This window comes from Pelmatolapia mariae, linkage group LG12 (genome assembly GCF_036321145.2).
Source record: "Pelmatolapia mariae isolate MD_Pm_ZW linkage group LG12, Pm_UMD_F_2, whole genome shotgun sequence".
Lineage (NCBI taxonomy): Eukaryota > Metazoa > Chordata > Actinopteri > Cichliformes > Cichlidae > Pelmatolapia > Pelmatolapia mariae.
Window position 1 is genome coordinate 11,961,115 of NC_086237.1, and position 72,089 is coordinate 12,033,203.

Sequence of the window (72,089 nt, forward strand, 5' to 3'; positions counted from 1 at the left end):
GCACTGTGGATGGCGTGGGGAGGTGCTGGGTGCTCTTTCACCTATCCATAATGCACCTCTACAACCTCCAGGTCGGTGGAAACGGTAGCTCACTCCTCTTTAAAACCGAGTTCCCTTCAATTGACACTAGGCTGGGTTTGTTTGTTTTATAGTACCCGGTAATATCTTCATAGAGGAGCAGGCCGTGTGGAGGAGGTGTATCTCTCTGATACTTTCATGTCCCATATCTCTCTCTTTTTCACTCACTTGTTGCTGCTACTGAGCCATGATGTGAAGGGAACACTGTCTGACAGCCCACCAGCAACCATCCCACCTCCTTGTGTGAAGCACATCCCTCTGTTGGTGGGAGAAATAATATTGAGTTTCTGTGTTTCCCACAGAAACTTGTAGCAGCAGGAAGGTGCAGGAGGTCACATGCTGCCAGCCAGCTACTGCAGTTAGGTTTCTTGTTTTTATGTACATCAGAGCACTTTTATAGTTGATTGGTGTTTTTGTCATGAAAGTAACAATGAAAAAAGAAATAAATATTTATCCACTGTTTTCCTGATGAAAACTTCCCCCCGTCAATATCAGCCTGTTAAAAGGGGGGTGAGCTTTTTTGAAAGCGAGAATCAGTCTTCTAAAGTGACATGATCAAGTGTTTTGCACTCCCTCTTTATTCACACTATTAAAAGCTGCTTAATTTTATCAGCTTAACTGTTCTATGTCGGGATTTAGAGTAAATTAAAGCTCTTTTGACATGTCTTTTCTTATGCTGCTCGAGTTATTTTGAGGTTGTATGTACAACCAAAGCTCTGTCATTCATAGCACTGTTGTTTTTTTCTTTGTGACTAACAAAAAGACAACTGTTTTCTTTGAGGTTTTTGTTATTTCTAGCTTTTTAGAAATAAATGTTTAAAGCTGACACTATAAATGGCTTGACACATTTTTCTCTAATGAGGGAACATATTTGCAGTTTAATGGTGCGGACGTGCTTGCGTGGATTCAGATCTAGACTCTGAAGAATGGCTGAAGGGGTGTGATTATATTGTAAATGCAAACAAGTTAGCTGTACTGCTCTCACTCCCACTGAAATACATTTTAGGAACATATGTGCAGATAAACTCACATGCACAGCTGCACAAGCAACACACACACAAGCTGACTCCACTGACAGAGGCCTGATTGGTGTCTCTGTCTCTGGGTGGGCCGACTTAAACTGTCCCCGAGGTCTCGTTCCAGGTGGGGAGACAGACGGGGGTCTGGGTTCTCCCATCTATTTCCCCCGTTTCCCACTCACCCGCTCCTACTGTGACTCTCAGAGTGCAAACCCCACCTCTACTCCCTTGACACCAGCACACACACACTCATGCAACTCATATTCCTCTTCAGCCACACAGCGCCCATGCTTTCTCACACTGTACAAGCTGTCTGGGGCTCTGGGTTGAGTGAATTTTGCACTCTGCGCTCGTCCCCAACGCGCCGCCACACATTCCAGCAGCATCCAGGCTTATTATTGGAGAAAATTTATAGGGCTATTTATTTAACTGGATCTGAATGACATCGGTTCTGGATGAGTGGGTTTAGGGCAAACTGCCGGGCCATGTGGTCCGGGGAAAAAAGAGCAGGGGATAAATCAAGTGAATGGGGGGAAGAGAGGTGGTGGGTAGGAAGGTGGGAGATGGATAGGGAGCCAGGGAACTAGAGTAAAAGTGAGAGGAAAAGCCCAGGATACAGGGAGTGAAAGAAGAAGATGAGATTATCAGTAGTAGCTCTACACAGAAGCAAGTGCACAAGAAACAAAGACTGCATGAAAGGTGAAGTGGAGAAAACTTAAATCTACTTTGCATTCAACCTAAACACATGCATAGTGCGTGATATCACATAGATACCCTGCACAATGTAACAACTTTATTGGTTCTCATATATTCTGTTCTTCTCTGCAAAAGTAAGAGTGATAGGAAAAGTGCGTGTCGAGTCATTTTGCAAAATTATGCAAAAAACTGAATTATGTGAAACTTAAAAGCTTTTCAGTTAAAGCAACACACAGAGCACAATTAACTTTTCCGGATATGGCACTGATGTTGGCTAAAATGTGAGTGACCACCTAGTTTTAACAGGAATTTTAAAAAGTGGAGAGAAATGATGACTCACACTGTAGTCCGTTTTCGCTGCCTTTTTTTTTTAAACTTTCACTTGTAAAATCCGGTCTTTAAGTGATGACGTGATGAATCCTGCTCCGGGCCCAAACTACTCTGCGTTTAATAAGGCTTTTGTGTTTTTTACATGTTTTAATGCTTTGTATCTTGTTCTGTTTAATCTCAACAAGCTCCTAAAAACAGTCAGTGATCACTGTCGGCCTCTCTCGGGTTTTATTACCGCTAATCATTTTAAAGCTCGGTTTTTAAAACCTTATAACGTAACTACAGCCCAGCCCGTGCAGCAGTATATTAATAACTAACCTCGTATTGTGGATGGATTATCTTAGTTGTTCTCCCGAATGAAGTTCGGTCCATTTACAGCATCCTGCCATGCGATTGGATTTGTCCCAAACCTTCGGGAACCCTCACGTTAACTTTTATTGAGTGAGAAAAAGTTAGCGTTCATTCTCCAGCTTCACTGTTTATATTATGCTAACATGGCTGTGTCGCTAGCGATCACGTAGCGACACAGCTATGTTAGCCAAACTTCAGTAACCCTACAAATGTCACTGCTGTTTAGTTCTCTGTCTTCATTTATGTTGGAAGTGGTAGTAGAGCTGTATGTTTTAATTTGTTTTGGAAATCCCTCAGCCAGAACATGGTATATTTAGATGAAAACTAGCGAGCTAACTTCCTGCTAACTTCTAACTCCGTTAAATTTAATAAATTCGGTTGTCATGGATGCCTGGATGTTAAACTTAATTGTTACACCTGGTAGAGGTTTATTACAGATGAAAGGATTTAGACAGTTTTTAACTCTCAGTGATGCCGCAGTGATCGTGTGACTCAGGGGCCTGCAGCAGAGTTTGGGCCCAGGCATGGCTAATGACGTCAGACTTAAAGACTGGATAGCTTTTAGTAATTTCTGATCCAACACAGCAGCTATAACAGATCTCTCTCTCTTGTAAAACAGGATTGGGAGAGTCACTGTAGCCTTCCAGGATTTATTCACCACCCAAGACTCAGTCTTAAAACTGCACTCCATGCACAAAATCTATTCTATTCATTTTTTTTCTACTCTTAGCTCTTTGTGATGTCATTAAGAGCAAAAATCTGTAATATCACCATTTCAGGTACAAAGCTCTTCCTTCAAGCACAGAAACTCCACCCACTAGGCTGTTCACACCTTTTTGAGGAGAGGGAGCCAAACAGAAGAAAGTCGGCCCAAACAGAGGAGCAACTACAGTAAAAGGTGCTACCAAGGGTACACAGGACCAATGCCCTGTCTCACAATGTATTATTAGAGTTATCCACTTACATTGTTTGAAGAAAACCTGTATTATATCATTTTGTGTGTTTTGGTTTTGAAGGCAGGTCATTACTACCATGTTCACCTACTGCTTTACCCCTCCACTCTCCCCCAGTGGTGTGTGACAACTGTAAGTGTAAGTCCCATGGTGTGTGTGTGTGTGTGTGTGTGTGTGTGTGTGTGTGTGTGTGTGTGTGTGTGTGTGTGTAGGGTTGTTTGCATTAGGCTGGCCTGAGTAAACAAGACTCGGGTTACCCCTTGAGGCTTTATCATATTATTCATTCCAATTTAAATCTGGAAAAATATCACATGGGTGACGGGAGTAGATTACTTGGTAGCATCAGATCATGTTCGTTTTTAAGTGCAATGAAGGGCTCAGATCACATGTTGGCATGTGATGAAACTTTGACTGCTGAAACCGTGTGACTCTTCCAACATGTTTGATATGCACTTTAATCATCCATCACATTTGGAAACATGAGACTTTATCTAAAACCACACCGAATCCCATCTTTCACCATCACTCCACACTCGTCTATTCTCATTATTTTTATATCATTGTGGACGACCTTAGCAGCTTTTTTTTTGTGTGTATTTGTTTTTTGCGTGTGCAAATAGTTTGTATGTCTGTCAGCAAGATTTTGCATACACACACACACACACACACACACACACGTAGAAACCTCAGCCTTAGTCCCAAACACACAAATCCTCCTTATAAGTCTTGGTTCATCAGTTTGAAACTAGAAGATCACCACAGTACCTCACTTACTGCTGAAAATACTTTAATAAAATTGAGGGGATCCAAAGAATAAGTATTACCCCAAATGACCTTAAGGGGGTGCTGCGATATATGTTTAAAAGTAAACTGAAAGATCAAGAGGTTTGCAAAGTGTGACAGAATGATGAGTGTCATTACTCACAGGTTAGAGGGGCGGGGATTCACAAATGCTTTTTCTTCCATTAATCTTTCTGCAATTTAGTGACTGAAAATGTAATAAATGTAATGAATTTGAAAAAAATACCTGTTATGAAGTGACTTCCTCATCAGCATGCCAAATAAATTATAATGCTCTGTCTGACATTAACTGAATCAACAGCTTGCTGAGTTAAAAGTTTTCCATTATGACTCTAAATTTGAGGTATAATTTATATTTTTTTTAATTAAGTTTTTCTGCTAAATCTTCACTTTACTATTGTGTAGCTCAGGAAAAAAGATCAAATTTATGCTAATCTTATTTATTGATTTACTTGTTTGACCAGACTCCTGTACATCACAGGACACGAAGCATATATAGCTAAAACATATCTATGAAAAGTGATGAATCTAAACACCAGGAGGCCATATTGCTTTATGACAGGCAGTATAGATTGAGCCCCCAGCCCTGGAATCATCGCAGCTTCTAGTGTCCTGACTCAGGGCTTTAAGCGTGTTGAACCTAGCTGAAAGCATTCCTTCACTATGAGAGGCTGTAAAAGTGGATATGTAGAAGAAGATGAGTTGGACTGCATTGTTAGAAGCAGGACCCACCACCCACAAAGCCTGCCACGCTCTCTGCTCTTCTGAAGCCGGCCTTACCTGCTAATTTGTATCAGTAAACAAGCAGCCAACAACTTCAAAGTGTTGACACCAATGAGGCCTGACAGGGGAATGGACTTCTGTTTAAGCATGTGTGCAGGTGTGTGTCGGTGTGTCTGCATTCACCTACCTATGCTTGGAATTTTTCTTCCAATCCACAGGAATACATTTCAGACCATGCAGTATTTTCTTTTAATATGTGCAGGCTTTGTATACATTTTAGCATGAAAATGGTCAAGTAAAAATACTTCAAATTGTCTGTCCACTGACATCAATCTTGCATTTCAAAACATAAATCAGTAAAAAACCAAATGTGTACATCTGTATGTTAAATCATCCATCATTGTAAATGTGTGTATAAATGTTTCTGTAGATGGGCCACCACCCACAGAGACATGTCAGGTAAATATTTGGATGGCGGGAGGGGGTAGTGAAGGGTCCAGTGTCCAGAGAGGGCACAAGCTATGAGAAAATATTCCTCCACTCCTCGCTGGACAGAGACACCTGATCCTGCGTTCGAGACTGAGCAACATCACTCGACGCCCCAAACATACACTTGAACCAGAGGGCCTCTGGCCAAATAACTGTGTCCATACAGTGCTGTGGAAAAATGATGTTTGCCTCCATCTTGATTTCTTAGTTTTTTGTATATCTGTCAAACTTAAAAGTTTCAGATCATCAAACAAATTTTAATATTAGACAAAGATGACCCCAATAAGCACAAAATGCAGTTTTTAAATGATGATTTTGAAAAAGTAATTTCCCCCTAAATCTAATCTCTTTTTGTGCCTCTCTTGGCAGCAAGAAATCCAGTCAAGTGTTTGTGATAACTGGCAATAAGACTTCCACATCACTCTGGAGGAATTTTGGCCCGCTCTTGTTTGTAGAATTTTTTTTAATTCAGCCACATTGTAGGGTTGTTGAGGTCATGCCAAACATCTCCAAACCATTCCAACCACTTTGAGTCATTCAGAGGCAGATTTGCTGCCCTGTTTCGGATCATTGTCCTTCTGTGTAACCCAAGAACTGGGCATGAACTGATGGCTGGACATTCTCCCTCAGGATTTTCTGGTGGAAAACAGAAGTTGTAATTCCATCAATTGCAAAGAGTCGTCCAGGTCCTGAAGCAGGAAAACAGCCCCAGACCATAACACTGCCACCACCATGTTTGACTTTTGGTATGATGCTCTTTATAAAATGCTGTGTTAGTTTTATGGCAGATGGGATTGAAACCAGTTAATTGGTAACTCTAAATTGCCCATAGGTGTGAATGTGAGTGGAAATGGTTGTCTCTGTCTACATGTTAGCCCAGCGACAGACTCCCCCCACCCCCACTCTGCAACCCTGAAAAAGGATAAGCGGATGGATGGATTTAAACCTTCCCAAAAAGTTCAACTTCTTTCTTGTCAGTCCACAGAAGACACACAGAGTTGATTTCTGAGATCTTTTAGGCTACTTTGTCACACCTGTCAACAGGTCTGGCAGCAATCAGGCCTAATCAGGGTGTGGCCAGTGAAATCAAACCACGCTTTCCAAATAAATTGTGCTTAATCACATTTTTTAATGAAATTACATGATTTCATAAATGAAGTCATCATTTAAAAACTCAATTTTGTATTTACTTGGGTTATCTTTGTGTAATATTAAAAACTGTTTGTTAATCTGAAACATTCAAGTGTTACAAATATGCAAAGAACTAAGAAATCAGGAAGAGGAGAAATACTTTTAAGCTAAGTATCACAGAAACTTGAATGACAGTTTTTCTGCTAAATCAACAACAAAAATGTGAGTGACTGTTTTCACGTCTAGTAGGTCTTGTGAGGGTGTAAATGCATGCAGGCATGCATTCATGTGTGATGACAGAGCTTGTTTGGTTTTTTTCTGGGTTTCTTTCCGACTAGAAGAGCACATGCGTGTAATATTTATATGCCCATAGCACAGCAGCCTCATTGCAGCATGATTTCAAAGCTTCCAGGTAACGTTTCACTTCCAGTTAAGCAGCTGCTTTAATCCAGGTACATTAGGCTCACTGAGTGACAGAGTGATTGCCTTTATTAATGTCAGCACCTCATCAAGCAAGCCCTACTTCTCGCTGTGCCGCAAGGTTTCAACCCTGATGCCCAAATGCCCACCTCTCCCCCCTGTGACAGGTGCTCTTACACAAGCAAACCACACAGGGGAGCTACTGCTTTTTCCAAGTCCTGTGTTAAAGACACATGCACAGACACACACGTGCACAGATCACAGTCGCTCACATTGTCCAACCTGCTGCAAGCCAGACCGGCAGTGGAGCAGTGATTTCTTTTTGCAGCCAGCAGATGAATAACGTTTTATAAAGTATGCAACATTACATCTGTTTACACTGAATTTAATGAAGGTTCAGTTGAGCCAGAATAAATTACAGCTGTCAAAACAGCAATTAATCAAAAATGCATGTTTCTGAGAAATAATTATTTCATTACTCGTGTTATTGAACAAAGTTTTGGATGTAAAATTGAGATTTGTGTGTGTAAAAATTGGGTTAATATATGAAATTTAAAAAAAAAAAGAAAAGAAAAGAATCTGATATTTGCTGCATTTTATCAACTATTCTTATGTGTTGTTGTTTTTTACATATTGAACCTTTTTCATATTTTATTTTATTTTTTCATTTTTTGTTTTTCTTTTTTTAAGTTTGTTTGTTTTTTAAATACCACGTCGCTCCAAAGGACAGATTTTAACATAATAAAAAAATAGTTTGATTAATTTTCAACATCAAAGCTTATTAAATTAAAAGTTACATGATTTCTATGTACCTCAGTAATTAAAACAACTCTGGAAGGATGTTGCAGGCCTGCAAAAAATGGTTTTAGTTTACAAATTTACTGAGAGGGGAAATTTAAAAAAAAACACAAAGTGAAGAATATTAATGTCCAGCCTTCTTCCTCTTAGTCATATGTAAACACAACTCGGTATCTAGGACAATGATGTCAGATACTGTAAGACACATACAGCAAGTGAGGACATGTTCTCATAAATATCATTACATTCAAGCTGGCTGAAAATATGCCAGTCTGTGAGACAAACTGTATGACTGCAGTGAAGATTAATGAGCTAAGAAATCAGACCCAAACAACAGAGCGCTTTTTTTTTTTTTCTTTCCCCACATCCAGCTCACTCCGGTGTTCAGGGCCTCTCACTGAGAGCCACATGGAGCACGTATGATGAGAAAGATTTGTGCTCGCCTGGCTCGACTGTCAGAAGCTCCATCCATGTTGTACAAAGCAGAAAAGAACAATAAGTGCTCGTGGAAGTAAGGGTGGGGTAAACTGATATCAGTGGTCTTTAAACTGTGGCAGTCATACTTGTTAAACAGAACTCTAATGCATTTAGAGCTTTATTGTAAAATCAGAAACGTTTCATTGAAAAAAGGTTACATTTCGAATCATTTGTGATTGAGGAAATTTTGATTTGATTTGACTGATTTTTGTTTTAGTTTGGTTTTATTATATACTACTTTGCATGGTTTGGAGGCCTTTTTTATTTTCAAACATAAATAATAAAATTAAAAAGTAAATGCAAAATATAACCAACCCAAGTTTTGTTTTATAATGTAAAATTAGATATAAATACATAAATAAATATTCAATTCTCAAATATTTTAAAATGTATATTCATTTGTTTAGTTACATGACTTTAGAGCGTCTCCTGCATATTTAATTTACAGTGTATAATGAAGACTACTTTAAACATGCTTTACACTTGGAATTTAGTGCTACTGTTTTGCGAGTTCTTAATGCTTCGATGAATAAAACAAATGATTAATAAACATTCTGGGTGATGTGTGATTATTCAGTTTTCTTATGAATGATAGTTTAAATGTTAGCATATAGCATTTGTTTAATCGTGTCGCCTATTTTATGTGTATTTTAATAAGAATGTGTGATAAATATTATATATTTTGATAACCTTGATGCAAAAAAAAGGAGCAAAAAGGAAAAACAGATGATATTTACAAATATTTTTTGAAGCCTGGTTTGCTGGACCGTAAAATAAATAAAATATGACTTTTATCTAATACTTTTTTTGTGAATCGGTGTGAGTAAACATTTTCTGGAACTCCCACACAGGGCTGTAAACAGTGCGTAAATACAAACACGGCCACAAATGTTCGAAACAGCCTGTGTGATTACAATAAACACTGACCATTGTATATAAATGATACTAAAAACAACATAATCAAATATTATTTTAATTTCAAGTTATGAAACAAAGTACATTTTTCCTCCTTGCTCAGTAAAATAAGAGGGGGAACTTTTTCATTATAGCAGTGCAGCGTAATCTCTGGACCTTTTGTTTTCCTTGGGTTCTCAAATGTTCCTCACCACCACCAGAGCTGGCTAATGGATGCAGATGGAGGAAGTGTTTGACATTATGGACACAGCAGTGCTTGTTTTAGAGGAGCTGGTCATGTGGTCTGCCCTAACAGGCCACACAGTACCCCCTTAATGTGACCCAGACCGCCCAGCCAACTCCAGGGGGCTTCAGGAACTGTCCGCTCTGGGGGGAACTGAGTGTCAGTTTAGCCCCCCAGTGAACACAAGTCAACATGCCTTAATCCCCCTATCACCTAAAGTTACACTTTTGGGTCTGCAATTAGCCAGCCGGCGAAATCTCCCCCACTCCCTACTGGACTTGCTCTTTCCAAACCCTGACATGCAGTTCCGTGCTGGTGCTGCGGCCAGTGTGGAGACTCCGGTGCTGGTTTCCATGGCACAGTGCCGGGCCACATGGTCCCTCATCGTTCACTGTCACCGTGCTGTGGAGGAAGAGATCAAAACCAACATGTGGTGGCAGGAAGTGCCTGACAAGATGAATCACTGTAATTAGCATCAAACTGCCCAGCGCCAGCTCTGATTGGTGGAGGCTTGCTCTTGACAGATTCTGCGAGTGACTAGGGGGACAAGACGCAACAGAGCAAGATCTGTGACCTTAAGGCCTGAGATGTGGTTGATGCAAGGGAAACCACCACTGAGCCGAGTCTGCAGGTCATTTTACACTGAGCTAAGCTGAATGTAAACATTTTCTAAGATGCGGAAATATTTGCTGCATGGAAGCGGGGGTGGGGATGGGTGGGTGGGTACAATGTCCATTATTAACTGGAGCAGAGCAATGCCAACAGGGATGATGGTGCCCTAAATTCCACTCCGCTTGGTCCTGGCTAAATTTCTGCACATTGTTTACCTCCTCTGTGACTTCCTGCTTCATCTTGGAAGAGGAGCACAGGAAAGCCTGATATTCCCCCATCAACCCAAATCTCCTGTACGCCCAAACAAAAAGCAGCATTGTAGCATATTTTTTTCCAGTTTCCTCTGTTCTGCATTTCCAGTTGAGGGTGTGGCGTTGGCATTCCTCAAGGTCAAATCTCTGCATGACTCTGCTCCTCTTAATTTCACTGTCAGGGGTTGGCAGGTGTGGGGGTCGCTCTCATGGGCATGTTATCCATTTTCTGCTGCTGGCAAAAAGATGATCTTGAACCTGAAGTCACAGAATTAATTGCCAAACCCACTAAACACCTTAACTGTTTTACATCCGAGACATACGAAGGACTCATCATCTTACCAAACCCTGAGGCTGGACCCGTTCTCCACACGAGCCAAGTGAAAATGAGAGGGAGGAAGGGAGGTGAGGAAAGGGATTGGTCCCCAAAAGGTGGGTTTTGTGGCCACGGAGACTTTTTAAATATCCTCTCAGATGAGTTTTTGAAAGAAAAGAAGCAGAGTCTAGCCACCCTGTTGGCTCAGGACCTTAAATACGCTAACACACTTATTAATTTCTGCTAGCAAGGGAACACAGTTGACGATAAACACATATGCACAGTGAACCTGCCTGCGATGGGGTCTGAATAGAGGATCGGGATTCAAGTTCACAAAATCGGCAGAGGCCAGCGAAGAGTGAACAAACCGAGGTGGCTGAGGGAGGACAGATTCCATTCTGGGGGGATAGAGAGATGGAAGAAGCGAGGGGCATGAGGTGGTGTTTTGGTGGTGAGGAGGTGGGGGTCTCAGACTCGAGTCCCCCCCTGCCAGGAACAACAAGCAGGGCTTCTCATATTCAAATAAATACCAAGCCAGTGGGGCGCAAGGAGGGGTGTCAGATAAGGAGGAGGCAAGAGGGCAAGAGCCAGACTGGAGGATGGCTGCTCAGCTACACTGAAGCCTATTTAGGATCACGGGCCGGGCCAGGAGGAGCAAAGCAGGCAGTGACAGATTTATAATGAGCGTAGACTCTGCCCTTCCATTTAATACTAGGCTTAAGACGTATTAGAGAGACAAAGGCCGCAGATCCCGCTCAGAGAGAAGAAAGACCTTAATTAATTTGGGGAGATCACGGAGGGCTCCGGGCCCACATCATCGGCTCTTTGTGGCAGGAATGCCAGCTATTTACCGAAGCTCCAATAGGGCTGCGAGGAGAGGCAAGGTGATGACGACTGGGGCCGCCGTGCAACAGATAGGAAAAGGATACTTTTCAAAAGCTAAAAGCTTCCCAGTTTTAAAACAAAGACGGGAGGGAAAAGAGAAGAAGTGATTTTGAAAAGGGATCTGACTCTGAGCGGCCTCCACCCCCCCCCCCCCCCCCCCCCCCCCCCACTCCACCCTTCCTATGTCCTACACTCACATTCCAAACTTTTTTTTTTTGCTTTCTCATTCTCTCTATGAGAATTTCAGTCGATAACAACTCCAGAAAGCAAACTCAGGATAAAAATGCACGAGAACCACGAGTAACTAATGCCTCAATTATCTATAGAATCACTCTTGTACATGTTCTCTGCAGGTCCTCACAATAAACTGTATTTAATAGCAATGTAATAGCAGCTGAATCATAACTGCCTGCTCCCCCCTTTCTCCTGCTCACTGTTGTTTGAGGTGTAGTCGGGCCGCAGAGATTCAAAGCTAGCACAGGCACCAGGCTGCAGAGATCGGGCACAGTTGGCAGCTGTCAGGCCTGTCTTCTTTAACTCTGAGAAGACATGTGGAGATAGGATCTTCCTTCCCAAAATAAACAAATAGCACTGGCACACATTTTCCCAGACAACTGCAAAGGGGGGAGGGAGAAAGTCAAAACTGTGCTTTTTTTTTCTTTGTTTCTATTTAATTTTGCATGCTTGGCAGCTTGGACAAACAGAACGGGAAATGAGGATGTCAAACGTCAGAATCTATTAAGCAATGCATGTATTCTGTAGGAAGATTTTTTTAAAGACCTGTTAAGTTAAGCTGTTCCAAAAACCAATTACCTGCATCCTCTTATTTGCCATGAATATTAACAATAATGTCTATAGTCTGTTTTTCCAAAGTGTGGGAATATATTCTGGAATTTGCCTGGGACTGAAGGAATCATGATTTTCACCTTTGGTCGGCCATTGTGTTCATTTCCATTGTGTTTTTACGCTTTTATGATGACCCCCAAATACAAAGAAGAACAGGGCTGGACAGGAAAAGCACATTAATATGTCAGCAAATGTGCTCATTTTTTTCCTTCTTTTTTTTAAAACTAAAGCATTCAGTGTAATGTTCCAAGAAAAAAAAAGAAAAGAAAGAGCCCCCCCAAAAAGACAAATAGATTTTCTACCAATTATAAAACATTCACAATAAATTAATTCACATAAGATACGGAAGGAACACGTCTTATTATACTTTCCATGTTATTAGATTACATTTTATGCAATACTGCGTTGGTGGCATATTTCCATTACTGTGCGCCTTTACGCATGGCTGAAAGGCTATTGAAGGATGCGGTAGCTCTGCAAACATCTGGAACACCGCGTGAGCGCAAAATTCCGTCGGTATTTAAGCGCTACACCGCTTTACGTAACAATACGATTTTAAATTTGCGTGCACATAATAACGAGTTTATATCAACGATTTTTCTAAATCATTTACTCTTAATGCCAACAGACCGACTCCACGGGGGAAAGGCTTCAAAATATCCAACTAACCACTCAGTGACAGATCCTAGAAATGGACTTACAAATAGCCCAATGAAAAACAAATAATGATGGACATAAGAGAAATATTCATCGCTGTGGTCAAATGTTTGGACTTTTTTTTGCAGTGAAAAAAACTCAAAATGCCAGCTCATTTAGGGGAAAAGGGGGGAACTTTTTTTGTTAACCGAACAAGTGAATGGAGGCATTCACAAACTGAAGCAGCCTACAAAATTAGACCATAGCGCTGTAAGAAACTAGACCGTTTCCATCGACTGAAAAGACAAACAACATGTCCCTTTTTAATGTTTTACATGAGAGACTTTGTAAAAAAAAAATAAATAAATAAATAAATTTCTATCTGATTACTTAACCGAAAAAAGATCGCATTATGATGAGTTATTCCTACAAAGCTTGGGTTATGTTATAGCAAAAGAAATGTGTGTTTTTAGTTTAGTTTAGTTTAGTTTAGTAAATTATTATTATTTTTATTAGCCCTATTAATAACCATCAGAGTTTCCGGTAGCAAATTATAACATTTACTTGCACTGTTTTTATTGATAAATACATGTATTTCATATTAACTAACACAAAAATCATAAATTAGAGCCTTTTTCTAGAATAAGTTTAATCAACGGCTCGCTTGCTTATATTTATTTTACGGGAGTTGAAAATAAATATATTCTATTTCAATTAAATTAAGTTCATTTAATTTATGTTTAGAACTTTATTTGCATGAGTTTTCCTTGCCATGATTGTATATGAGGCACTTTTTAGTCTTCCCTCCTGCGTAAATTGCGCCTCTGTGCATTTCCTGAAGCTCCGCAGTGAGCGTGGACACCCCGGGCCTTCTGCTGTTAGCGGTCAGCGGCGTATTTCCTCTCACTCAGTTCTCTATACGCTGAGATTTAGTCCATTATTTAGATAGCACGGAGTTTTATACGTGGAGTCTCCACAGGTCTCAACAGCTTCGGGTAGAATGTGCAAATCATTGTTTTGTTTGTTTGTTTTTTGTGTTTTTGTTTGTTTGTTTGTTTTTATAATCAGCGGAAGATGCTATGATTTATTGTCTGTCAAATAATATGAGCGCGTAAATAATAATTTTATCAGGCTGACTGCGACACAGACAGCCTAATTAAACATCTCCACGACACACAGGTACAAACATCAGAGGAGATGATAAGCTCTTTTATTTTGTGTGTCTGGGAGAAGCAAAGGGATCGAGCAGAAAGACGCAGAGGAGACAGCGCGCGCCCACATGTCCACGCAGATATCCCGACGACCCAATCACACCTCTGTTTACTAATAACACGAAAATAGCAACCATCGAGCCTTCACGTTGGATCTGTGCAATTTAATGAGGCACGGGCAAGAGGTTGTGGTTTGGTGATTTGTCATGTTACCACAAACAGGACATACAGGACCACACAGGCCTCTCCTACTGGAGGAACAGAAGCCAGCGGTTCTCTTGTAGGAGACCATCAGGAAGACCACCAACAACATAAATATGTGCGGTGTGTGAGTGACTGATTGCCCAAACGTGTAGAAGCACTGTCGCTGAGACAGAAGTACAATCACACCATCCTAGTGTTGGAAAATTGTTATCGGAAAACTTTTGCGCGAATATTCTTGTGCGTCAAGACGCACGGCAACTGGCTAAAAGTCTCTCTAGGTTTGCCTTCTGTTGGCTACTGTCACCTTTGGAGGTTAACAACGGCGGATCAGGTAAATAATAGGACCGAAGCAAGTGCAAACATATTTTTAAATTATTAAAAAAAAAATACAACCTATGAAATTTAAAGTCGCACTCATCACCGTTTCAAAGTAAGCATATCCTGTATTAATGAGAGGAAAAACTGGAGCGCAGTCTAAACCATGAATGCGTTTTGCGCTGCATTAATTAGCCTCAATAAAATTTTGAAATAAAGAGTTCCAGGTGAAAATGTCGAATTACTCCGCGTCAGCAGAGCCATCGTGCGTAATTAAAATTCAAAGTTCACTTAGCTCTTTCTTACAGAAAAAAATACTACATTCACGTGTTTTTATTTGTATCAAGAGTACTTTCAAGCCAAACACCAAAGTAAAATGTTTGAATGTCGGTTCAGGAACTTTCAAATCACCAAATCCAAGAATGGCCTTTAATTTCCACAACGAGTCTACAATTATAAATTCATTCAGATGCTTTGTTACAGCACTTAGTCCCTAATTTGGCCTCGGTAGAAAATATCGTTTCCTTCATGGTCTTTTCAGTAAAAAATGACCGAGCGTTGAGTAAAAGTGATTTTATCCTCAGAGATCAACAGCACCTTACCTGATGTCACATATTCCTGTTCTGCATCCATCAGCCAGTGGGCCGAGAAATGCTGTTCGGGCCTGCATCCTCTAATCAGTGAGAGCTGTTTGCCGGAGCTGTTTACATACTTTGCTCACTTTGTCTAGATGTCAGCTTTGCACCATATGAGCTAAACTCTTCGTGACAGAGTCTGCAGACTCTATCAGAGAGTACAGAGTAAAAAGGCCTATACAGTCAAAACACAAAGCTCCGTTTAACTCCATAAAACGCGTAAAGCCGCTTAAATACAACACAAAACAAAGGGAAAACTACTAAACTCTGGTCAGTCTGGCTTATGTTCATCAGCGCTAAAATGTTGTTTTGTTGTTGTTAACATAAAGTTTGCAGGTTTTTTATTTTTTTTCCACGATGCAAAAATGAGTTTAACTCTTTCTCACAGGCAAAATAAAAATCCCAATTTCCGTCGCCCTGAAGCTTCAAATTCAGCATTTTATTCACTCAAGCAAGATTTTGCTATGTCTTTATTTTGGGTTGCTGGTCTGAATATTCCCGTATTGGGCGAATGAATTATTATTATTATTATTATTATTATTATTATTATTATTATTATTATTATTATTATTATTATTATTATTATTATTATCTTCAGGCTCACATTTTACTGAGTCCCCTATGCCTCGGCTGAGTGAATTCCGACACAGTCTCTTCCCATTTCGCTGAGCTCCTGTATTTTGTCTGTTATCACCTAACTATTTACAAAGGAGGCTTCCGACTTGGCAATGGTGAAGTGAGCCGATATCGATGGCATCATATCAGATTTAAAAAAAAAAAAAAAAAACCTGCCGGGAGGAATACATCATGTGGGTGATGGTTTACAATATTTTGACAGCGACAGGATTCTTTTACATTGTAATCAATGCAAAATCAATCAACCAATTTAATTTCTATCTATCTATCTATCTATCTATCTATCTATCTATCTATCTATCTATCTATCTATCTATCTATCTATCTATCTATCTAGGAGGGGTTTATTTATGCTCCCTGCCTCCCATGGAGAAACATCCAAAACAAATAGGCCTAATCCTCTAACTGCTTTATCCCATTAGAACCCCGCTGCTGCTTTCACGCTTAATTCACTGACTCCAGTGTAAATTAAACTCTATCCGGTCGCTATCGCACCAGCTTCCAGCAAAACACATCTTGAGTTGCTGCACATTAAAGTTGAACCTCGATAAGCTGAGAACCAACAAAGCGAGACTGAAGGCGGGAGGTGGAGAGGTCAAGTCCAACTCCAGCCTGAAATGCCACGTGTGTATGCTTCTCATTTTTACTGACTGCAAGGGTGCTGTTTCTGCGAGTCTGTCTAGTGTATATCCAGGTGTGTCTGACACGAAACTAATTGAATGTGATGGCTTTTGAGGAAAAAATGTGTGCACGCAGGGGCTGGACACTCCTCAAAAGTCAAAAGTGCATCTGCATTCTGACTCGTTTTCATCTCTGCGCCTCTCAGATAAATAATTGCTTGGATTAAAACATATTCTCGTTATATTCTGCTTCTTTCTTTCTTTCTTTCTTTCTTTTTTTTCTTTTTTTTTGACTCACTAAACGTTCAAAGCATTTGAGAAAGAAGTCAGATGTGTGGGTTACTTGACATTTATTTTTGTCTCCATATTTCTTTTTTTAAAGAAAACTGCATTTTGGGTCTGAACCCTCGCACAAAGCACTCATCAGATTTGGAGCTGTTATTGCACTCGAGCCCCTCGTGCTCCACGCAAACTCTCGAGAAATCTAAATATTCGCACGCCTGCACATACGCGTAATTTACAGGAAAAGTGGCGCTCTTTGAAGACGGGACACTGCGGTGACGTTGGAGTCGAATCCAAATGACTGACAAGGTCTTATTGAAATAAAACATCGAGTGCAGAGCGCGCACACTTTTTTTCCTACAGTGATGCAGGGGAGGCGTGGATCTCGCTCACTTTTGACATTCTCGCAGCAGTAGTAGCTTCTCCTCAAGGCAGGACTCAGATGACACCACCCCGCCAGCGATCGGAGGAGAAACAGGGGAAGCTCTCTCGCTTCTAAGCGGATGAACTATGCTTTGACACCAGGACGCGTTTAGGGGTTCGTCACGCGAATCGGAGCATCGCCAGGCTTTTTGGCGTCTTCACTGTAATCGTGGGAAAACCTTCATAAGAACCCACGGAGAGCCAGTGGCGGAATGTGAGAAACCACCCCCCAAATTTTAGCGCATGTTCCTCTCCATTGTGCACAACCTTCTCCTGCTTTCTGCGCGGTTGGAAAGCGGGGGAGAAGGAGGAGGAGGGACGGCTTTTAACGACTCGATCTCTTGCCTATGGACGACGGCGGTCCCCTCTCTCCAAAGGCAAATGCTTTCAGTATTGCCTCTCTGATTTCGGCTGCAGAGCAAACAGGAAACGCAGCGTTTGAAAAACACGGCACCGGCCTGGACAAGCCAGACCTGCATAACCACGGCTCCTTTAAAATGCACTACAGCACTGTCACCCGGGAAATGGAAGGTAATTGTGTTTGCTGATGTAGCATGTGTACGTCTCACCCGAAATTCTCCCCCTAGCAACTTTGTGTTTGCCTGATTCTCCGACGTTTTTGAAATGCGCAAAACCGCACATGAGTGCGTTGTTTTGGAAAGTACAGAAGGAAATTACAGCTTTGTTTTCTGTTTTAAGTGTCACAGAGTTGAGCCACTGTGAAAAAAAAAATTCTGCAGATTTTAATCGCCGTGTTCACCATCAGGGAGGAGAAGTCTGGAAACAAAACAGTCAGAATGTGGGGGGTGGTGGGGTGTTCAAATGTGCCAAAACCCCAAAGTGGTGTACCAAGAAACAACTTTAATTCGTGGACAGAATCACATACATTCAACGTGAAGCCAAGAGGAGGAGGGTTTACACGGGCGCCCCGTGCGTAATGGTAAAAACAGACTATAATAATCATACCCAGCTTGGAGGGGGTGGGGGGCTGTATATCCATCCCATGCGTCTATTTGTCCATCAGGAGAGGACTGCAGTCACCTGCTGCCTGTTTGTTTGTTCATGCAAATCAATGTGTGTTTACCTTGTAGAGCGTTTGCACTCCCCTCTGCCTGGCACATCCTCCATTGTTTGTTAACGGGGGTGATGTGGGCGATATCCTTATCCAAAAGTTAAATGGGTGCCGGAAAAGCCATTAAAAAGGGGCGCACTTCTCTGTCAGTCAGTCTGGTTGCAAGGCGAAGAAAAGGCACATTACCTGCAGTTCCTTATCTAAATAGAAATAAGAACCGGTTTTATCGCAAAGGGGAGGCCCTCTGCGTCAGATAAGAGAGGAGACTGGCTTGCAGTGTTAACACACTGCAGCAGCGCACAACAGAGGCCGCTCACAGCGCGATCGATCACGAGCGAAAACCAATTCACGCGCACTCCGAGTTAGTTTCCTCGAATAGTTCGGAGATTCTACGGGATCCGCACCGCTTTTGGGGGAAAACTTTGCTTTGCTTTGCTTTTCGGAGGTCTCCTATTTTAGATCAGGCAGCCCGTAGTATGCTGGCAGTGGATGAAACCTCAGGGACTGCCGAACAGCCGAGACGGAAACTTTTTAAACCGAAACGAGTGCATTTGTGCTTGACGCTTTCCTCTGGAGATCACTGAATCCTGCTTCTGTTTTTCACTCTCTGTGTTATAATCGACTTGAAGTGAAAGGCATATTTAGTAAAATCTAGTTTTCTGGGATGATTTCAGCCATATCCAGTCCGTGGCTGACGCAGCTGTCCCATTTTTGCGATGTTGCAGCCTTCACGACGAGCAGCCTGAGCAGCCTCAACACGCCGGGGGGCTACCACCTCTCTCCGTCCCCCGGGGACCCCTACAGCCAGCATGAGTCCCATTTCGAGCCCTGCCCGGCCGCCCAACACAACTACAACTATCCGGGATCCAACCCGGGCCAGGCCCCGTCGAACGACAACGGGACCGCCAACTGCTCCTCGTCGTCCTCAAACTCTACGCCGAACAGCAAAACTATAGTGAAGAAGAACCCGAAAGTTGCCAACATTAACGTTCAGCTGGAGATGAAAGCTTTATGGGATGAATTTAACCAGCTAGGCACGGAGATGATCGTCACCAAGGCCGGCAGGTGAGTACCCATTACACACAGGCCAGAGGCGCTGGAGTTATTTTTCTCCTCATGCAGACTAGAAAAATAATATAGGACAGAATACTTTAATATATACTGTAACATCTGAGCAAAGAACCAAACCGGGAAAGGATAAGCAACTACTTTATTTTTTCTGCGAATGTCTGTGCAGAATAGCAACTATAAGTATTGACTAGAAAATAAAGTTATATCATTTAATTTAAAAAAAAAATTCATTAACAAAATACTCCATATTTTTTTACTCTTGCTATTTAGTCAAATATAATTTCCTACTTTAAATAACGTCATGGGCTCAGGCAGCTGACGCAAAACATCACTTTGTGCCATGCACATGAAGGCCTGTGATGTTTTCAAATAATATCCAGAGCACTATTAACACGTCTCTGTCCATCAAATCATACTGCTTTAGAAAATGTTGGGTTTTTTTCTCGCTTTGGTTTTTTAAAACAAACAACACGCTTTAAGCTTCTGGAGATGTTTTAAAAACAAGGTCAAATACAAGGAGGCTTGTATTTGGGTGTGTGTGTGTGTGTGTGTGTGTGTGTGTGTGTGTGTGTGTGTGTGTGTGTGTGTGTGTGTGTGTGTGTGTGTGTCGGCTGTAAACACCATGCTGATCTCATCCAGTTGCGTTTTATAGATCTAATAAGGATAAGTGTGACTCTCCTGGGCTTCTTCGCCCTCATCCTGCTCCAATTTTACGCACTGCTGTTATAAAAAAAACATTGTGGTCTTTAATTTATGAGTCTTTACATGTAGGATCAGATCCTACAAGCCGATTACAGTGGTTTCTTTTCTTTTCTTCTCTTTTTTTCTTCGATTTCACAATTATGGAAGCGCCTTTACGCTCCACGCGCTCAATTTTGGTTGCATTTAATGGACTAAAATCTGTTGGATTTGGTTATTAATAAAACACAATATGATCATTTATTGAAATGTGCTGAAAAAACACGTCATTCTTCTTGTCTCTTTAGGCAAGACGCATTTCTTCTGACCTCTGACCCCTAGGAAGAGCCGATAGTGTTCCACATTAACATTCATCGTGCTAACCATGCTTCCTATTATATAAAAAAACACATCTATGTAAAGTGGCATGACATAATTGCTCAAATCCTAAAAGTGTGGGTTGAGTTTCCACGCTGTGCACTGCGTGACAGGAGAAAGGAGATCTGCAGCACAGCACTTTAAAAGCTCCTTCAGCCTCACCTAGCCACAACACTGACGTTAATTGAGCGTTGATTTTAGGATCCCTTTCACTGACTCGGCGGATTACTCAACTTTCGGCTCATGTTCTTGGAGGATATGGATCTCTCTTACATAGTAACCCGTGTAGTGCAAGGGGAGAAAACAAGCGCCACAGTGTAGGGGGCAGAGCGTAGACTAAAACGCAGAGCAAAACACCCAAAAGGGATTCGGCCTATTTTCTCCTGTCAACGGAGAAAATGATTGTTAAGAAAATAACATAATCAGTGGATCAGTATGCAGGAGTGTTCTTGTTGTTGCTTGCAGATTCAATTTATATATACATATATTTATTTATTTATTTTTCCTATAGTCAAGATGATGGAAAGTTCAAAAACTTAAAACTGAACTCTGTAAAAAGCACGCGACGCTTATGAGCACGTGTGTATTCACATGTGATTAGATCTTCATGTTTCTGGAATTCATCAAAAAACCAGGAGAGAAGTTACAGCCAGAAGTTACAACAGCGCAGCTAAATGGCAACAAACGCAAAGTTCCGTTGAGATGAGGGAGACTTTTTATCCGGTTACGCACGGGCTAAATCACGTCATTTCCAAGAGCTTAAAAACCTTGTTGTAGCCTCGAGCTCGGGCAAAAATAAGCTCGAGCAACATTTCTTTCTGCAAACTGCACACTTTAAAAAAAACCACACACACACACACACACTTGTTCATAATCATTTGTTTTCTTACACTAACTCACCGTCCACACACACACACACACACGCATTGATGATTAGTTTTAGAAAAATAGCGCGTAAAGCATTAAAAGCATTAAAAGACGCTTTAAAGCTGCTGCTTTTTAACAGTCGCCCCGTGTTTTTCTTCCTCTGTCAGGAGAATGTTTCCAACTTTCCAAGTGAAAATATTTGGGATGGATCCCATGGCAGACTACATGCTCCTGATGGACTTCCTGCCTGTAGATGACAAACGTTACAGGTAACTTTTCATGTGTCTTCAGACAAGTAAAACACCGCTTTCAGTCAGGACGGGACTGGAAAACATTGTGCCTGTCTTGGTTTTTTAAGACCCACCCTGGGGTATCGAGCAAAATGAGAATAAAAAATTGGAAAACACAACTTAAAAACTTAACAATGAGACACTTATACTGCAAACATGTTGGTGACTAAATACTGACATTAACGATCAATTAAGTGTCATATTTTCCCTTTATCTTAAAGCGTTTGATAGCGTTATGTAGCGTCGTTACTTCTTCATACACGCCAACACATGCATAGACATTTTGCATGCCTAAGCGGGCAACTTCTAACCTTGCGTCTTAATTTCCTTTTATGGCCCTCCTAGGTATGCTTTCCACAGCTCGTCGTGGCTGGTGGCAGGCAAAGCTGATCCCGCCACACCGGGCAGAGTCCATTACCACCCAGACTCTCCGGCCAAAGGCGCACAGTGGATGAAGCAGATCGTCTCATTTGATAAACTAAAGTTAACTAACAACCTTCTGGATGACAACGGACATGTGAGTACAAAACTGGAATTAAATGAGTGCTCAAGAGGCCCAAGCTTGGCCAGAAAAATCACACAGCGAGCGGGTACTTTGTCCTCATGAGTTCTCGTTAAATGATAAAGTGTTAGTTGTACCAACGACTTCCCCCTAAGAAAATCATTTAAAAAAATAATAATAAAACCATTTATTTGATTGCAGTGATAGTATAGATGATGGCCTGTTTGATTAATTAGAGAGCATAATTTAACATAAAATCACATTGCCACATTAAGCGGTCAAAATACAAAAAAATCTAAAGAATTATTGTATTTATTTATTTATTTTTAAATCCCGGTAATAATAATAATAATAATAATAATAATACAGAGAGATACATTTTCTCCCCCTAAAACTGATCGATATAAGTTATTTTGTAGTAGTTAAAAAAACGATATTTTCTCTAAAACTTTGATTTTGCCAAAAGCTTATTTTCTGTCCTCAAACACGGCACCGCACACGAGGCTTTCCTCCAAAAGTTCCTGAAAGGAAGTGGAATATTTCACCACTGGAAATGATTTCAAACCTTCCTGCTTGATCTTCCACCACCCTTCCTTCTCTTTGCATTAGATGTAAAATCAGGAAAGTTTGGGGGACTTAAGCAAATACTGAAAAACAATGATCTGTAACAGATCGAGTGTCCCGAGGATTCACCAGAAAGTTAGTTTTCTTCTGTTGTTGCCTAATCGGTGTTTAAATGAGAGCCATCCACATGATATATTCTCAGTCGGCCCTTAAATATTTACAATATTACTGTTTAGCTAGAACTGTATCTGCATGCCAACGGATTTTAAGGGGAGACCCAGGCTCCCTCGGGGTATTGTGTTATTTAGATTACCAAATTTGCTCATACAATCGTGGAGATGGCCGACGCGGTAAAAACGTTTAATAGATCGAACCCGGGTCTCATTTGGTCTTGAACACGTTTTACTTTATTCCAATGCAATTTAAATCAACTTTGTCGATTATTTATTTAATTATTCATTAAATCTCTCGTCAGTGATCCTTTTCAATCGCATGTTTTGTTTTGGGTTTTTTCTGTTTTTGTTTTAAAGCATGCGATCGAAGATGATCTTTTTGTACACTTTAAGTCGACGGTCCTTGAGCAGGCTTGCTTTGCTTCTTTTTTTTTTACAGATCATTCTGAACTCCATGCACCGCTACCAGCCCAGATTTCATGTGGTTTATGTGGATCCCCGGAAGGACAGCGAGAAATACGCAGAGGAGAATTACAAAACCTTTGTTTTTGAGGAAACCCGCTTCACAGCGGTCACAGCGTACCAGAACCACAGGGTAAGCGGCTTTTATGACCCTCCATCAAATTCAAATACGGTCTGCCGTGCAAGAGAAGCCAGCAACTAAACGCACACAGAAACCGTGTGTTGTTCAAACATGATGCGCGCAGTACAGTTACACCATGAATAACGTATCAACACAGAGAGGTAATGGAAGCGTATTACGTTAAACCGAACTCAGTAACTAAAGACTTTAGAATATGTATTTTTAACTACTGTTTAATTGAGGCTGTCTTATGCGTTTGCGTAAAAAAAATAAAAATAATTCCGCTTTTTTCGCCCAAATGTTGCCTCTGCTCTGTGAGCTCAGCTTGCACCCCATCCCTGCGTGCTCCCTGCTCTGTTTTCCATCAGTCCCCGTGTCTGTTTAGATTCAAACATCAGTGCGCTCATCGCTTATTTGGAGCGACTCATAACGAGTGGGACGATAGAATGAACCTGGCTTCAGTTTTCCTTTCAGCTATTTATACCGAATCCAAGTGTGTGGGAGCCGCTGCGTGACGGTGATTAATAGTCCCGTTAGCTCACGGAGATAGGACACGGACTAAAAACAAGCCGCTTCTGTTTTGATGCTGAATGTTTATGGCAAATGGTAAATAAATTACTTTTACGCACGAAGGCGCTCTGCGTCTTTTCATAAGGATTCTTACTTCCATATTAAATGTAAATTGAGCTAAAATTAAAAAAAATGCACATACATTTAACATGAAATATAATAAAATTATATGATGATGATCATTATGATAAGAAAGCTATTAAAGTGATATTAAAAATAATAACTGACACTTTTCTTACACCACATGGAAACCTGTCCGTATATAACATTATATAGGTGTAAATGCTACAGAAGAGCACAATTACATACAATAATAATAGTAGTAATAAAAGTAATGATAATAATAAATGAAATCTACATGATACTGTAGCCATCAAACCTGCATGTTTTATTTAAGACAGCTATGTGTGTTATTATGACAGAGTGTTCTGTGTATTACACCTGACTTTCGCTGCTATCCTTTCTAATAAGTAAATGCTGTGATGTAAACGGGAAAGGCGTTTTGTTTTTAGCGTTATGACTGATTTTATGCTGTCCTTTACTTTCAGATCACACAGCTGAAGATAGCCAGTAACCCCTTTGCAAAGGGCTTCAGGGACTGTGACCCAGAGGACTGGTGAGCTTTCCAATGAAATATATTAGGCCACCACTTTATTGGCATGTTTCCACATGATTGTAAAAAAAAAATGCACTGCAGAGCAGGCCGGGGCCAGAAAGCTTTTGCAAAATAGTTTAGTTGCTTGTTTAATGTCTCATATGGGGCAGATGGGGTGGAGCTTGCCACAGGAAAGAACACAAGGTGATGTAAATTTCAGAAATTACTGGATATTGTTTGAAGCTCAGCCAAGTGTGATTTTCTGTCACTAACAGATCATCAGACACTGGCATTTGAGACAAGGTAGCAAAACTCCACCCAAATGCTTTACTCAGACAACTTCAACAAATGGAAATAGTGCTTCCATGTCTGGGAATGACTCAGATCACTTCATTTTTTAAAACCAGCAATGAGAAATTGCACAGAACTATAGAGGAATGTTTTTATTATTTAACAAAAAAACATAATCTGAGTAATGTACGGCTGTTCCACATTTGTATTCTGTGTACATTTCATGCACAATCTGTCAATCATAAGTGTAGATTCTTAAAATGTGGATCATTTTAATACATAATAAAGAAACTGTGCTTTTGACATTCATTAAATGAGTAACTGAATCCACTCTCCCTGCTCCAGGCCCAGGAATCACAGACCAGGCTCTCTGCCAATAATGAGTGCCTTTGCCAGAACAAGAAACCCAGTGTCATCTCCCCCTCAGCAGAACGGCACAGAGAAAGGTCTGCAGCTCGCTCTTTGTTTCATTTCAAAACTCACGCCTGCTATCAAACATGAAATATAGTCCTGAAAATTCATTCAGCATTTCTAAATAACATCTTTTATTTCAGCTGTCAGTATACTTCACTTCTTTCATTTTCTTTTTTTTTCTTTCCCCACCTTATCCTTAACAGAAGCCCAGTGATGCATTTGCAGTATCAGGCCAGTGATGGCTTTTAATTAAACATCAAATATCAGCCAGTCAATGTCATCCACTGCAAACATAATAGGGGTTCTTATGTGGTTTTATAACAGACCGCAGCGTCATACCGCAGTAAAGCAGGCAATGGAAATTAGATTTCTTTGACATGACGATGACTGACGTATTTATTAGTTCTATAATAAGAATTAAATCAATTAAATGTTTATAAAAGTGGGAGCTTCCTATTAGCTTTAAATGGTACATTTCATCTGAGAGAAATATAAGCTGGGAAGCTGCTGTCTGGAATTTATTCTGCAACATTTTGACTGAAATGCAGAATTTTTTATTTAAACAATAATGTGACAGACTTCTGTGTACACTTCATAGTTACCTAAACATTGCTTACACTTGTAAATAATTCACTTATTTATTGAGCATTATATGCAATCTCTTAACACCTACAAGTCAAAAACACTGAGTATTCAAAAACTTGTACCTGCAGTAATTTATTGTGGTTTTGAGTGCAGAAACTATGAAAATATTGTTAGTGGTGGGTATTTGCATGTTGGCTGACTGTTCTTGTCTCCCTACCTTCACAGAAGACAGTAGGCGGGAATATGAGCGAGACCCCAGCGGCACGCCTATACACGCAGACCCGGCTCACCAGCTGATGTCCCGGGTCCTCAGCCCCGCCCTGCCCGTCCCAGGAGGCCTGCACGCCGTCCCGATCACAAGCGGCCGGCCCAGCCCTCCCCACGACCTTCGGCCAGATCCCCACCCTCTACCCCCGGACACCCTGCACCACCACCCCTACAAGTACCCCACCACCTATGAACACTACCTGGGAGCCAAGACCAGGCCGTCACCCTACCCTTTACCTAGTATCAGAGGACACACATACCATCACCACATGAACCCTGCCACAACTAACATGTATTCAGCCACCAGCGGCCCCTCTAACTATGACTATGGGCCCAGATAATGACTGCTGTCCACCAGGGCTAACAGCAAGCAGCACTGTGGGAATGGAAACAGACAGGAAACACAATCCTGCCTGTCGATGGCTTAAGCAACCTGCAGGGTGCAATCACGGGCTGAAACTCCTTTCTGCTGGATAAACCCTGCTGTATTTATTTAAAGGAAATGCATCTTTGCGTCAACAATGGGCATCTGTTCTAGGCCCCTGAAGAGGTCTGCTTTGACCTTTGAACTGAAAATGGCAATAGGTCTACATCAGGCCACCTCCTACCTGAGCAGTGCAGACATTGAGCCAGCAAAGTGAGGACAGAGGAGAGACCTCAACTTAACACAGACTTTCATCACAGACTGGAATTGATTTTTTTTTTTGTGTTGGATGCACTTTTTGATTTGCCTTGTTTTTATTGCTTTCAAAAAAGCCATATGTTATATAGTCCATCAGCCTTTCTAGGTAGACGAGACGTTTGCATGTCATCAGAGAGAGAGGGTGTGTCGAAACACATTGAAATGTTTTTGTTTGAGGAAAAAAAAAGAAGAAAAAAAACGTCAAGATTTGATTTTGAAACACTCTTGAGCCGCTCTGAGAAGCTTGTACCATGGCACTGACTTGCAGCAATTCAAAGTAAATAAATGAAGCAGAATGACTGTTCTGTATCTATAAAATAAACATTAAATTCTTGTAATTCATAAAAACGGAGGTATTTGTGCCAGTCTTCCACTCACATACTGAAGAGGGTTTCCTCTCTATCAGCATTGTTCAAGTTTCTCCAACCGGATTTGCCCTGTTGAAATAGGCCGCGGTGTCCCCTGCTGCTGTTTCAGTCACTGGCAGGCATGACTTGGAAGCTGTGTAAACATAAGAGCCCTTTATAGTTCAAAATGTTAAAATCTGCACCTGGATTCATAAAAACACACACTCATACACAAATGCATTCATCAACCACACATCTTACATATCCTCAACTAGAGTAAATAGGCTCTGTTCACATTACTGCAGTTTAGTAGTTTAATGCATTAAATTTATTGCAAGGCGGCAGTAAAAGTCTTTAAAAATTAAAACCTTTTGGTACTATTGATACAACAAGATACAAATTGCATATGTGTGACTCATAGACAATGAATTTTGAATGTCATGCTATTATTACAAATTATTTTCTCAAACAGTAACTTATGAAGTAATTCTAATGTTTTCAGGCACTTACTTATCAAAACATAGAAAATAAATTGTATGGGGCACAAACAGGCCAAAACAAAAAACAAAAACCCCACATTTCTCGTTTTCCCGTCAAAACGATATCATTGCTCATATATAATAGGACAGTGGGGCGATATTTTGAGAATGTGACCCTCCTCTTATCTGTGCGGTCATTTCCATCTCCTATTTGAAGTCCTCTGAGGAATGCTTTGTTGTCAAGGTTAATCTGGCTGAAATGGGGGAAATTCTGCTTTGGGATTTGTGCCTGTCACGATACAAAAGGAAACGTAAACTAATGATTCATTTCAATAATGTATTTTTCTCTCTCTCTCGAAGCCGGCTGTCATTTAGCAGAGGGGAGGGGGATGCCCGAGGGCGCCTGGCCTGACTGTTTAATGGCTTGTAAAGGTGTCAGAGGTTAAATAATGTTTCCACTCATTTAAACGCTAATTCGATGTATAATTGTTTTTGCTTGTTTGGGTGGGGACTAAATTTTAAAGTTATTGCGTTTGCAACAAAGGTTTATACACAGGCCGCGCCAGCAAGGTTTCGTTAGAAAGCTAATTAGGACCCGGATGTGTAATAGTTTTATGCTAGCTGCCCAACACTAGTAAAAGAAAAGCTGATTTGTTTTTTTAACAAACAAAAATACACATTCACGCAGCATCCTACTCTACCTATGTATGTGTATTATTTACATTCACAAGGTATAGTTTTAATTTTAGAAACGGTAGAGGCCTTTTTCTCTCTCGCGCGCGCGCGCGTGTGTGTGTGTGTGTGTGTGTGTTGCATTACCTACCTAACGGTTTAACTTAAATTTCCTCCACATGGAGTCACAATGCATCATTAAAAACGATTAAAAAATGTTTATTTTTTTTTACAAAAAGAAAAGAAAAGCAAATATGTTACCCGGCATCAAAAAATAATTCACAAAATCTTTTAATTATTATTATTTATTTTATTTTATTTCATGCGTGTCCAGTAGGGATAAGCAGCGGTCTGGAGGCATAAAGCCATTCGGTGTGAGCTGTGGGCCGGCGGGTGCTGAAGACTAGCCAGGTAGTAGGAGTTTATTCCATAGACTGCATATGTACCCCCGGGACACGTGATAAGGTTAGGCGAGGGTAACTAGTCGGTTAGAAAGGGTCAAAAGGTTATATTGGGACTAATTATAGGTTTCACAGCACAGAAGGCACATCAGTGACTGTGCTAATAGACGTGGTAGTGCGGTGAAACTAGTTTAAGTAACTCTGACCCCCAAGGTCAGTGACCACACACACAAAAAAAAACTTTGACAGTCACAAGACATTTCTAGAATTTATTAAATTTCTCCTCATAAATAATATCAATAGGACTGTGATGTCCATAAAGATTTCAACTGCATCTAATTTATTTATGCATCCTGTTTTTTTAAACTGAGTTTTAACAATGTCTTTACATTTTCAAACACATCTTAAAATACACTGTAAAAGAGTTTTCAGTTAATTCAGAGTTTTAAAAAGGTAATAAAGAGCTTAAAAAATAAAATAAAAATACCACAAAAGTGTTTTATATTTCCATTTCTGCGGATATGGTACTAATAAAAAAATAGTACATAAAAACTTTCAAACCGACTTCTAAGAAAATCACTTAAAGTCAGCAAAAAGTATTTAAACTATCTAAACACTAACGACTGACAGTATACACAGGCTTTATACATATTAGTCTTTTATACAGTCTGCATGCAGCTGACTCCTTTTTGTTCTATTATAAAGGCCTATGAAGTTCTGAATAAGCATGTTAAGATACTGCTACTTTGTCTGCTTTTGGCTAGTTTAATCTATGAAAATGCATCAGAAAACCCAACTATATAAATAAAGTTGTAAAATAAATGTAGCAGAGTTCAGGTCAGTATTTATTTATGAAGTGCAACAGAGTGTAATGTAAGATGAAATGCTAAAGTAATAAAATGTCAACATTTCAGTCGCAATACTGCTATTTTCTTCAGGCCTTCCCTATTCGTAGCTGTTTAATTTATACCAAACTGTACACAACAATGAAAAGATTCTTTATATGCTGCACGCTCAGACACAGTCCTTAGTGAATGGGTGTCCCTGGTATAATATATGCATCAGTCTAGACCTGACATTGAAAGCCTCAGGCTGTGGAAAATTGGGGAAATTGCGCCTACTGGAGAAACTGTGATGAATTACACATCAGTATCAACTAAACATAATCAGTATGGTCGCAGCATTCAAAGATGTATTCACATACATATTGTGTGTTACATTTCCACTCATGCACATGAAATGGCACTGCCACGCTTTCAACAGGTCTGGGCCATTTTAAAAGTCAATATTTCAGTGTCATTTGCACAAATCTACTTAAACTGTGTAACAGTCGATGTGCCTCGATTCGTCATGCCAGCAGGGACAGGATGCAGAGGAGCTCCCACATTAAAAGAGCTAAGATGGACGATGCCGCCACCCGAAACATCATTTGACACTCAGCTGCATCTGGAACATCTGCTGTGACGGGCCCGTCGGGGCGGCGTTCGCTTCACCTCGGCGTGCGGAACCCTCCTGCGGTATCTGGGGACACTTACTGAAAGCGATCCAGGTAAACTAGCTGCAGTCCGCCACCTAAACAACAGAACACATGCTTTGCATATTCGTCCCTACGACGGCCTCTCAACCAGCGTGAGACCTGCTACGGTTTATCCTGTGTGTGATGTTGCTGACGGACATTTTATGTGGAACATCAAAACAAATCCCCACCACACAGCGAGAGCCTAGATACATTTGTATTAATTCACATATGAAAAAACAAATAAAACCAACTTAGCCATGAGGTAAAACATTGATCTTGGCTTGTGGGCAAAGGGTTATTTTCTTATGGACGCTCTTTTTCACAATGTCTAAATAATCAGTCTCAGTGTGACGTCTGAGCTAGTAATATAATCCATGAAGGCTTAGGGAGAGACTGCATTGACTGCGCACACACACGTGCACCCTAACGGATTATGTCCCATCCCTAAACCAGGCTGACCTCTGACCTTAAGGGCCAAGGAAGACACATGTTAGGTGATAAGTGAAGCACAAGGCCTATTGTGCAGACAGTCTCTCTTCCCCGTTTATTGACTTCCTAAATGATCCATTATGGAGTGATTTACGAGGTTTACCGCCATACAGCCGGGCACTTGTGAAGCTACTGGGTTGTTGTCTGCTCCGTTCAGCAGACGTCTACACCAATAGGACCAAGCATTTGATTTATCAGAGAATGGACAGAAGCTTGCCTACATCACCTCCAGTGTTTGTTCAAAGCCAACAAAGGAGTTAGGAAGACATTATGAATGCAAGGTGTCACAGTAAGTGTAGGGACAAAACGTATACTCTGCGGGGGGTACTAAAAAATACTAAAAAAAAAAAAAAAAAGGTGAGAGACGGTTTATACATGGACTTTTAAATGAAATAAAAGCTTTCAATGAATTTAAAGTACAAATAAAATTTGGACAAGGAAAAAAGTTCAGGTACAATTTTGGCAGCAGCTTCACAGAAAAGCAGCTTGTCTCAATAATGACCTTGTCTTTTCTATGCTGGCTAATGATTCAAGGCCATTGTGCTGCTCTGGCTCTTTGATTTCTCAGGCCTTTCCTGTACACCATAATGAGCTTCTCAACTTGGGATCATCCCCGGAGCCAAAGTCGTTACGAAGCAGAACGTCTGGTGTTTGAAGCTCTGTCCCCCCCCCTTCCGACCTCTCGGCACGGTGTAGTAACATATGAGCTCCCATGATGCTCGTCGACTCTCAGATATATTGTGAAAGAATGAAAAGAAAAACAACACGTCTTGATTTTCCTTTAAGACCCTTAACCTTCTTGACAAATGTCATCTTCTTTAAAGGACGTCTGCATTCAGCATTACAAATCTAAATGCTAACAACTGTCACACAGCAAATTAAACAGAACCTTTGCTTAATTTTCAACTTGACACGTTTCGACACGAGCGCTAAAGGAGTTCACATTTAATAGTTTATCTCAAAGAAGGTATACTTCTTATAAAAATGAGCTCATAAACTGATTACGCAGATCAGGGAAAGCAACACCAAACCACCATCCTTCTGTTCTGCCCCCCCCGCCGTGATTTACTTTTGTTTGACAAACACAGCTCAGGTCAGACTGCAGGGCCTGTGTGCTAAACTAAAGCCTGCTAGAATAACAACATGGGATTACGTAGCTGCTCAGGTGCGGCGTATACCTTAAATTCAAGTCCACTGAAGCAAATCTCCTTTCAGATAAGTCAACACAATCACATAGCTGCATGGAGCAGTTAAAAGTCATCAGGAATTCCAGTTAGCTTAATAGAAATGGAAATAATGGTGATGCAGCTCTGACATGATACATTTAAATATTTTTTTTAAAAAGCACACTAAAATATAATGAGTGAAAATAAAGATTTGATTTTATTTTGGAGACCAATATACTTTCTTTGTATTTTCACATTGACCCCTTCCTCGCTATTCTCAGATTTAAATAAAACATAATCAGTATATATACATCAGAACATACCAACACAACTTTGATAAGATGCTTCAGTTGGTCTAACTTGTAAAGACTGAACATGGAAATCAGTTGTGATCATGTATTCACCGGCATCTTCCGACCATGAAGAGGATCCTTTATTTAATCTGTATCAAAAAGAATTGAAGTGCTTTAATTCTGCAGCTGTACAGCGCTAAGGAGTGAAACACGTACTGTTAGAAAGAGCGGACTCCTGAGTTTCACGTGGTTGTCGGTAGGTAGCTGCAGTGACTCCAAACATGCTCGCAAAAGTACGGGATGAGTTTGACTATCACACAAACATATGCCATGCATCTGGAGGGGGTATTTGTGAACAATGTAAGTTTTGCATGTAAAACTTTATATTTATCCATGTATTTTTAAATTTACCACAAGCTTCTATGTCCATTACTTTTAAAAATACAGCCCTTTGGGATCATGTTGTTGTTAGTGATAAACCCTCCATGTTATAATGTTCATAGCTCAACTGTAATCTCAGTACATGAGAAGCACAATCTATTTCCATATTGTATCAGCACACATGATTGTAATGTATGTATTGATCATAAATCTGTAAATCTTCTCAGAGCTCGGTGACTCAGCCTGTGTCCGTTCCCTCGTTGTAAACTGACCAGAGGCTGATTCGCTGGTCCTTTGATCCGGCAGCCAGGACTCTTTGTCTGGGGTCCCGGTGGTCAGAGAAAGCTACACTGAGCACCATGTCTGTGTGGTACTGTAGTACCGCCAGCGGCCGGAGCTTCTTCCAGCCAAATACTCTTATCCGGTGGTCCCAACCTGCTGAAGCCAGAAGTTTACGATCCATGCGGATACACAGCTGGGAAACCCCGGGGTTGACCAGCGTCACGCAGTCCTGCAGCTGTAAGAAAGAAACAGGAAAAATATCTGAACAGGTGACTGCGTGCTACAAAAACACAACTACAAAGGCATTCTCGTATGTATTCCAAGCCTCATGCTTGTTTAAGGATGGGATGTAGCATTTTTTTCCTAACTGTAAATGTAACACCAAATAACCCATTTTTCATGCAAATAGAGGCAAGAAAAAAAAACAGACATACTTAATAGATCAGTAAGTCAATTAATCACTACCGTCTGGGAAAATGTGGCCAAGGCAAACACCGACAAGGAAGGGCTATCAGCTGATCTGATGACTGAGGTCCAAGTGTGAGGCTGGAGGTCTGTTGAACCTGGCTGCATACTCCTGGGACTCAATCATCATCCATAAAACATTAGGGCACGAGGGCCGCGAGTAAATCTCTCGGCGACCCATTATTTGGTTTGGAGTTAGGGAGGCGTATTCTGTAAGCGAGTTACCTGTGTCGCCGTTTGGAAGAAAGCGAGAGACCATCTCGCTGAAATGCTTGTTTGCAGAGACCGTGTTGCTTTAAGCACCTCTGATGAATTACATTCACACTGAAAGGTCTGATCAGCGGAGAGAGACCTGATAAATACACTGCTGTAACATCTGCCTGCTAAAGATTAGCCACAGCCCCCTCTCCCTGTGATCAACAGCGTCCCACAGACTGTATCCATCTCTCTAAATGCGCAACATTCTGACAAATGAAAATGAATGGTGGCTAAAATGGTGCTCTGAAGGGCCCCGGTGTTGTGGGCATTCCTGGGGAAGCGAACGTGCTTTTCCTGAAGGGTAGGGATCTCCACCGGATCGCTATACGAGACCTAAACATCTGGCTGTGGGAGCTGAAATCAAACTGGACAGCGTAAAATTGACTTCATAAGTTGTGTCTAGGGAGACTAATGGTTTGGATGGGGAGGAGATGTTGGGAGAATTTATCTGCGTGCTCCTGTTCTGGGCAGGAACCATCCGCAAGCTGCATGTGGAAGACATAAGCCAGGTACTCATAGCCCAAGTGGATAAAGTGGAATGCAAGGGAGAGAAGGAGCAGGGAGGAATGTCATTGATCATAACAGCAAGAAAAGCCAAGTTCAGAAGAGACAGTGATACCATTTCATTTTTTTTCTTTTGTTAGTCAAACCATCATCGCGAGGATGAAACCGTGTGCCCACTTCACCCAACAGAGCCAAATACACAGATACAAAGCAAACTAGGGGGTGAAAGATTGTTCTGAGCTTTGTTATTACCTCAGGTATTTGGTATGCCCTTACCTCTGTCCATCTGGTTTGCATTAGAGTCCTGATAATGATGGGTTTAAGTGTCTGTTTTTGTTTGTTTTGCTTCCCATAGTTTGTGTCAGGAAAAGGCATTTGTTTCATTAAGGGGTCAATTGCAGGCAGTAAATGGCTAATGAAGTAGTGATGGTCATTCAGCAAAGCTGCTTGGGTAATTGTTTTTACTTTCTGTCTGAGAAAGTGGAGAGGAAAAAGTAGTAAAAAGAAAAAAATGGCTGCCTTGTGCTATAATTTAGAATGAGTGATGCTCATGTGAAGCTCTGCTGGTTCCTGAGCTGCCGACGATCAGTGTCGAGTCGCGAGGCGCCGGAGCTTGGACTGAAACAATCAGCTGACTGACTGAGAAGTAAAAGAGAAATAAAACCGTGAGATTCAATTAGCTGCCAATTTATCAAATCTAAACTTAAAGAAAAATCCAGGCCAGCTTTATTTTATTGCAATTAATTTTGTGCTGGCTTCACTTTGGGGTTAACTCTTAATTGCACTTTACCTACTAATTTATCAGTAAATCACATCTTCCTGACAGGAAATGGGAGTTACAGCCTAAAAGTAATATTAATTTTGATCATATAGATGATCTGCTTAAACTTAGGACACTTTGGAGACCGTTGTTTTTTTTTTTTCGATAATGATTGAAAAAACAACAGGATGATTAAAACATTTTGATAAACATTTTGACTTCGGTATTTAGAACAAAGCCACGTACCCTGACTCCAGACTTTAATTCCAGACACTAAGCTAAGCAGCTGCTTTTTCGAAAAGACAACAATCTCCTAAATGTCAAAAAAAAAAAAAGATCAAAAATCCTGCTGCTCAAATTAGATTTTTTTAAAACTGTCTTCTAGGAACAGTAAATTGATTGGATTTGGCTTTTTAAAAATATTACCTATTTATTTGGACCATAAAAGTGGGCCAAATAAATAAAGCTGTGCTTCAACTGGCTCTGAGGCTGCAGATTAATTTGAATTAAAAAAATATGAAAAATAGTTGCAGCCCTTGAATATATTATTTCTAAATGTCAGAAAAACTCTTTGCTCTTGGAACATAAGACTATTGTCTTTTCTAACTCGATGTTCTCCGGCAGCAGCATTGTTGCTTTTGCTGTCAGGCCACACCACATCTAACTGAAAATGCAGCTGACTTCAAGTGCTGCCATTAACCAGTCCTCAGTCTCTAATGAAATCCATTAGCTCTAACCGGGGAGTCTTGGCTCGCATTATTTCCACCCCATTTTTCCTCAGATTGCTTCCTCGCTATCTCATCACAGACAGCATCCATCTTTGGTCTTCATCATTCTTTTTTCTTGTTTTTTTTTTCTTCCCTTTTTGGAAACACTCCTTCCTGGGCTGTGTTACAGCATGCAGATAAACACACACAACGGGGTTTGCTGTCTAAACGCCAGATTTCTCAGCTGTCAGGAGGCTACCAGCTCTGCTCAGCAGCTGGGCCTATGACAGATCCAACACAAACTCACACTTCAGGATCCTCTTTCGTAGCATCTCACCAGAGCGAGCCGACGTTCAAAGGGAGTGTCCACTTGGCAGGTTTCACTCGTGCTTTGCTTCACTTTTTTCCCCCCTTCTTCTTCCCTCCTGTCTTTAACCTTGGTCTTGGCACCAATCTTGGTGTTCACACTGATCTACTGAAATGTCCCATCATCGCTCACTCACTCGAGTCTAGCGGCTGGAAGGGTTTTCACAGGTATTTCTGACACACCCTGTCCCTGAATCACACTCGGCAGTGGGGAGATTACAGCCTTTTGTCACCTTGTCTGTTAGAGCTCGGCTCTGGCTGACAGGAGATGGATGTGTCAGGTGAGCAATCCCATTCAGAAATGATAGGAGGAGGAGGAGGAAGGGTGATGCCCCATAAAAAGAGTGAAGATTTTTTATATTGCAGCACAGCTGAAGTTGGGCCTGATTTGATCGGATCCAAAAGCCAGGACTCGACACTAGCAGTTGCAGGAATTGTGGTTTCCCAAAGAAATCGTGCAGGTGACAACAGGGGATATTTTTACATTGCTGTGTATGTGAGGAGCAGGATGTCCACCTGTAGAGAACTGTCATCAGCTCCAGCAATAGCTCACTGTCAGACACGCCTGATTTACATTGCTAATCTTCCCCTGTCTATACCCCGTTTTCCCTTCTCCAGTCCGCGACTGCTGTCTTTTTCCCTCTCCAGGAGAAACCCGTCACTGCACGTGCCAATGCAGGTGAGCATCCACCTAAATAAGCATCCATCTGGTTTAACAGGTTGTAAACACTTAAGTCTCACGTCTTTATACAACATAGTCTCGACCCTCACAAATTCTCAAAAATGCACACTGCACCAGAGCAGAGGGGGGAAAAAATGCTATGAAATGATATCAGGCTTTCCAGGTCAAGCAGAAGATAAAGGCCTCTGGAAGCCATTCGAAATACATTAACCTCCATTCCTGAGGCTATCTGTCTTTATCTGGCCTTGATAAGCTCACTTCACAGCCTTTCAGCCTCGCTAAATCATAACTGCGCTGCGTTGTGTCACATTCAGTTTCCCCACCGTTTCACCAAAAAAAAAGGAGAAAAAAAAAGCATCCAGCCAGCTCTGCTGCACTGGACTGTATCGCAGGGGTAATTTGTGGGAAGTGGGATGCTGTGGCACTTACAGCCTCCTCAGCCTTTATTGCAGCCTCCCACTGTGAACTACTGTTCCCTTTACTGCAGATGTGTTTTTTGTTTGGTTAAGGGGCCTCTCAGGTTTTGATATTTTTATTACCTCTCAAGGGTCATCAGTCAGGACCCCGGGCCAGGGTCCACCAACCGGCAGGTCCCCCCTGCCTGCTTGCTATGGCCACACAAAAATACTTTTGTGGGAAGAACTGAGGATAGCTGTCTGGACGTCACACTGAGCTGCACTTCAGAATAATTTAAAAGCCCCCGTTGGATCCTTTCCCTCTCCTTGTGCTTTCTGCCTGTCATACTCATCCTGGATTACACGCTGAATCAATATTTTGTTGCTCGAGCAAAATAAAGCAAATAAACCCCTCTCCTCCTGTTTTCAGTATATTGAATCAAATCCTTCGCAGTGTTTTCCTAGACACATATTTAGGGGTGAAAAAAAATGGAGCTTTGCAAATATTTCTAATTCAAGCATTCATTTGTAAAAAGCCTTGGAAAGAATAATACCGCTTTCACTGTGCAGGAGTGTACTATATCAGCCTCAGGTTCCCCTTGGCTCGGATTCACGGGGGTTGGCTGAAAAATAGGAGCATTCCCTTTTGCTCATGAAATCAAGAGAAAATACAGCTTCAAATGAGGCGTTAAGTCTCGGAGGCGTTGGCTGTTATGTAAAATGAATTATGGTACAAGCTGATATGATCTCTTTTGGTGTTAGTGCAGATGCACTGGCATGGAATTTATTGTATAGACAGGACGTATGTTTGAGAGTCTGTCTGTGTTTTAACAGAATTATGGTAAGAGGAATGTTGTATGCTAAATGAATTAAGTATGCCTTGATTTTCCTCTTTTTAAAACCAGAAAATGACACACATTTTTCTTCCCAGCTGTAATCAACGGTGACGTGAGCATATCGAGGTCTAGTATGCGATTGTGTATCAATGTACATGTGGGTGGTAAGACTCTGGAGTGACAGCCCCAGCTTGGCCCTTGGCCCCCAGCTCTGCCAATGCTGTGTAACCAGCAGCTGATTTATGGCCCCTGGAGCCCTGCTGAGCCTCTTCCTCTTTGGCCCCTGATGTTTTCCAAGCAAGCCCAGAGAAAGGTAACACTCCTCCGCTGCTGTCTCCTCCAGTTCCTTTTTATACTATTTCTAGGGACTCTCTTGTTCAACAATTAGTTAGCAGGTCAGCTTATTTGGGGTCTTAGCTAGGGACGCTTCAGTAACCAATATGAATTAGCATGACTAGCTCAACAAAGGTAGTTGTATCCTTTGGAATACTTCTATTTATTATTAGTCCTTTATTTATCCAGGTAAAAAATCTCATTGAGATTAAAAATCTCATTTTCAAGAGAGACCTGGCATCATGTCTAAAATACCTTCAGTACTTAACCCTAATTTGGCAGAATTGTTAGTATTATTTGATATAAAGGAAAGTACATAGTGACCCAACTGAAACATCTGAACAGAAAAAAACAGCTCAAATCAAGCACAAATCAATTTAAGTCACAAATACTTAATACAGCTAGCTAAAAGCAATGATTAAAGCTATGTTTTTCTAAGTTATCACTGTGGATTAGAGGTTACTGCAGGTGTATCATAACAAACAAATTCACATTTTCACAGTTTGAGAGTGACTGACCAGTCAGATCAAACGCTCTGTCCTCTACTGACCTGCAGGTTGCTCTGTCCATCCAGCCTCCAGGAGGAGAGCGTCTTCTCAGAGGAGCCCGATACGCCCCTCAGACTTGTGGTGTCAAAGGTCAGGCACATGACAGGCTCAGGGTGGGCTTTGACTTGGCTCAACTTGGACCTCTGGGTTACGTCCCACAGCAACAGAGAGCCATTCTCGTATCCAGCTAACAGGAGAGGCCCGGAGCCCGAGTCTGGCTGAAGAGAGGAAGGAGAAGGGACAGCAAGATGGAGAAGAGGGGACAGAAAGTGAAGTATGAGTTAAGATGTGAGATGAGAGCTGTGTCGTAAAAAAAAGAAAAAACCACGGAAACCACTGCGCAATGCTGGAAACTGAGAGGAGCAGAGGTTATCATCCTGGAAGCTCCCGCTGACACTCAGAGAAACGCTGCGGGCTCCATTCGTCAGCTTGCTGCTCTCTCTTTCCAGCACTCCATTACACCACTCCTCACTTTACTCCTCATCTATATTACTAAGCCACAGACATCACAGCCTGCACAGATAGAATACTGCATCAGGTAGTGAAATAAAGCAAAACGCTGAAAAAATGCTGCTTTTCTCGACGTGTAGCTGAGATTTTGTGTTCATGTCTTCCTGACTATCTCCTCATTATTCAATGTTCTGGTTTTTCTCCACTTTAATGTGTTCATGTTTTATTATTTTATTCTATTTTGATCTTTTTGCGACCAGTATAACTCCTACTCCTCTGCAAAAAATACTCTCAAACTGCATACTCGCGATCTAAAAAGAATATATAAATATAACTTTCGTACAAACACGACACATATAATCTGGCTTCACATCCATTTCATCTCCGGACGTTCCAGATCCAGCTTGAATGTTTACAACTGGCGAATCCATCAGAGTAAATCTTTCAAATCACATGAAATGAAATGAAACCAAGTGTGCAAACAGGCATCAGACAAAATAAAAAAGAATCTTCTGTTAAATATATAGAGCAATCTATGGTGACCATAAAATAGAGTTGCATGCATATTAATAGGGCAAAGTCAGCAGTGTAACATTTGAAAAGAATAATAAAGCTGTGCCTTCCCACTGTTGTGAGTCCACAGATAACCTCTGAGTGCTCGCTTCCTCTACAGCAGTATAATCAAGCCAGCTCAGAGACTGTGTGGAGGTATAGCTGAGCTTGTAAATTATGTCTGTGAACAAGCGCATAAAGGTGGGCTGGTGAAAAGTAGCTGCCTTATATAGGCACTGCTGGAGGCGAGACGTGAAGGACGAGGGAGGGACACCTGGTGAGATTTTCCCATCATCCCGCTTCCTGAAAATCACATTTTTTCCGTAAACATATACAAAACACTGTAGTCCGTTCTACCGTAAATACGTTCCTTAAAACGCCCTAATGTGGCCTGAAGAAACAGATATGTACGTATATCCTAACTCATGGCTTTACTTTAAAATACCGCCAGGCCTCCAGAAATAGCACAGTGCCATGCGGAAGGTAGGAGGGTAAGAAATTTTTTCCATATGTGCAAGGAGGCCGTGTCTGCCATTTTTTTCCCTACTCATGTCCAAGTCCTCTTCTCACTTAACGCCCTATATTTCTCTTCTTGCAGCTTTAAACAAATTATAGACAGAGTCGTGTATTCCTTCCAAACACATCAGCGAGGACGAACACTAAGGGATTATGAAAACAAATAAAAACACGTGAAAATCAGTGGCCCCTGCTTGCCGGCAGGGACCGGGCTAAGCGTTCCAGGCTAGGGGCCCACCGTTTCACTTAAGTGTAGGACCTCGCTGATTGATGATGTCATGGGTCAGAGGTCGGGGAACCCTGGGTAGACATGTAATTCATTATATCCTCCACAGGCCTTTCTACAAGAGGGCTCTCTGCTGGAGTGGGGCTGGGGCTCAGGGAGAAGATTCATCACCAAAGAGCAACTGGAAAGATGGATGGAAGCTGGCTGGAGATGCAGGACCAACGGAGGAGACTTCTCTGTGTCGTCTCCAGGATGGCAATGTCATGTGACTTTCAGCCATGTTTTCATAGCTGTATTTATGTAGCATATTAGCACGTAATTAGAGACTGATTTTTTTTTTCCGTTTGTTTTAGTGCACAGGACACTCACTGAGTAGAAAGAGCAAGTAGGAATGGGACACAGAAAATGATCTGGGCAGAATTAGACCAAGGCCTCTGCAACCTTTCAGCATACAGATTACTTACTCTACCAGGTGAGCTGCCCTATAGGCCAATTTTCATTCTTTTAGCAAATATGCCAAGACATCATTGTGCCATTTTTACTGTAAACATATCACAACCCCAATGCTGTGTAAAATGTAAATAAAAGAGAATGTCATGATTTGCAAATCTCATTGTCTCATATGTTATTCACAAAAGGACAGAGCAGAAATACCAAATGTTTAAACCAAGAAAATTTTCCATCTTAATAAAAATACTGACTCATTTAATGGCAGTAAGACATCTTTAAAAAGCAGAAGCATAGACAGTTTAAGGTTGTCTTTCCAGATGCAGGCTTTTGAACTGAGAGCTGATAACTAGTTAGATAGTCTCTCCTTTCCTTAGTCCAGAGGACACGGCATCCATGTTTTCAAAAGAGAATTTTCAAATTTTAATTCGGTTCCAATTTCCCTCAGTCCATTTTAAAAGGGCTTTGGACCAATTTCTGGATCATGTTCATGATGTGCATGATAGGGTGTTATCCTGCATTTATAGGCGGAACAGCAAACGGTGTTCACAGACAGTGATTTGTGGAAGAGTTTATGAGCTCATGCAGTGACTCCTATGACAGAATCGTGCCTGCTTGTAATGCAGCACAGCCCGAGGACCCGCCGGAATCTAGTACATATTTTCATCTTGGTCCTTTGATTGATATTATGCACTGGTAAAGACTTTGCATTAAGGTATTCAAATTCTTTGATGAACATCATTCCAAAATTGTTCCACAATTTGTTAATGCAGTTTTTTTACAGATTGATTCTATCGTGAATAAAATATTGGTTTATGAGATTTGCAAAAACAGTTGCATCCCAACTGTTTTAGTCTTGGAGTTGTATTAAGACTTCTAGTGAGATATACATGCTGTAAGGTGGTATAGCTGTGTCCTGTTTGACAATTAACACTCTGAGCGCTTTTGTACTGAATATATTAATTATATTATATTATATTAATATTCATTTATTCGTTTCCTTCCTTCTCTTGTCTGCTGAAACAGTGTTTAATGTTTAAAATCCACCTGCCGCTGAAGCATCAGAAACTACAAATATGATGTGCACAGGTACATCATATTTGTCAACATAATCAACATAATCAACATACATAATACTTATGTTATACATATAACATATTATGTAAGGCAATAAAAATATTTACACAGTTTTCTAAAACTCATCACCAAATTGCTTGCTTTAGGTAACGATCAACTTTGAAATGATTGTTTTTAAAGAAAGCTGCAAAACCTTAAATTTCACAATCTGACAGAATGTTTCCGCTTCTCAATTTTACCATGTCAAACAGAGTGAAAAGCATTTCATAATTCTCCTATAACCCTCTTTTCCTCTTTTTAAGTTTTTTCTATTTTCCTCCAGAATACATATCCTCTTTACAGAAAAGTTTAACAATTGTTATAGAGGTCATTACATTTTCTAACTAAGAGCTTAATTCACAAATGTGAGCAGATTAAATCACAGTTCTGAGAAAGTTCCTCTTTCTCAGGAAAAAAGTGCAGTTGCAGCCCTGAAGCACTTCAGTTCAATCTCTGGTCACAATTTTTTTTTGATGACTTTGCACATCATAAAATAAAAAAAAAACATTTGTACTTATTATGTTTGTGTAATGCCTCAGTTTACATCAGGGATGTCAAACTACTTTTAGAAACATAAAGCATGTGCAGCTCACTTTGATGTGGGCGAGATGAGTGAAACTCACTTTCAGTGTAAAAACATTTAACTACACATTTAATCCCTGACATATTTTAATATAAGATAAAGAAGTGCAACTTTATCAGGACATCTCAGGTCTTTCTACATGATAAATGTGTACAATTACAGAAAACGTTCACTGCCCAGACTGTCTCATATTTATAAAACAAGGTTTTCGATGAAAAAGATTTTTTAAACAAAATTTCTATTGTACACGGTGAAAAATTAAACTGTTTACCTAACTACTTTGTCGTAATATAAATGTCTGTGGGGGGAATCTTTATCAACAGGAATAGCTAGGAATTTATGAATATACAGTAAAAAAGTCCAAACCTTTATGCCTTCCATCATATTTTCTAAACATCTCCAGTGGGCCGGCTTCGGGTCTTTGCTGGCCCGGTGCTGATCCCGGGCCTTAAGTTTGATACAACTGGTTAAGACAAACAGAAGAATGCAACTTCCACTGTAACTGCCATTTAGCTTTTGTGTTCAACATTAAAATTAGTCATGTTAATTTTTTCACAATAGTTAAAGTAAATAGTGGTAATCTACAGGGGCAGATTGTCACAAAGCAGGGCCATAAAAATCACAGACTTTACTGACACCAACTAATATGTGCCATTTATTGGTGATGTTCTGTACTGTTTGTCCTTGTTTATTATAAGGTATGTAAATGGTCAGTGGTACTTGGATAGCACTTTTCAACTCTTACTGACCACTCAAAGTGCTATTTACACTACAGGCCACATTCACCCATGTCTTAAACATTTTCTACCCACACACTCACCCACCAACGATGCATCACGAACAATTTGGGGTGCAGACTGGAGAATCCGCTATGATCCCAGGAACACAGCCATCATACATGAGAATTTTTATATTAACCTATATTATATAGTTTTATAGGCATATAATTTTTTCTGTATTTTTTGCCAAGGACAATGTAAAGGAATCATTTACACTAACAATCTACTCTCTATTCAGATGTGCACTGTCGCTTTCACAAAATAAAAACATAATCAACAAGATAACTGGAGAAAAATGGCATCATGAAGCTAATAAATATTCAGTGTCATTTCCTTGTGTTGTGATTCCGGCCTAAATCACGAACAACCCTCAGACCAGTTTGTTTGCTGATGTGGCCACCACAGGCCTCGGGCAGACACTGCTTCAACATAAGGAACCAATCGCCTCCTTCGCTTTTCGTCCCGGTCTCACCATGATGTCATGGCCACGAGGCAGCAAGGTGATGAGCTGAGAGTGATGGATATCTGTATAGGAACATTTCCTTTCCCCCCGCCAGCCTCTGTTCACATTAAAAGCCTTGCACATCATATATCACTACTGTCCCCCTGGCCAAGCCTGACATCGGCACACAAGTCAAACCCACATGTGGAGGTGCTTTCCTCCTCCTCCACTCGCCATCGTTCATGGCTTCCTAGCCGATCAGATGCAGAAAACCCTGATAATAAGCTCTGTCACCTTTATGTCATAGCCCACTAAGGGCTAGGTGGGATTTTAATGGAGTGAATTGTGGCTAAATTTGGAAGAAAGCGCTGCTTAAGACTTAATCGTTTCCATAAACTCCTGCAGAGAGGTCTTAAAGGCTGACAATAAATCTGTTGGTGAGTCTGCCTTAAAAATATAGGAGGATAATCACTTCTCGTCTCAGCAGTGGGAAGAAAAGAGGGAGGGGTGGCGAGTGTGAAGACAGAGAGAAGAGATAATTGGCAGTGGCTTCTTCCTGGAGTGTGTGTGATAGGGAGAGACAGGGTGGAGAGATGGAGATACAGTTGGGTCCATATATATTTGGACAGAGATGACTTTTTTTACTTGTTTGGTTCTGTATGTTACCACAATGAATATTAAATTAAACAACTCAAATGCAGTTAAAGTTCAGCTTTAATTCAATGGGTTAAACACAAAGTTTGCATAAAAATGTGAGGAACTAACAGATTTTTTTTAAACACGAGCCCTTATTTTCAGAGGATCAGAAGTAATTGGACAAATTCAATAACTGACAATAAAATTCTTATTTCTAATACTTGGTTGAAAAAGCTTTGATGGCAATGACAGCCTTTAGTCTTGAACTCTTGGACATCACCAGATGCTGGGTCTTCAACAAAACTAAAGAAAATTCAAGAATATTCTACTTCTTTGCTTCAATAAACTCCTGGGTTGCTTTGGTTGTATGTTTTGGGTCATTGTCCATCTGTATTATGAAACACTGACAATCAATTTGACTGCATGTAGCTGGATTTGAGCAGACAGTATGTCTCTGAACGCCTCAGAATTCATTCGGCTGCTTCTGTCCTGTGTCACATCATCAACAAACATTAGTGTCCCAGTGCAACTGGCACCCATGCACCTCCAAGCCATCACACTGCCTCCGCCGTGTTTTACAGTTGATGTGGTACACTTTGGATCATGAGCTGTTCCACGCCTTCTCCATACTTTTTTCTTGCCATCATTCTGGTAGAGAATAATCTTGGTTTCATCTGTCCAAAGAAGGTTTTTCCAGAACTCTGCTGGCTTTTTTGTTCCAATCTAGCCTTTCTACTCTTGAGGCTTATGAGTGGCTTGCCTCCTGGAGAGTGTTGTTCACTTGTTTGGCTGTTGTGAAGGGATTTCTCATCACCATGGAAATTATTCTGCGATCATCCACCACGCATGTCTTCCATGGACGTCCAGGTCTTTTTGCGCTGCTGAGTTCACCAGTGCTTTCTTTCTTTCTCAGGATGTACCAAACTGTAGATTTTCCCACTCCTAATATTGTAGCAATTTCTCAGATGGTTTTTTTTTTCCTGTTTTCGGGTGTCTACACATTATGTCCACTATGTAACTATAATTGGAATATGTTTCAGGAAACAGGTAAAAAAACAAAACTGTCAGCGTCCAAATATATAAGGACCTAACTGTAGCTGCTTCAGCCGTTGCTTCCTGCTGTGTCAGGTTAAGGAGGCAGTAGGCAGCATATGAGCATTTAATGCGAAAGGCAAGATAACGTTTGTATTGTTTTTTCTTCTCGTGACTGAGAAAGACCTGCCATTGTGTGTTTGATAGTGAGTGAAAGAAGGGGTTGTATGCATTCACAGATGCACAGAGACAGGGCCGGGTTTTCAGTCTTTTCTTGCGCTCGGAAACTCTTGAGTCACTCAGTCAGTGTAACAGATGAACATGCTTTGAAAGGAATCGGCCTGAAATGATTTACAATCACCTGGGCCCTTCGGCTTTGAAGTCAGACAGCTGCCTGTGCTGTATTACAAAGATATTATATAATTTATAATGATATAATTGATCATTATGTTTTCTGGCACTCAACGCTCAGCCAGCTTTGGTTCATAAATCAGATGATGAAAGGTGGGTGCAACAGTGAAATCAAAGGCAAACAAGAAAAAACACAAACATGGTGTCAGCAGGCACCGAGACTCTTTTCTCTACAACATCACAAACAATGTCACCTTTATAGGCTTTGCTTTTGACTTATTAACTCTAATTAGTATTACAGGGATGCTGGGCTAAGTGTGCACAGGCCAGCGGCTTGCCTCACTCTGGGGTTCAAGATGATAAGCTGTGTTTTGATTTCTGTTGCCTGTAAACTGCACAGCTCATTACATTTATGCAAACCATCCACAGCCTTGCATCAAAACCCCCCATTCAGTCCCTCCCTGCAGCCCCAAAACCCGGAGAGTTAATAATTAACCATAAAAATAATTACAGGGTTGCGTTAATGGCTGGAAAATAAAACTTTCAACGGCAATCACAAAACAGAAAGCTGTAACTTCTTTTGCCCAGATCAGATTGGATGTACAGCTGCAGGCTGATATATGGCTGTGAACCCCCGGCCTTTCCAAACACTCTAATTACAGTGTTGGGACTCGCTGCCAGCTGAGAAGAAACGCTTGGAAAAAATGATGCGGGACGAGTTGTCGAGCTGTAAATCACGAGCCGCATCTCACGTGTGCGTTTTTTTGTTTACTTTAGCGACTTGTCGTGGGCTGCTGTCCAATCAGAATGAAGCAGGTATGTACGGATGTGCGAGCTTTTATTAACAGTCATGAAACAAAAAGTACATCGTTCGCTGGCTGTCAGTGTGATTTTCTTTTTTTGGATAGTGTGACTGATCATATTGTGAATTTCCTTATTTTCTGTTATGCTTCACTTGTGGCTCCTAATTAGACCTGGACAAAATGTTCTAAAAGACATTTTAGACAGTTTTGTACTAGACGATATCTAAGAAACACATCTCTGCATGTGAGCACAGAAGCTCCACCCTATTTTAGTTGAAATTTATATATTTAGATGAGTGGCAACCAATCAGAAGAAAGTTGTCCTGAAGGGGGGATCACAAGAAATAAAATAGCTCCAAAGATAAATCAGAATAATTTTGACCTATGACTCACGCAAATGTCAAAAAAGATGGGGGGCTGTAAATGAGCGCCATAGGGCCCTTTCTGAGTGTATCTGTGCATTTCTCAGTGTGTGCTGGTAATGGTGCAGAAAAATAGAGTAACAGACACAAGTCCAAATTATCATAATTAAAACAACTCAACAATATCTTTGAAAAAAACACTTTAAACTGATGCTTACCTGCCACAGTTTTAGACACATGACCATCCCCAGCTTTTCTTCTGGCACAAGGGTGCAGACTGCAGTCTTACTGGGCAGCTCGATAATCTTGATCTGTGGAGAACACGTGACAATTACAGGTTAAAAGGGTACCATTACATTGCAAAGAAAAGGATAATGATGGATTTTTTTTCTGCACAAAATGTGGTGTCTCTCCATCTTGCAGCTATTGAGATATTTAACGGGGTCAAGATAAAAAGGCCGGGGGTCACCAGAATCAGTAGCACACATCCCAAGAGAACAATGGATTTCTGTACAAAATTTCATGGCAATCTATCAGCATTAAAATGCTTTCATCCCAATCAAGGTTGTGTTCCTGCCAAACAGGACTGCTATCTCTCACCCCAAAAGCGAAAAATGGCATTGTATGTGCCAGAAACGCCGGTTTCATTCTTTTCACTAACCAACTTAATGGATTTTCTGTTTTCATTAATATATTTTCATTACTGGCACAAAATTATATATACACACAAGTTCTAATTGCCAAGTTGGAATTTGTCTGTCTTCTGCATTCAAGTAACAAACCTGCAACACAAATCCATACTTGCTTTTTTAGGACCTCCACGGATCCGAGTCCCTCCAACCAGCAGTACAGTGTCATCCATCAGCGCAGAGCAGCCGCCTCACTGTCTATAATAAATCCTGCTAAAGGCTCACCCTGCGACCTGAGTGGTGTTTTCCTGCACACATTGGCACTGATTCTGATAAAAAATGCACAGACTAATGATGATGTGTGTGCGTGCATGTGCGAGTGTGTGTACCCACACATCCTGACCAAAGCTCGTTCCTTCGACTTTCTCCATGCTGATGATATACGCTGCTCATATTCATTCTCATTAGGCCTCAGATTAAACAGCCCTTAAAGGAAGCGATCTGTATTTTAGCGCTAAGCCACATCTGTCCTGCATGTTTACCTCTGCGTGTCTGACAAAGAGGGCCTTTAAGGACTTCTCTGTGCCTCAGGTGATCACTGTTCTTGTGTGGCATCACACTGCCCATAAATAAAACACCCACGCTATTAATTAATGTTTCTGCCGTGGCAGCAAACTCCTGGCAGGAATCTCACTGTGAGCAGTAAACAATAAAACCACGTGAAATAGCTTCAGATGGAAACTGCTGCCTGTCTCGGTTACATATCTAAATATCGCCCCGTATTTTGCCCGAGGCGCTGAATCACGCCATTGTGAATGCTCTGTGGCAAGTGCCTCAGTATTGTTCCTTGAGGTAATTCATTAATGTGGGTGTTTTTACTTGCAGATGCATGATAGGGATCTGTCTTGGTCAGTTATGTCTGTGGAATGGGGTGGAGAGCCCAAAATGGAGTGTGGCCTGTTTTGGTCTGCCGTTTATGGGTCTGTAGGTGTGTCTCTGTCTGTGTCTGTTGGGACAATGGCATTATTGAGGTGCTGGGAGTCACAGGCGCCCTGATGCCTGGCCCACTGGACCGAGGTTAGCAGAGGCACGTTTGACTGGATCAGGTGACCGCTCCTTCCCTTTCAAGTGTAGCTCCACCACAGAAGAGCACGTAACATGAATCTGGAGGCAATAAAAGATGGCTGAATAGCTGGCTGCCCCATCCTGCCTCACCACTCAGACACTGGCTCCACACAAAACCAAACAGGCGTGTGGGTGTAGAAAATTAACCTCAAGACAGACAAAACTGTGATTTCATTCCACCATCAGGACTGGGCTGGGATTCTTTTCTTTTTAAGCCACCATTCAAAGACAAAAATGTAAACAGCTACTTTTAAGCAGGAACATGCTCATTACTTACTGCAAAGCACAATTAAAACTGCGCTTTGCTTTCTTAGGAATTCTCAAAGCCATTATGTGTTTTAGACAAAAGCATTCAGTGAAAAGAATGTTACTAACCACAACCACAATTAACCAACATTTAACTGGTGGTCAGTACTAAGATCCTGTCCTGCAAACGTGCACACTGATGCATAAAATCAAGGTTTGCTAATGATGCCATTCAGATCACAGTTTGACAGTTTCTGGCTGCAGAGGGCATGCTCATGTGTCATGTTGACACTACCTGAATGGATTCAATACGCTTATGGATCACATTAAATGGAAAACATCGGTGGAAAGATGATAGAACTTGTAACAAAAACAACTTTGAGGAACACAATTTTCCGAGAGCACACTTACGGTATCAAAACCCACAAATATGTGTGAATTCCATTGAGTTAAACAGCAACAGCAAGTCTGGTCAGGTTTATACAGGATGTGTTTTCACACTCAACTCAGACGGTTTAAACCAATTAAGCTGCTCACCCAAAAAGCTGAGCTATTTATATGCTAACGGAAATCCTTCCATGTCATTTCAAAATGAAACGGAGCATAAAGTTACTCATCAAATGGGAATTTAATTGAATGCGGACGGATGCAGTCGAATCTGCAGTGTTGGAAGTAACACATTACATTTTTCAGTAACGCATTAAACAACTGATTCCAGTAATTACATTACAGATACAATTATGTTGTTATTTTCATTGCAATCGGTCTTCAGTTATATGTAACAACCGAACATGCTTTTTTCTTCCTGAGCACTTGTGCCACAATCAGCTGACTTGTGTTTGTCAGCTTCTGAGGAGTGGCGATACAGATGTTATTTTTATTTTTAGAGCCCAAATGGACAGGAGTGTAATGGTGAAATGCAAATTGAGTCAAAGGCAGAAAGAGCCACAAATTAAAGCTGAGCATTTGCTGACCCCAGCCCGGCAGCCAGAGCCTGAACTTCAGCAGGTGATCTACCTGTTCATGTTTCTAAACTAGAATCACTGTTGTGATCACTTTGAGGTCTCTTTGGGCTGGCTTTCATCTTTGCTTTGTGTTCATACATAAAAACTAAAAGAAATACTGAATGCATGTCCTTGTTAGGACAGGGAGTTGTGTTAGTGTGTGGGACTGGCCATTATGTGACGGTGCACTTCAGGTCATTTCACGGAGTAACAATAAAATGATGCAACTAATAATTTAATGTATTACATTCTCTGGCAAGTAATTAAGTAACATACTGCATTACTTTTAAGAAAAGTAACAAGTAATACTTAATATAATACTTATATAATACTCAATGTAATGTAATAAGACTTGCATTCCTGTGAAAATGTGTTGCAAACACTTCTAGATATTATTATAAAAAGTTGTCACACTCACTAATAGAAACTCACTCTACCTCAAAAAAAAGATTCAATTTTTTACTTAATTACCTTACATCTATAATAGGAACCTTTAAGCTTTCCATTGTCTTCCCTCATGTGTATACAGTTACAATAGCAGATGCTCATATTAAACATAGCTGAAGTTTCAAATAATGAGTTCAGCATAAGTACAGCTAATCCCTGTGAGCCAAAAGCTCAGGCTTCAGACTGCTCTCAGCGCTCAGGGTTCAGACAGTTTTGTCTACTCTTGGTTCTGTATCATATTATATGGTAAGACATCAGTGAAAGCGGATGTTCTTAATATAGTTCTCTCAAGTTCACACCTGTTGTTCAAACTTTTTATTCACAAGGCTCGGCCAGTAAGAAGTAAAAAGAAGCTTAAAACAGCCAAAGGAGCTAAAAGGGCTCATTTTAGACTAAGAATGGACTGAAGGACTTTCAAGGCTTAGTATAGGACAAGTAAGTATCATTTGGATCTATGAATCATGAAAAGTAACTCTTGTGGAGACCAGGAATAAAAATATTGAACTGGAAACAGATTCCCTTTAGGTTCAGAGATTTAGCATATCCTGGCATGTCCTGATAAAGAGGCGGGGGATGAACATGGATTGTAAAGACAACTGAATGTTGACACTGCTGATGTCTAACCTCCTCCGTCTGCTCCCCAGCGTAGGCCAGAAGGTAATTTGCAGGGCTCATCTCTAGAAGGGAGCACTGACAGAATCCAACACTGCCAGTCCACACAGATTCCACCAGCTCACTGCGACCTTCACTCACGTCCCACCGGCAGACCTGCATGTCCCGGCCCTGACTGCGCCACCAACAGGAAGAGCGAAACCAGAGCTGAAAATCTGCAGTTATTCACTATAATATACTTTTTAAAATCAAACAGTTTGTATAGAATTAAACCACAACTGACATACTAACAATATTTCTTATTCACAAATCCTTGCTAAGAAAATAAAGGTAAGAACCAGACGGCTGAGAGAGGTTTACCTGATGAGTGCACCTGCTGACTGCAGTGTGCTGACCCAGATGACAGAATTACCAGAGTGAGCTTCTATGATCTTCTCTGCCCTCCTGCTGTTCAGGTTCCAGATATGTATGGCACCCTTTCCTGACCTGCAAAAACAAGGATGCTGCTTTGTAAAGGATCTTTAATGATCATCACACACATAGAACCTTACACTAAACTGGTTCTGCTTTACAGTAGCTACAAAAATGGTAAGATTTACTCTTGTTCAAAGAAACTAACATTCAAAAAGATGAAGGAGCAAATCGTGGCTCACCCAGAAAACAGGAGGGGAGTGCCCTCTCCTTGGCAGCTAAAGTGAAGTGTGTTAAGGGGTCCGCCCGCCCCCCTCAGGGTGTAAATGGGGGATGGAGAAGGACGAGACATCCTTTGGTCAAGCAATCAAAACGTGGCAGAAAGAAGGCTGAAAACTAGCGCCGCTGCGGTCGCTGTAAAAGAAAAACATGAACATGAAATCGGAATGTAACACGTGACAGTAGTGTATTCTGAGGCTGATGGCGATAAAATGCTTACAGTCCACACTGGATTTCTCCACAAATACCTCTCAGAGACTGCACAACTTCTGATAAACGTATTTTATTCAAAACAGGATAATTGGACACATTTTAGATGAACAAAACAGAAATGAAGTGCACACCTAATATGTCAAATAAGCAAAAAACTTTTTATGCACAAACACTGAGCACGGGCCTCCTTGAGGTGCTTCACCCTTTCTCTTCCACACAGCAGACAGATGTTTTATACACTGTCTGTATTTTCTCTATTGTTAGTAGCTACAAACCCTGTGGCTCTCTTTCGGTCTTCCTCCTTCTAGTCTGCGTGAAAACACCTCTCTTACTCAATATGTCATATATCACCACTTCTGACAGCTGAATTACAGTAAACACAGAGAGCTGAGCTTCTCATTCCTCTTGATCTACAGCCGTTGTCCCAGAGGCAGAGGTAACAGCTCGGGCTTTTAAGTTGTTTGTAGGCTGGGTAGCTGAGGAAACCAACCTGACCACAGGCATGCTGCAAGGAAATGATGCTTCAACACTGAACAATCACATGTGAATGGCTGATATCACAGTTAATAAAATGCTATCCATGTTTAAAATCATGGTGTCAAACTACATGAAAAGACACTTGCCAACATAAAAATTAAGGATGCGCCAACTGGGCTATTATTAGTATTTATGTTTTGCACAGGCATGTGGCCCACGTAATGTAAATGGTAATTGGTTGTTCTTATAAAAGTGCTTTTTCTACCCTTTCACACACATTCATATAAGCGCTTTTTTCTATGCTTTTTCTACCTAAGTGCTTTCTATCTCCAATGGATGCATCGGAGAGCAATCAGCACTACAGCCACCCCTGTAAGCTTACAGGCATTCCCATCCAAGTACTAACCAGGCCCAAACTTGCTTAGCTATTGCCACATTTCTTTGCCTTAATTTATTCATTATTTGTTGTGATTCATTCCTCCATTTTTTAAGTAAAACAAAAAGATCATCATTAAAAAATTAACTGCTTTTCATCATCACCTTTGAACTGGGTTCAGAGAAGTGTATCTTTCCCCTCGGCAAATCTGAGATGATCAAATGAGAAGCTTTGAATGAGGTGACACAGAATTACCTTTTTCAGCCAGTGTAAAAGCGATATGACATAACAGGTAAAAATCAGCCACTGACATTATCTATCCACCTATCAGCTGATATGTCCCACTTGTGTCCAGTATATTGATAGCAGTTAGTATAGGGAAGAACACAATGTTCTGCAAGAACACATTTACTCCAAATATGAACCAAGATATATAATAGTAAGAGTCACAGGCCCTGACAGAGCCCTGATTTCAGTTTCATAGAGTAAATCTGAGGATACACAATGAAAGAATGGAGTCTACCAAAATCTACAAAAAAGTAACATAAGTTCTCTATAATGCTTGGCTGCTACACCAACTGATTAATGGCATTATTTTCCAAAGCATCCCCACAGGTACCTAAAACTGGAAGCCTTATTCTCCTGCCCCGACTCACTCCCCTCCCCTACTTTTACTTATCATAACCCTTGCTCTCTGCAGTCAGCAGACACTGAAACTGGAGCCCGAGGCATTCAGGAGCAGCTCATTTCAGGAGGTTAGTGGTTAAATTGTCCATGTGAATCTGTGAAGCGGAGCGACAGAGACCCCCGATCAACCTCCCTAATTAAGCACATAACAGTGTAGTCCCATGTTCTAACAATGACGGTTATTTCACCAGCTGTACTATTAATTAATATATAAAGCAGAAATTAAAAAAAAAGAAAAAAAAAAAGCATCAGCTTTTTTACCCTGTAATTAAGTTGGTTTAATAAATTAATACATTTCAGAAAAAGAAGGACATTTTCATTCATTAAAAAGAACGTGCAGAAATTTATGTGAATTAAGTGCTCAAAACTTTCTGAGCATAATTCCTGCAGGTGTCCCAACTTTTCACAATAACTTGCAAACCCTCTGTGTGTCTGACAGCAGTGTGGAACAAATGTTACTGATGCATTATTATGACAAAACTCAACTGCCTGAAAGGTACCTAACAAAGGCCGACAGACTGCTTGGTCATACTACAACATCACACAAAGGCCTTGAGAAAAGAACAGGAGAGGTCTCAAAGCCTGGCGGACTGGCACAGTCTCCAGACTGAAACTCAGCTGGATCTGGAGCTGTACAGAACTGAAAGCACGGCAACCAATAAGTGCAAGACATTTGTGGAATCTCCAACGACAAGATTGAGACTGAAATTTGGAAATGTTTAAGATACTGACCGTTAATGTCACACTTTTCTCGGAATTGAACCAACAGAAACGCCTTAAAGCAACAACTGTACAAACTTGTTTTGTATGTTATGAAGATGGCAGCAGTGTTTTTATGGGTCTATCAGTGAAGCTGCTCCTCCTGTGAATGGGTGGGTAAGACTACATTCCTTAGTCCTGCGCCTGTGTGAGTGTGTGACAGGGGGGAGCTAACCCTGATAACAGGTGGGTTATGCTTCCCTTATTGTCCTCTTCCAGTGTTGAGCTGCGAGTCACACTGAGACCTGAAACTGGCTGTTTTCATTGGCTTGCTGTTCCGACTCGCAGAACTTTCCACTGGCGGCTGCAGCTCGCCGTCACCTAAAAGACAACAGCCGGAGACAGCGACGGACACGCGCTTTGCAGGGGCTCGAGAACTGCAAAAATAAACGCACATCCAAAGGATGAGTATAATGGCCATTTTCCCCCAGCCACTATTTCCTCAGTGAGGTTTTCCAGGCGTCAGCATTTCTAGTCGCTGAACTGGCCCAACAATGGGCCTGCTGTTGTGGCTGCAAGCGAGTCAGCTACAAACCCAAACACAAACATGCAGGCAGCTCAGGAAGGGAGAGAAAGACACTGTAAACAAACAACATGGTGACTCGAAGTCACCAAAATGTATTTTCAAGAAGGAAGCAAAGCAAAGGCGGGGGGGGGGGAATCTGCCCTGGCATTTTTCAAGCCAGTAATTTTCACTTGTTGTGAATGCACATCCGCTGTAGTGGTCGAGCTGCAGTAAAGCTGGCAGTAGGACCAGGTCAAAGAAACGCAGACGCAGGTCAAAGAGAACTCAAAATTTACTGGGTTGCTTTTTTTAATAAACATAAGAAACCTTCATAAGGTGAACTATAAAAGACAGGAAGATTCTCTGTGTGGCCATTTATTTTATTAAGCATGTTCACAATGAAAAAAAGAATAGCTACACCTAATTAAACCTGTGTATCGTGCACAAGAATACTAAATCAGGCTGACTGATTAATACACCTGAGCTGGAGCCAGCGGGAAGAGGCAAGAGAGGACTGAGGCTCCTGCTGGCCCTGCAACAGATAAGACAGCTCTGGGTAATCTGACTCAAAGTCCACGGATAAAGGCAGTTTGTCTCTTCTTGGGCCGTCTGTCCACACCTACAGGGTAATTAGGCCTAATTATGAGAGAAAGGTCCGCTTCCCCTTCATGTTATTAAATGAGAGCCAGCCTCGTCCGCCAAGAATCTCTCAACACCAGCAAGGGGCTGGCGACCTTCAGATCAAACACAGCGACTATCTGTGCCCCCCTTTGACTGCACCACCGCCCGTTACCCTCCTCAGCATCACTGCACATACGAAGAGGGAGGGGACACACAGGACAGTCGTTATGATATGGGGCATCAAAGTTTTTCTATTTTTTGTTTTTCCAGCAGAGTTGGAGGGGAGAGTCCTGCACATTCCTCGCTTGGTGCTGTATCACGTGATCGGACACTACCCTCCCAAGCTCCTGACTTGTGGGATTGTGCCATTCATAAATATAAAGAGCAGGCAGGGAAGGATATACTGATCACAGGGGTTGATTATGGGACCTTTTATAATGCCCTAGCTTCACAAGAGCCATTATGGAGGCATGGAATCCCAAGATCCCGTTCTGTGATATGAGCCTCATCAAATATGAGATCTGAGCTGCATGATGAAAACCCAAAGCAGATTACACATAGCTCAAAAGCTCCAGTCTAGATGTGCCCTCCAATGAAAAACCTACTTTATGACCTATCAAACCAGTAATATTCCTTTTCTTAGCCAACAAAGGTCAAGAAAAAGCTTCCAGATTCTTCTAAGGCCACTACATCATACCTCAGCTATTAGTCATACTTCACTATTAGCTGTTTATCAAAGGCAATGCTCTTATCTGCTGCTTCCCTGCTTTTTCTGGTCATGATGGCATTTCCGCCTCGCTTGTTGATCAGTGGGTGGTGAGCTGATTCTACAACCATTAGTCAGCCCTTCTTGCCTCAGCCCTCCCCCTTTCCAACTAATACAGGTTCTCCTGAGGAGGAAACCAATGTGCCAAATAGAGAGCGAGCTCCATTATAAACACGCAGCTAGAAAAACAGAATGGGAAGTGGCAAGGAAGACACACACCCTTTATTGTGTCTTGGTGGGGGTAATCTGGACTGGATAAACAGCCCAGCGTCAGATAGAGGCTGAAGTCAGACACAAGTGCACCAACACCCACTGTCAGTCACAGATCCAATGAGCGGGAAGAGGCAGCATTGTTCGCGTGAATGGCGTGAATGCTAAGCAGGGGCCACTGCAGATAAGGGCTCAATGCCTTGTGGGAGTCACTGATGCAGGCACTGATGGAGCACCATGTCAGAGGGTCCTGATTTAGGAGGTTCTGACTGTGGTCAACAGGTACCAAGAGCCTTATCTGTTTGCATTATCACCCATTTCCTCCATCAGGTCATTTGCCTGGGCACTAGAGGAAAAAGGCACACAAGAGGGTCGACAGCTCGAGGGTCATCATACATCAACGCACATTTTGGGTGTGATCACCTTCGGATATATGGGGATTATGCTGTCAACGCAGCAAATATAGGAAAACAAGTGCATTCTTATTGTGCTCTAATTCAAAAAAGACATCATGCATTGAGGGTTGGGGAACACAGGAAACAGCAAGTTGTTACACTTTGTCAGACTGCACATCCCCCACTCCTTCAGCTGTCAGTCATCTTCAGGGGCAGCGATGAGTGACTGAATGCACAAATCAATGGTGAAAAGTTTGACAACGGGATAACTAGTTGTAGGTGGTGAACGGCTCCTGGAGTTCAACCAGAACTCAACCAGAACGGACTCTTAAATGTGACCGAGTAACAAAACACCATTTACAACACCTGTCCAGCACCTGTGCATTCCTCAAAGGCTGTAGAGGCTCCATATTCATTGCTTTTCTAATATAATAACTAACTTTATAACCTGTAAATACCCAAAAAGAATTTCATAGATGATATGTCATAGACACATATGCTCATTAAAAAGAATTGATTTTAAAAATGTAATATTCTCCTTGACTTATTTCTCACACTCTCTCCATTCTTCAATAAATAAAAAGAATATATAAATATTTATATAAACCTCCCTCAGAACTATTTCCAACACATTTCACGAGGAACATAATCTGTAGCTATCACTACAAACTTCGTTCAAAAAATCAGTACTTTTAAGTACCCTTCTGACCTACAGGAATGGTACACCGTGTATTTTATCCACAAGAGTGGATCCACAACAGAAATATAGCTCTCATGTTAATACAGCTCAGAGGGCAGATAAGAAGCTGCCCTCCACGCAGATGCTGGACTTCACATCCGGGATTTTCGTTATCATACTGAAGGAGATATGTTACACAAGCCTTCGTTAAAATCTAAAATACTGACTTTAAAAAAATGTTTGGAGGTGCTTTGGTTTCTCTCGCGCGATGTTAGTAAGAAACAGGCTAACGTTAGCAACGTGGCTCGAAAATAGCCATAATAAACATATAGACCTTATTTTTAGATGTCAGGAGTTATTGCTGGGTATAGTGAGTACACAGTTTATGAAAAGAAGTAGACGCTTTAATGAATATTGTTAAAATACCATTTGAGCGAGACACCGGTGTTTTCACTGCAGCTGTGGGAGAGGCGATACAAAACATGCGCCGCATCTGAAGGACCTCTATTTACAGAATATGAGCTGTCCGTGAAAGTGCCTGAACAGAACAGTCATTCATATTCTCGCTCTCTCGCTTCCACTTTTTTTTTGAAAATTAAATCAGAAGAGTGCTTATTAATGTGGCACCCTGTACCCATGTACGACCCTTAATAGGTCTATTTTATATTGAACATGCCGTTCTCAACAAATCTCTGAACATTAAGACGTTAATGTTTCTTTATGTAAAAATATTACTTAGTTTTTTAGAGCCACTAAACATTCACTATCTAAAAAAGCGAAATATGGAACTTTTACAGCCTTGCAATACTACATGAACAGGGGAGTCTTTATATATTTTTTTCACCCTTTTTCAGTCTAATTGAGAAAGAGAGACAGAGAAAACACAGGGCCCTAATCCACAGAGCACACAGAGCCCTTTCATGGGAGTGCTGGGAGAGACCTTTATTTGTCCATTCCTATCACGGAGAAAGCGGGGTTTCAAGCTTGGCTAGGTCTAAGCTGGAAGATTAGATGAAACAGGAGTGTTTTAAACCTCTTCTGTGGCCATGGATTAGGGACAGTCAATCCCCCTACACTCCAAAAATGAAACAATACAGAGTACAGGTGGCTCAGTGGAAGAGAGTGCATAGTCTAAGAAAGAGAAGAGAGAGAATAACATTCATTTAACTTGAAAAACGGAGGGAAAAGGGGAGGAAAAATATCTCTATACACTAGAATTTATTTGCAGACAGACTAGTGTTTGATCGAGTAAAAACGTGTAACATCGTTATAATTACTTAGGAGTGCCAGTGCACCTAATTAACTAATGCAAAGGGTCATTTACACAGGCACTTCATGACATACATGAAGAGAGTGTATGTCAGTTGTGAAGCAGTGAATGTTTGCACCAATTAGTGCAAATGGAGGTGGCAGTAACCCCTCAGCAGGAGGTGGGAGCAAGAGGTGTCCCCTGCCCTGCCTGGACAGATATCATGGCCCACATTATCATGAATTATTCCTGGCATCTCATCTTACCCATGAGCCGGGTGGGTGCAGGGGGTCAATGCCAGGGTGCCCTCTGCAGCAAGTGGTCTGGAGTCCACATGGAGAGGGTGACAGGGTGTGCAGTGTCATCCGTCCAACCCAAGAGGCCCAGTAAGGAAATCCCTGGAATCCCACTCCTGTTCCAGCTGGGGCAGCAGGTCACTTTACAGCTCATCACCAAATTAGAAAGGCTGGGCAGCAGGCAGACCACAGACAGACTGAAATAGATGGGAGTACTATGATTCTGTCTGTACCCTGAGACCATAAAGTAATGGTTACATGGTTTAGGTGCGGAGATGGACTCCATAAGGAGAGTGATGAGCCTGAGGAGAGAAAACAAAGACAACTCATCCCAAGACACATTACCTCACACTACACAGTATTTTTCCAGTGGGTGATAATTAATATGAAACTGTTACATACTTGATAGCAAGCAAAAAGCGTGCAAAAAATAAAATTCTGCTTAAAAATAGTTCAGCTCTTAAGGAACTGTGCTTGATTCAGTTTATGCAGGCAGTCAGAGGAGAAACTTGATTGTGTTTACTGAATGTAGTGCACTCTGTTAGGTCAGTTTAGCTGGGAAAATGAAAGGACACAATATATTGTTATAGCTTGTTACATTGATGTAAAGTCTTTTTTTTTAAGTTATAATGTATCGAAGGAGATGTAGCATTTTTTCTTAGTCTGTCTCATTAAATATGGCAAAAGTTCCAAATAATAACATTTTGTGTGTTATACCTGTGTGCTTAATGTTCACAGGTAAACTGCTAAATATGTTTTCTTTAAAACCACTTTTTTCTGCTCTTGGCTATATGTTATCAACAAGCACATGTATCTGCATTATGCACCACCCACCTGCTATTTAAACCTTATGTTTGTGAGGGGCATCCAATCAGAAAAACACAGTCTTAAAGGGAAGGAAAAGTGACATAAAATAGTTTGACAGGTGGATGAAATGAGGAGCTGCGACGAGGCCCAGTATAAGGTAAATATGGACTATTTTGAACTGTCAAGCATGTTGAGTTCCTCTAGTGGAGCCCAAGAATAAATACAGTGCTCAGCATAAATGAGTACACCCCCTTCAAAAAGTATGAATTTAATCAGTAGCTCAATGAACAAAATAACAATTTTCCAAATTTTCACAAGGCTGAGTTTTATTGAACACTTGTTTAACTCCATAACATGAAATTAACTTAATAATATAACTTAGATTATAAAATCTTCAGTTTTACTAAAATTGGTGGAAGCAAAAATGAATACACCCCACAACAAAACTACTACATCTAGTATTTTGTATGACCACCGTGATTTTGAAGGACAGCACCAAGTCTTCTAGGCATGGAATGAACAAGTTGCGACATATTGCAACATCTATCTTTTTACATTCTTCAAGAATAACCTCTTTTAGAGCCTGGATGCTGGATGGAGAATTCCCCACAGGTGTTCGATTGGGTTCAGATCAGGAGACATACCTGGCCATTCAATCACCTTCACCCTGTTCTTCCTCAGAAATGCAACAGTAGCTTTAGATGTGTGTTTTGGATCATTGTCGTGTTGGAAAAGTGCACGACGACCAAGTGCACGGAGTGATGTCATCATCTTCTTCTTCAGAATAGAGCAGTATATTGTTGAGTTCATGATACCATCAATGAAATGCAGCTCCCCAACACCAGCAGCACTCATGCAGCCCCACATAAGGACACTACCACCACCATGTTTCACTGTAGGCACCATGCATTTCCCTTTGCAATCCTCACCTTTATGACGCCATACAGTTTTGAAACCATTAGTTCCAAAAACAGTGATCTTTGTCTCATCACTCCAGAGTATAGAGTCCCAGTAGTCTTCATCTTTTTCAGCATGGGCCCTAGCAAATTCTAGGCGTGCTTTTTTGTGCATGGGCTTTAGGAGAGGCTTCCTTCATGGACGATACCCACGCATGCCATTCCTCTGCAGTGTGCGCCGGATGGTGTCACGGGAAACGGTCACTCCAGTTTGGCTTTCTACTGCTTTAGCTAACTGCAGTGAACTTCTATGGTGATTTTCCTTAACCCTTCTCATCAGGAGACGCTCCTGTTGAGATGTTAACTTCCGTGGACGGCCTGGACGTCTCTGTGAGATGGTTGCACTTCCGTCTTTCTTAAATTTTTGGATCACTTTTGCTACAGTATTTTGACTGATATGTAAAGCTTTGCTGATCTTCTTGTAGCCCTCACCTTTTTTGTGTAAAGAAATGATTTCCTTTCTCAGATTTTGTGACATTTCTCTTCCATGTGGATCCATTGCTGGCAGCATGAAATGGGAAGGGCTTTTCTTTGTTAAGTAATGCCCTTTTATCATCCCGTCTGCTGGACACCTCTTAAATGAATCATTAGACTCACCTGTGGTTGAATGCCTGTTAATTTGAATTTTGCAGTCTTAAGTGTGGCTTTTCTCCTAAGACTATAATTGGGGTGTACTCATTTTTGCAACATGGGCTTGAATGAGTTTGTTAGTAAAAATCTTTTTTGTGTGTGTGCAAATTAATAAATTCTGTTTGCAATCAATGGCCCACATTTGTGGGAGTATTTTGTATTATCTCATAGAAAATGTTGATTCTGAAAGGAAACTAAAGGTTTTCTGACAAATGTAGAGGGGTGTACTCATTTATGCTGAGCACTGTATATTGAGTTAGAAGTGAGCATGATAGCTCCCATTTAATCCCTGAGACTGGGAAGTGAGGAAAGGCAGATTTTATCTCTGGGTGGAAGCAGGACAGCTTTTTCCTCCAGTGCTAAAACAAATGTTATTGCTCCAGCTCCATTTGTCCCACTGAATCGAGAGTCGTACTGGTATTCTAAAAAAAAACTGAGCAAGAACATGAATAATCACTTTTCCCAAAATGCCAAACATCTATTTCAAGACACTGTCTATCTAATGATTTGACTCATAAATGTGGGCAGCAATGAAAGACTCCATCAGAAGCATCTGTAGGCTGCCTTTAATTACAACAGCAAACGTGAACTGTGGAAAAATGAAGGTAAACTTTAACATTTTTTTATGTGTGCTAAAAATTGCCAGTAAGATTTTGGTATTAAAAGGCTGTTGTTACCACCATCTTTGCAGTCGGATTATTCTCCCAGTCTCTCTCTCTCTCTCTCTTTTCTAATGTCCCCGTTTCTCAAAAAAGCAAGGAGTTAAAAGTATCTTCTAAAGAGTTACACCGAGAACATTTTGACAGAGCAGTTTTTCTCCCACTCTCACGCTGAAATGAGAGCAGTGTTGGTGGACAAGCATGCATGGAGTTATCAGAACAGAAGATACGGTGAATGGGAGTACGTGCTCAATGCAAGTGTATCATAAAACTTGATGCCGAGGCCAAGCTTCCCCGGCTTATGTGTGTGTGCGTTTTGTTTTTTCTTGGGCATCTTTGCAGGTGTGAGTGGAGAGATCTCAGAGAGGGCGAGGAGTGACTGCCCTGCCTGTCACTTTGAAGATTAGACCTAAATGCAACTCTAATGCCATATCAGCACTCCTAAACCAACCTCCCTTGCAACAGTGAAGAAGGGGAGGCAATCAGTGTCTAAAGTTAATATTCTTATCAGTTATTTTTTAAACTCCCCTTTAATGATGAAGCCATTTTTCATGGTCATCTCCACTAGGAGCATCAGGAAAGAAAAATGATTATCTCTGACAACTCCTCCAACATTTGAGCAGACAAGCAGTTGATTCACTTTAAAACATAATTATTAATAAAGGTGACATATTCAAGATAAGGACACATTGACACTTTAGGACACACTGACATTTTATTGTCTTACAGAGCAGCTCAGTCGAAACGAAACCAAAACATTAAAATCCTTGAAATTCCAGACAGACGGAAGCTGCTCTTTTCTTTCTGCTAATGAAGTGTGTGTTGTGACCAAGATCCCAAACCTGCAGACAAAAGGTACTTTCAGTATCTCCAGATTATGTTAAATAAACCCTGAGTTGACTTGAAATGATGTCCATTTTGTTCAGCAGATAGTTTGATGCAAAGGAAATGTGCAAAGATGCCACAATTGAAGGTAACACCTGTAGCTGTTGGTGTCAAAATCCTTAAATCTTCATAAGAAAGAGTGAAAATTTGATCTACATTAAAGGAATTACAGGTGAAAGTTTAAACGGGAAACAAAGACAAATAGATTCAAAGTTACAACAGGCAAAGACAATGCTTTTATTTGGAATCACGGGTCGAGTTGTATGGCGGCAGTAAAAGTAGACATGGTCGGCACAGAAGAATAACCCGGGTTTTTGAGGCTTGTCGGTGAAAACGTTAGAAGCTGACATATCAAAGAGTTCTTCAAGATAATTTAAGCCCATTCGTGTAAAACCACACCTTACAAGAGTGTAACGACCCAAAGCACACCAGCTAACAGCAAACAAGTAATGGCTCAAAAACAAATGGAGGGTTCCGAGGCAGCCTGATCAAAGCCACATTTGAATCCTACTGAAATGTTGTGGGATTGAGCAGTGACTCAACTTTGGTTAACATCACTGGGTAACAACTGGCTTTCTGTACATAGTCTTTAAAAGTAGTAATATGTAAGAAAAATTGTGTGACTATTTGTGTGTTAAGTACAGTATATGTCCTGACAATTAATTTGACTTATTTTATTAAAAAGGAGAAAAAAAACCCTCTTGGTAACAGACCTTACGTCATACTTTTGCTTTGTTATTGTAATCTAAATACTCAGGCCATCTCTGTTTCCACTGCAAACAAAAAGCATAAAAACACAGACAGTCTGAAGCACCTTTGGGTGGACGTAACCCAGATGAGTAAGCCCAGACGTACAGTAATGAGCACTTCTCGTCTATGTTCCTTCTTCATTTGTCATTCGGGATGACATTGAGGCCAAAGGTTACAGCGTGAATGATAATTATCGAGCGTTAAATGCGCACTGGCCTCTGCGAGCGTGGGCGTACTAAAGTTTGCCTGTGACGGTAACACTCCTGCTCTTGAACGGTCTGTGTGTTTTGTAAAACACGCAACCTTATTTTTAAGGAAAGTTAGTGTTTACTGAAAGAAGCTGTACGAGACGTAGTAAGTGTGTGTGTGACCCACAAAACACAGACTGCAAACGACAGAGCTCGTGCCATGCATCCACATGCTTCCCGCCAGCCTGCACAGACATACATGTATATAAAATATACTGCTGTTTCACAAGTTTGGCAAAAAATAAACACAGTAAGGCATAATTGTGAGCTTAAACACCACCCATACATACAGCATGGCAAATGTGAAGCGTGAGCGTGTGTGATTCATTCACAAACTGCTGCTCTTACTACACACAGCTAAACAGGAAAGACAATCAATCACACAGGCATCGACAGCAGCCAGAGGGTGAGCTCAGTGTGTATCCCAAAAACAACCGTCTCTGCAGCTCAGACTGTCTGTGTGTATTCTTACTATATGCATGTTTACACTCAGGACCATCAGCAACAGCTGCAATCTGCACCAGTGATGCCCAAGTCGGGCCCAGGCTTACGAGTCAGATGTGCTGGCTGCAGAGCAGGAAGCCTCTGTGCCACTAGAAGGTGCTTTGATTTATGTGATGTGACTTAAGCTGATAACACCAGAGCCCCAGAGCAGCATTCAGGAGGAAACTGTCAGCTTGGTGTTACTATGATTTCTTTGCCCTGCTACTGTTTGTAAGAAATGAAGCTGTTTGTTAAGTAGAAGCTGGCTGAGAATTCCTCCCAATAAAGACAGTGTAAAACAATGTGTAAGTGTATCCCTGCCAGAAGTGTCTGGATGTTTGTGTGTCAGATTTAGTCTTAAGAGAGGTTTAACTAGACTGAAACTGAAACTATGCGTGGCTCTTTTTTTGCGTTTGTTTTGATTAGGGGGTTTTTTTCTCCCAAACTATTGCAACTATTTCCAGCCTATAACGTTCAACAAAACTTTTATTAGTTCAGTGTTTGCACACTAGCTCTTGAATTGATCGATTAATTCTGACTTTAAATGCACTAGAAAATAGTTTAACACACACACACACACACACACAGACTAAACATATTTAAAAGAACATGTCCAAAGGTGATATGGCCGAACAGCTCTCTACTTGTACTACTTGGCAAATGCCATTGTTGAAAACTTGAAGTACCAAAAACTGCAGTTCCTGGTCCGGCCACTTCAGGCTGGCTCTAAAAGCAAGTCAGTATGTGAAAGCGCCTGTGATAAAGTGCCCAAATTATCAGAATAAAACCCAAAACAAAACACGTTTGCAGACTGATACCAAAAAACAGTCTTGGTCTCTGTGTATAGTTTTATTATAGTTATTAATTATCTTTCTATAAGCCAGAGGTTTTTTGAAGTTTTGTGTTAAGGTGTAAAGTTAGAGCTGCACCAGTGGCAAGCTAACCAAGTGTGCTAGCATTAGCTGAATAACTTGGGACTCCATGCCTATATATGGTGACTTGTAGGTCCAGAAAGTCATCTTAGCGGGAGCAAAAACACACTGAGGCTTCAAAATGCAGTCCAAAGCAATGTGTGACAGCAAGGTGAATGAATCCTTTTATATACAGTCATGGGTCATAGCCATATAAAGTAGGACAATAGGCTGGCAAATGCTAATGTCAGCACGCTAACACATTTACAGAATGTGAACACAGAACAGAAATGTAGATAGGCTGATGCTAGCTTGCAATGTTAACCATCAAAGTTCAGTGTCTCCACAGGCAGTTCCTGATTTGGTGGGGTGGCTGTAGAGCAGGTCATCTACTAATTGTAATGTTGATGGTTCAACATTACAATTAGACTGCATGCAATGGAATTGCTCAGTCTGCATGCTAAATACGACTTGGGCAAGATATTATCCCCAAGTTGCTCCAATGTGTATAAATGTTAGATAGAAAAGCACTTACGTAGAAATACCATAGAAAAAAAGTGCTTGTGTGAATGAGACAAGTATAAAGCGCCTTAGGTGCTCAGAGTAGAAAAGCATTGTATAAGAAGCAGTCCATTTACTATAACTATGGATGTTCTAACACAGACATTTCTATTTTGGATCTAATGAGATTTATCACACAAATATAACAACCATTAAAAATTATAATTATAATCATTCTGAGCTGTGAACGTGATGTGAACAGGAGTACAATGAAAATGGTAATCTAACATAAAGACGTGAAAGCATTTCATCAAAAACCACAAAGGTTAAACGTAAAGTTAGTAGGATTCATCCACTGGAATAATAATAAGACTGATGATAATAATAACAATAATAAAAGAAAATGAAACACATGGTCATTGAGATATTTTAGGCTGGACTACAGTGGTAGACAACTGTTGGTGCGACCAGCCGAGTGACTTGACAGCCATGTTTGTAGACGATAAGAAGATCGAGGAGTCTGAAAACGACAGCATTTGTGGGCTGTGACTGAATGAAACGGTGATATCTCCCTGAGCCGTGTCATTCCATTGCTGGAAATGTTCTCCTATCTGAAGCTCAATGAGTGAATCCTTCTGATCACACTAGCTTTGATTTCCCTTTCTGAAGCAGCTTAAGGCTGGTTCACTTTTTCAGCTTGATAAAGCCAGGCTTTCCGCATTAAGCGCTGCTGTAATCCCATTTCATTCCAGCACCAATGGCGGCTGCAAAGGTGTGCTGTAACTCCACAATAATGAAATTACTCGAGCAATTAATCTAAATGTCAAGTGCTTTAATGGGTGGGGTGGGGGTGGGGGACGCAGTTGATCAAACAGACGATGATTAAGGGGTTGTGAAAAGGTGCAACAACAGAATCCTAATTCGTGCAAGTCCAAATGCAAAACACCAGACACGTCTTGTTTAGATCCAAACATTATGAGTATGTGTTGGATTGTTTTTGCATGCAGACTGTTACGATCCAAACTGCTATAGTCTGGCACGAATACACACAAACTGTCTCTTTGTTGTACGCCGTCACCAAACACGAGCTCAATAAACTTTTGTGCCACTTCCAGAAATAATAAGACGGCTTCCTGTGTGGCAAAAGACCTGTCCAGATGATTTAGGGGCTGAGGTTGCGGTATGTAATTGCTCTTTTAATGACATTGGAGATTCAGAACCACAAATTATGACACTGTAGCATACCCTTGCTGGTGGCCCAATGCCCAATTGTCATCTATTGGACTGGTGTAGATAGGCCAAACCTAACCACGGTGCTACATGTAGCCACTTTTCAAACACCCACATCCTCTCAGATAAAGACGGTAGAGTCATGTGTATTGAATTTAGACCATTCCTCAGGGTATCCTGTTCTTATCAGGGGTCAGATAAGCTCATTTCACAGGCCCTCACCTCTGCTGGGCTACCAACAGGACTCCCATTACTTCTTCTGAGTGCAGCTGAATAAGTAGTCACGAAGGGAGGAAAGTCTTTTTCAGAAGCAACATTTGTAACAAAACCAGACGTGGAATCTGCGAAGCAAACTAGACAACCTTGAAATTCCTGACGGAGAGCAGTCAGACTGCAAGCTTGTACGTCTAAATGTCTTTGCTCTGGTGACAATGACTTTGTGGAGTTGCGTAAAGTCAGTGAAGGCACACAGCCTCATCTAAACATTCTTCACGGGTCAACCACCAGATTTCATACTTGACTTCAATGAGCAACTGTCTCAAACTTGGGACGCCAGAAGAGGGAGAAAGTGTCAAAGTCTAAGAGACCAGTTTGGTGAGCTTGGAGGCCCCCCCGCCCTCATCGTACTCCTTGCACTCCATCCGGGCCCTGCAGGCAACAACTAAGGCTGACAGCTCTTGAGCCAGATACAGGCAGTACAAGAAGCAGTCATACTTGGCCCCTATTCATTTCTTCAAGATAATCCTTGCTTAGGTTTTGAGCTGTTTTCTGTTCCAAGCGTCATTTTTTTTGTTCATGTTTACACAAGGTATGTATCCAATTCCCCTCCTCCCGAGGATTTTGCTCTCATTGTGAGGCCGCATACCCAGCAAGTGTGTTTTAACATGCGTACGAGGGGTTCTGCTCTCCCAGCAGCTTTGGATGGTAGAGCTCAAGACCTGAAGTGACAAAGGCTTCGTGAATGTCTGACTCACAGAGAACTGTCAGTGCTCAATGGGCTGGATTAAGACGGAGCGTAGGACTGAGCGCACCCTGGCATGTTGACATGTTCTACTAAGTGCATTTCAAGGTGGATTTAGCCTGTTTGCTCTATTGTGGAGCGGCAGAAGAGAGACAATTGTTAAATGGGGCTGACTATTCTTGAGACGGCGGGTGAACTTTACTCCCACTGTCTGGGTTAGGACTGACACCGACTTCATTCCTAGGGTGAATGAGGCTGCTGTGGATCCTGGGGAGGTTCAGGGGTTTTCGGAGAGCTCGGTCCTTAACCAAACAAACACAGTGGAATTTCTGCCATTGTTGGTGCAGAGGGTTGAGTGACAGGGCTGTATAGCAGAGGTGCCTGTCAGCAGAGACAACTCAGGGTCAAAGTGGAACCATCCCTCGTGACACTGCTTGATATTAACACTGAGCCACGGAGGTTATTTTCAGATAGACCCACAGAAATTCAGATTTACACCGTCACTAATGTTGACTTCTTTAAGCTTAAACATTCACCAAAATTCTCCAATATCCTTTTAAAAATGCTTTCAGGTGGATCTTTCCCCCTTTCTGTGACCAATGAGTCATTTATTCAAGGCACATAGCAGTAAATCAGTGGGCATCATTATTTTATTAGGGACAGTGCAACCAAATGTGTTATTACTTTACATATAAATTATGTATCACAAAGCTTTAACAGAAAATTACACTTCTCTATTTACAGCTACGTTTGCAGCCAGGTGACATCAGACCTGCACTCTCCAGTTTTGGCTTTTAGTGCGGGTCATCATTAGCTGGCTGACCTGAAAGTTGAACCCTGACCCCCTGCAGAGCACAGCTGAGGCTAACTGGTCAAAACTTTGGCCCTGAGTGACTGATCAGCAACGAAAAGAAATGATTTAAGTTGGACAGAAAGGTTTAGTAAAAGAAAATACTGACCATTTCATTTTTGTGCGTGTGAACAGCCGTACTGTGTGTAAAATAACAGAGCAAATGAGACAAAGCAGAAGGGAAGTGGAGGGTAAAAAGCAAACAGACATTACAGTTACACTGATGGCCTCAACGACTTCCCTCACGCTGCCTTGGGCCCACCCTTGGGGTCTCTGAAGTGGCTCGTTAAGCACAGGAACATGGACTCAATTACCCCGGGCACTGCTCGGTGTTGCGTTGTGTTGGTTGGCTGCTTGGACGGTTCTGTCTCCCCCCCCCCTTCCCCTTCCAAAGGCCCCTGCCATGCAGTGCCGTAGCATATGAGCCCTCTGTGCTCGAAGTGATAGAGTCAAGCTGTTCCTGCTGAGCGGAGGTCAGGGTCCTTCAGTCAGCACCTCAGCCCTGAACAGAGCACACAGGAATCCCCACCACCACCCACCTCATCCCTCCCTAACCAGGGCAGAAGCGCTCTTTCTCTCCTCCAGCCCGGGTCCAAATAAACCTGGAAGCTCTCTCTCCTTCTCTCTTTTTCATCTCTCCATCTCCTGGCACGCTGTCACTCCCCTCATCGGAATCATTAATCAGACTGGGCAGATTAGACTTCAAATAAAAATAAACTACCCTGAGCACCCTCCTCTTAGGCACCTCCGTTTCTGTAGCAAAGCCTCCTTATTGACAGGCCTCCTCCCTCCTCATCTACTTAATAAACCCAAGATGTCTACGGCAGGCAGCAGGTTGAAAACTTGAACACTTTGGCAAACTGTGGGGGTCCATTACTGCTTTATTGATATAAACAACTCACCTTATCTTCAAAGGTGATGACTCTTGAGAACTAACCTGCCATCCATGTAAATACACAACAGATAACCCTTATCAGCTTGGCTCCAATAAAGCCAGTCTGCCTTCCAGCTTCATCCAAAAGCACATATCTTTTATAGGGATTAAAGGGATTAAATGTGCAGCCTGAATGTATTCAGGTTTATGTTTTATCCACTGACTATCCTGTCTTTCATTCTTGGCTCCTCTCAAAAAAAGAAAAGAAAAGGGGGGAGAATTGGAGTGCAACAGTGCCGCCTCTGGGTGAGGCTGAGTATTGCAGCTGTAATAAAGCTCTCACTCACAGCACTCTAATTAATAGATAGAGCTCTCCGTGCCTGGGATGTGGCATCCATACAGCTTTTGACAGTACGCACTGGTAGTTCCACTGCACTGCTTCCATGCATGTAGATGGTGGAGTGCACAGAAGGGAAAACGAAAGGGCTCTGCTGGGTCCTAAACAAGCAGGGGTGCCCCAGCCCAGGAGGTTGCTGGCTGACTGACAGGCGCCCCGTCGACTATTTGTGTGTGTCCATGGGAAATGGAACGGTGTCGCTGTGGCGAAGGCCCTGGGGCCATCCATCAGTGTCACGGTGGGGGCGGGTGGGGTGTATGGTATGTGTCACCTACAAGACTAATGGACAGGAAGTACAGCCAGAGAAACAACAATATTTGCAGAATATATATATTCAGAAGAACGCTCGGACCCGGTCTACATTTCTCGTGCGGTTTCAACAAAATTCTCACCGCGGGCCGTAATCCTGATTGATGAGCCTGTTTATTTAAAAGACGCTCACTCTGTAGCGGGCCTCTCATGAACCTCACATCTATAGCTGGGTGATTTTAGAGCATGTACACAACGTTTGTGTAGATTGTATGATAACAGTTGCGGTTATCACTTGCTGTGTCAGTGAAGATAACCTGCATCACCAGCCTGTGAAGAGACATTGATTCACAGGTTTCAGCCGCGTAAACAGCGGGCCCTCTAGAAATGGAGAGCTAGGAGGAGAACGAGGAGGATAAACCTAGGCTAACTAACTTTCTGCTTTCACCCCGAGGAGCCTGCGTGCTCACTGTGTGTTCAGAGACCGAGGTGCTTAACCTCAGCAGCCAGTTACTGTGGCATCCAAGCCAGAGCGCTTAGTGATGTGGACCTTGACCACCTCCTCTGCACAGGTGGGGTGGATTCCAACTGTCTGTATCAGGTGAGAATATGTCGCCCCACACCTAAAACACAAAAACAAGTAGTCCCTTCAAGTTGCTTTTACTGACATTTGGCATGGAATCACCGTATCCTCATATTTTGTCTAATTAAAAAAAGACTTTCAAATCAACAGTTAAATCCACTGAGGACCACAGGAAGGTAAAAATAGTGTTTGTAGGTCCATTGTAAAGGCTCCTGAGAGTGATCAGAGGATTGAGGACGTATTAACTTACTGGAAGCCCATAGCAAAGCCCTGTGCGACTTCTCCAGCGTTTGGACCAGTGAAGTGCAGACCCAGGATCTTCCCATTGCCACCCTCTTCACATACCACCTGAAGCCAAGAAGCCATTAGTTATTCAGCTGCTATGTGCTGTGTGTGGGTCATTAGTCAGACCAACGATAACCTTTAAGGATCATTATTATGATTTAGTTTGATGGAGCAAGACAAGTGGAGGCTAAAGCTGACTCAGGATCATGACATTTCTAACTCAATCAGACTATTTCTTGAGTCAGTGCTCTACAAAATGACTTTTGAGCAGCAGTATGATGTTCACTACACTTATGCAGTCATAGAACCACCACTTTTCACTACCTGTAATCTTTGCATTCTCAAAAAGATACTATATATAGTGTTTAAAGTACCAATAGAAAAGTCTGCAGCTGAGCCTTACCTTTATGTAACACTGGCTGGCATCACGCTCTGCAACAGTGAATTCTAGGGGCTTGTAGAAAGCATGGTAGATCTATACATATCGTATAAAAAGGAGAAATAGAAATATATAGAATTATTTGAAATCAGTCTAAAAGGCAAGAGTCATGATGATCTCTTCTTGTGAAAAGGTAAAAATACTTTAAACTTTCAATTCCAGCAGTGCAACAAATACCTGAACGCTAATTAGAATGAGATACAGACTTTGGTTTTGTTTTGTTTTTAATTGAGAACAAAAAATATATCAGGTCATAGGTCTGTAGCCTCTACTGTACTTTGTCTTACAATTAAAGTCTGCCTAAAAGAAAAGCACTCTCAGTGCTGGTTTAAGATGCTTATTGGATTTCAAAGTCCTCACAGACATGTG

General features: G+C 41.4%; 3 protein-coding genes across 6 annotated transcripts in view; 1 reads left to right on the plus strand and 2 right to left on the minus strand.

The window, feature by feature from the left end:
- The first annotated feature begins 17,599 nt into the window (after positions 1-17,599).
- Positions 17,600-26,645, plus strand: tbx1 (T-box transcription factor 1). 4 transcript variants are annotated; one of them, XM_063490122.1, is made up of 8 exons: positions 17,600-17,807; positions 19,023-19,413; positions 21,510-21,611; positions 21,978-22,149; positions 23,311-23,466; positions 24,573-24,640; positions 25,256-25,356; positions 26,135-26,645. In XM_063490122.1, the coding sequence occupies exons 1-8, from the start codon at positions 17,624-17,626 to the stop codon at positions 26,515-26,517; spliced, it is 1,557 nt and encodes a 518-aa protein (XP_063346192.1). In that variant the 5' UTR covers positions 17,600-17,623; the 3' UTR covers positions 26,518-26,645. The 4 variants fall into 4 exon arrangements, with proteins under 4 accessions (XP_063346192.1, XP_063346193.1, XP_063346195.1 ...); XM_063490123.1 differs by having other exon boundaries at positions 19,074-19,413; XM_063490125.1 differs by having other exon boundaries at positions 17,713-17,807; positions 19,074-19,413; positions 26,138-26,645.
- A 5,552-nt stretch (positions 26,646-32,197) lies between these two features.
- gnb1l (guanine nucleotide binding protein (G protein), beta polypeptide 1-like) lies at positions 32,198-57,968 on the minus strand. The gene is made up of 7 exons (XM_063489930.1): positions 57,904-57,968; positions 51,753-51,924; positions 51,460-51,585; positions 51,112-51,274; positions 47,255-47,347; positions 38,744-38,959; positions 32,198-33,122 (listed from the first exon to the last, which is right to left on the minus strand). Exons 2-7 carry the CDS (start codon positions 51,860-51,862, stop codon positions 32,844-32,846), a joined length of 987 nt encoding a protein of 328 aa, XP_063346000.1. The 5' UTR covers positions 51,863-51,924; positions 57,904-57,968; the 3' UTR covers positions 32,198-32,843.
- A 10,707-nt stretch (positions 57,969-68,675) lies between these two features.
- Positions 68,676-72,089, minus strand: part of txnrd2.2 (thioredoxin reductase 2, tandem duplicate 2) — a 20,912-nt gene continuing 17,498 nt past the window's right edge. Inside the window, exons 15-17 of the mRNA XM_063488917.1 lie at positions 71,685-71,756; positions 71,247-71,344; positions 68,676-71,036 (exon numbers count right to left, since the gene is read on the minus strand). Of these exons, the coding sequence (XP_063344987.1) occupies positions 70,913-71,036; positions 71,247-71,344; positions 71,685-71,756 (294 nt within the window). The 3' untranslated portion in view covers positions 68,676-70,912. The remainder of the gene's footprint in view (positions 71,037-71,246; positions 71,345-71,684; positions 71,757-72,089) is intronic.

Bases quoted from the DNA above. Each gene is read 5' to 3' on its own strand.
- tbx1 (XM_063490122.1), top strand. From the start codon at position 17,624: ATGGACGACGGCGGTCCCCTCTCTCCAAAGGCAAATGCTTTCAGTATT. The intron at 17,808-19,022 runs GTAATTGTGTTT...GGATGATTTCAG, and splicing joins TGTCACCCGGGAAATGGAAG to CCATATCCAGTCCGTGGCTG. The intron at 19,414-21,509 runs GTGAGTACCCAT...TTCCTCTGTCAG, and splicing joins ATCGTCACCAAGGCCGGCAG to GAGAATGTTTCCAACTTTCC.
- gnb1l (XM_063489930.1), bottom strand. From the start codon at position 51,862: ATGTCTCGTCCTTCTCCATCCCCCATTTACACCCTGAGGGGGGCGGGC. The intron at 51,275-51,459 runs GTAAACCTCTCT...TTGGTGGCGCAG, and splicing joins TCAGCAGGTGCACTCATCAG to TCAGGGCCGGGACATGCAGG. The intron at 47,348-51,111 runs GTTAGACATCAG...TGTTCTCCACAG, and splicing joins CTGGGGAGCAGACGGAGGAG to ATCAAGATTATCGAGCTGCC.